The following is a 69,995-nucleotide window of genomic DNA, read 5'->3' on the forward strand; positions in this document are numbered from 1 at the left end:
TAAAGAGAGAAAATTGGTAGGAGCCCTTTAAGAAGCACATAGATGAGAGATAATAGACCTTTTCATTTTGAGTCCTAAACCGCCATATGCTGATGGTAGGAATACACTCCCAACAACGTCTAACAAATTGTCCAACATTTCGATGTTCACAATAAGTAGAGTGAGCAGATTATAAACTTGCTGTGCAGGAGGTTTTCATTCAAGCATGATATCAGCTTTGCTTTGTGACAGACCCTTAATGGTTGTGTAATAACCTTGGCATTGGTTAATGCTGCTTGCCTACTGGGTGATTCCTAAGCTAAACCGCAACATTAAGTCGTTACCATGTGCTTCATGTTAAAATTGCTTGTTTGGTCGAACATTGTTGGACAACACAACACAGCTGGAATTCCCAAGACAGCAGTCAAATACCCCGACGTCGAAATAAACAAAAGAGTAGGTGGCAGTTGTTGAGAACGACTGGGGCTGTAAAGGTGATTTGAAGATGCATTGTGGTTTTTCAATGTTCTGTTATACTATAAGACCTTCCATTGGGACCAGCACAAGTTATTTCCCAGCCATTTCTCCAGGCCTGATATCTCATCAGAGGGTGAGGATTAAACAGAGGTCTGGACTTGATTCCTCGGGCTTCGAGAGTAGGTCTACCAGGTCACACACCCCACATATTTATCTTTCAATTTCAGGCTGTGCTTCACGCTTTATTGCACTTTCTGTGTCCCTGTGAGAGAGGCACCAGATTCATCAGGTCTCATCCCCTCTAGACAACTGGAAGGAATGGGTTCCGTCATGGAGGATGGCTCTTCTGAGAACCCAGAGAATGTACAGTACAGGACTGTCCACCCCTTCACAAACACATGGTGTTAACAAGCTGCTGCAGTATCAAACACCAGTTAAAGTCAACTGTGAATGTTCAGTGGTACAAATGGTCAATGGTATTTCTGTATAAGATGCGAATAAATGTTATTCGTTTTATTGAAAATAATTCCTTCATTATGTATGATGTCGATCTACTCATGGTGTGGGTGGTTCTAAATATTCCATGGGTAGGCAGATGGTGGAGACCGAACATTAGTAAAACAAAACAATTGATTAAAAGTTATTTGATTATACACATGTTCCACTTTGTACCTTACTTTAATGAACATAAAAATACTAAAATAAGCAGAAAAGCATAAAATGATAGAGGGTGACTAAATCAGTCTTATTCAATAAATATGAAAATTATATGGTATTATATCCAGCCTGTAGTTTTGTAACCAGTGCAATTGAGGGTGGATTCATACAGTACACAACTTTAATCCTTATTTGACTTTAATATAAAGTTTAATATTTCACATTAGGATAAAAAAACTGCTTGCTCAGAACCAGATATAAATAAATATAAATAATACTGTTAGTTTTAGGCGCCTTTCAAGGCACAGTGTAAAAACACATGAAAAAAACCCACTAAAAATGATGAACAACACAAACATACGATACAATCAAACATACAGACCAAGGAATTAGATCAGTAAAAGCTATTCTCAACGTAAACTGGGAAATACTGTACATTCTAACTGATGGAGATCTCTCTAGAATCAACTTTGATAAATTCAGAATATGTGGGCTGGAGCTGCGTGATATGTAGTCATTTCCGTTCATACACAACATACAGAGTGGGATTTTGACGTGTAAGGTTGAGACTACGTTCATGTTAAAAGTGTGATATCTTTTCGGGTCAGATGGAGGACTGTTGTGTGACTCTGGCCTGGAACCAATGCTTCTGAGAGGACGATCATTGAGAATATACGAGAACAGAACAGCCTTAAGCTGAATAACCCTCACTTCACATGCAGTAGAAACTATATGTGGCTCCTTGATTTAACGGAATTTATCTCTCGGAGGCCCCATTAATTTTCTTGTGAAATCACAATGAAAACTTTATCAAGTGCTAAATGTATATTTTTTGTGCAAGGTATTACTGTATGAAATAATTGTTTCTTTCTTTGGCTTTCTGTCTCTGCGTCTCTCTCTCTCACTCTCTCTCTCTCTCTCTCTCTCTCTCTCTCTCTCTCTCTCTCTCTCTCTCTCTATCTCACTCTCTTTCTCTCTCTCTCTCTCTCTCTCTCTCTCTCTCTCTCTCTCTCTCTCTCACTCTCTTTCTCTCTCTCTCTATCTCACTCTTTCTCTCTCTCTCACTCTCTCACTCTTTCTCTCTCTCTCTTCCCCCCTCTCTCTCTCTGTGTTATCAAATCAGCCTCCTCATTCAGCAATAACCATTCCAGGCACACCATCACAATGTAAATTATTCAGCTCAGTCTGCTGGATGCTGCGAGCAAATCATAAATTGAGGTGGTCTGGGGCGGTTGCCTACGGTGACCACGGTTAAACGGAGCCAAACATCAAAGCGGAGAACAACGTTTAGCTCGTCAAAAATAAGCATATTTTAAAAAGTAACATCACAAAACGAAACATTTACCATATGCATCGTTTCTCCCGTTCGTTTCTCTTGAGGAGTCCTTCTGGCCGTGCGCGGTGGTTAACTAACTGTTTATTTGTCAAGATGACCTTTGGGTATGCAAGATCACCTCGAGGAGTTGTTGCACGTCACGATAAGGATAAAGTACACAAGATGAAGGCTTGATGCCGAACCAGCAGATGAGCAAATGTCTACCTGTCATCAGAACACATCTCTTCCCACAACGTGCTGATGCCTTTCCCCTCTGTCTCAGAAGCCCCATAATTAGGCGGTCTGCGATGTTTTGGGTCGAACAAACAATCTGGATTAGAACCCTGCCACGTCGCAGTGTCTCTTCATCCCGATTGGCTGGATTGACAGAGGGATAGGTGCCGTGACGGGTGCCTGAATGCTGCGGGTCTCGCTGGCGTCGGCGGGCACAGATGCCAGTGTGTGTGGACGTACCCAGCGGGTCAGGTTGATGTTTAATTACACGCCGTGGGAGTGACCTTCCTCTGACCTCCCAGCGTCTCTGTTCACACGTCCAGACTGAGGGCAAGAGCCATGACCTTCAGGTACTGAAACACTAACACGTGTTCTGTATAGGGCGTCAACACACACACACATAGACACACACATAAAAATACGTTGAACAGTCAGGTAGAGAGTAATGTTCTTTCCGCGCAGCTGTAAATCATTTAAGATCTTCTCCTCTCCTGCATGCCATAGAGTACCTTGTGAATCCGGAGCATGCACTATGACCAAAAGGGCTTATTTCCCCCAAAGACCTCCTGGTTTCATGGGCTGGATTAGTTACTGTGAGGACAAACGCTGTCACTTCATGCCATCCCTCCCTACAGTGAGGGGGGTTTTCCCCTCGAGTGGATTTGATCTAAACTGTCAAAGTAAAATTTCCTTTTTTTCATGTCCCCAAAGGCCCACCTCTTCACTGGAACCACAGAAACCAACATCTTAGCTTTTCCTGTTTTTACCTGTTTGCCTCACGGCTCTCTGCAGTTTCTTCACCATCCCGAGGCATTCCTGCCCTCCTGTCATGTTGCGCCTAGATCTCACTCTCCTATCTGAAATAAACATCAGTGGGGACATCTTCAGCAATAATGCAACCAATTTGTGTCCTCGGTTTTGTGGCCTGGCTTGAACTTCCTGACTTTCGAAGAACATAACCGGAAACTTTTAACCGTTCATGTCTTCTGATTCCTCTTCTTGCTTGGGAAATAAACAATGTCCCCGTCTTTCTCTGTCTCTTGCCAGCGTCGGAATCCATTTCTCTCCTTCTTTCTTTCTGGGCTTTCCATGAAGAGGGGTCGGAGGGGGGAAGTGCCTGTGTTTGATGGCAGAAAGAACTGGGTGGCGGCTCATTTACAGTAACAATGGACATCTCATCCCTTTGTGTGTTCATTATTCTCTGGAAAACGCAAGAGAGCCGTCCCCTACTGGCAGTATGGGTCCCGTTACACGCCGCTGTGTTTCAGAAGCACCCTCTCGGGCACATTTCTCTTTTGATACCGTTGGTTCAGACGACAGAACCAACCTCTCTTAAAATCGCAGGAACCTTTCTCTGGGAATAAAAAATTCTCTAACACAATCCCCCCCCCCTCGTTTTCATACCTTTCCTCTGTACGAGTGTGATCCTTTCTTGGCCTCTTGTCAGAGGGAAAAGTCTCAGTGCATTTCTGTGTCTTTTTTGTTTTAGAGTACAGTTCGATGCTGCATTAAGCCTGCAATGGCATGAAGACAGAGTTCCGATGGGGAACCTTCAGCTGTTGAGGAGAGGGGAGTTATAACCATGAGACAGTGGCTCCCGAAGGCAAGACTTCTAGCAGCGCAACTGAAGATTTCATCCTGTCTTATCACATCAAGGATTCAGACAGGATTATCAGGGATAACACCCATAATAAGGACGCCATTTTCCTTTTTTCAAGAGCTCCTCTTCCGATCTTGATCGGAGCGATGTGTTCAAGCCCTTACCTTAACCACACAAGGTTAATATCAAACCCTTTTTTATAAACCACGTTTCCAAAACCAATTTTAATACCCAACCGAAACCTGAACCTAAATCCGATGAATTTTCTTATTCACTCTTACTTCTATAATATAACAGATTGTTGTAACTATATAACACAATATATAATATATTGTGAAATAATGAATATATTATAACTGTAGTGTATAAGTCACTCATTGGTAGAGTGACGTAGAGTGGTAGAGCATCAAAACGTTTGACACGCGTCCCTAATATGACATCTTCAACACGTACAGTATATGGTATATAAGGAACTGTCTGTTCTCTCACATCTCATCAAGTGACTACAGCTCTCCATGACGGAACCCATTCCTTCCAGTTGTCTAGAGGGGATGAGACCTGATGAAGCGAGTGCCTCTCTCAAAGGGACACAGAAAGTGCAATAAAGCGTGAAGCACAGCCTGAAATTGAAAGATAAATATGTGGGGTGTGTGACCTGGTAGACCTACTCTCGAAGCCCGAGGAATCAAGTCCAGATAATCCTCAACATCTGATGAGATATCAGGCCTGGAGAAATGGCAGGGAAATAACTTATGCCATGCAAGCAACCCTTGAAGATTCACTCATCTTAGTTTGAGAGTGGACACACATTAGGCTCTGCTTAATTATACAATGCTAGTGCTTCCACATAAGGTAGCAGCAGGATTTATATGCACACAAGCCCCTATTTTTACCTGTGCACGATCAAAACAATTATATAGTCAGGTAGACATGTTCATCATTTAGCAGACGAGGTGATACGATCAAAATCAAAACATGTAGTTCAATGGAATATCGAGTATAGTTCTTGCAGTAGAATGACTAGTTGACTGTGGGGAACTTGGTGGATTTCTGGGAACAATTAATGTAGCTGCAGACCGAGAGCTTTCAGCAGTGCCTCAGACGTCCCTGATTGAATCCGGTCCCTATTCACCAGCTAGCAGCAGCTCTGTGACCACTGAGAGGGCAAAATGTATTTAAAAACCTCCATGTGCAATGTATAAAAGATCTTATTGTTCAATAATGCAATCGGTTCATATCTAATCTAATGAGACATTTGAGAGGATGGGGGAGAAAACATGGTCCTGCATTTCTTTTTCTGCTGCTATGTGCTGCATTCCTGTACATATGTTTTAGATGACAAATGTTCAAAGTTTCAGTTCCTATGGGACATAAGATCAGAAGTCTTTTGCATGAAAGCTTTTCAACTTACATCTGATGCTGTGTTCGACGGCGGCTAGGTTTGGACTATTTTATTCTGTCGTGAATGGTTTTCAGCGAATGTATGCCGTATACCATCTCATTAGGCAAAAAACATTTTAACAGTAAAGTACGGTTCAGCATGTTGATACTTCAGTCTGATGTGTACTGGAGGCAGCAACCAAAGATAAAAGGCGGTTGTTTTCCCCACAGGGATTTACTTTTGACGTTGAGGTAAATACCAAAGTACCATTAGATCTTCCACCATTGAGGTCAAACACCTTTATACCAAAACATCAAAGCAAAAAAATGACATTTATGGAACCGGGAGGTTAATGATTAACACGGTCAAATTTTTCTTCTCCAAAATGACAAGTCTAGATAAAAAGTTTTTGAGGAAATATTCAAGAATGGAGAACAAAAGTCTGTTTGATGAGGAATATTGTTATTCTAACAGTGATATTGCATTATAAATATTCCACAGTCATTCTTTATTTGAGAGAGAGAACCTCTCTATTGTGATGGTCCCCGGAGTTGGCCGCTGGCAGTATTAATATTCTGAATCTAAAATGAAAGTATAGCCGCAGGTACCATGGAGACGTTAAATCCTATTTGAGTGGATAATCACCTCGTGACAGAAGTCGTCAATTGCTCCCTTGCTTGCTGCAATTATACTGTTCATCAAGCACGCACTGCATCAGTAATGAGCACAACCTCACACTTCCTTCTACGTTACATATGGATGAATGTTGCTGAGGATAGTGGTGTTAGTGCAGCGCTGTATGGTCTATGGCATTTACCCCCCCAAGAATATTCATACAAATGCTAAATCTAGGCTTTGTTCATTTATAATTTAACAAAGAATCTTTAAACATTCAGGGGCAAATATGCACTGTAGGATACTTGCGGTGGAGATTAATATAGGTTATTTAAGGAACAGCAAAAGGTAGTTACAGGCAAAAATAAACAGAGTAGACTCTCGGTGGCAAACTCTGATCCTCATACACCCCAAAAAAACATTTTCATATTTTTCAAAGATGGAGGTGAAAGCTTCTCAAAAAAGATTCTTAGATTCTGGAGCATATCTGCCTTGCAGGTACCTCCTTCTTTTTCAATTTGTCCACTTTTCCCAGCTTTCTTTATTCACTCAAGGCTGGTTAACAGCTCTGTCTAGCAGCCCTCTCGTGCCCTGCCTAAGGCACGGGCTCATTCTGTTTAATTTCTTTTTATCAGAGGAGAGACAGACTGACATGCCTCACACGCTCAGTTCCCAGCATGCAGCACCACAGGACGAAGAATCGCTTTAAGCTTGAAAACATAAAACAGGTTAACCCAGTTGGATATGTATTTTACGTTTATCCTTCTACTTTTATGTTTACATTTACTAGCCGCTCTTATCCAGAGCGACTTACAGTAAGTACAGGGACATTCCCCCTGAGGCAAGTAGGGTGAAGTGCCTTGCCCAAGGACACAACGTCATGTGGCACGGCTGGGAATCGAACTGCCATCTGACTACTGAACATGTGCATGTCAATTCAATAAAAGGCTAGCCAGGAATCGAACCGATAACCTTCAGATTACTATCCCGACTCACTTACCACTCAGCCACCTGACTCCCCGTTATGTACGACATAAGGTGTGTCGATTAGTCTATTAGGTAAAGGTTTAAGTCCAGTCAGTGAACAGTCTTTGTTTCCTTTATAAAAGTGACATGAAGTAACCTGGTAAACATTTGATGTCCAAGATATCTTATAGTACAGATCAAGCTGTAAATATTATAGTGTGTGTGTGTGTGTGTACATCAACAGAATGTGTGTCAAGAGTCTTACCCACAGTGTATCACGCAGCTAAGCTAGAGATGACGAAGCACTAAAGCTGTGCGTTAGTTGAGAGTGTTCGCTGGTCCTTATACCCTCAGCGGGCCCAATTTTATTTCCATTCTTGTTCTTAATTCATAAAATAGATAATCCCCAAGTGGATATTGAAACCCTTTGGTATCACGTTTACTGGAGCACAGTGCAATTACGATATCGTTTGCATCTACCTGGTAATTTAAAACGAGATGCCCTACTGATATGTTCCTGGGTTAATGAGTCCGCTGGTTCTGGACCACATATTGGCTACAGTGCTCATATTATACACAAAGTACTATACGTCAGGACCATAACTGTATTTATGATTTCTAGAATGGCCTGTGCTGATACCAGGTATTACTGAATTCAATTAAACCAAGGAAGTCCTAATTAGGCCTAAGCCTATTATTCTACAGCCATCATCATGCTCTCTTCTCGGTGACACTGAGGGAATTCGACTGGGGGGCCAAGTCTTCAGCCCGGTTGGTCTGAGTTAGCACCGCTGCAGTGGTGCAGCTTCCACCTGCTGAAGGAAACAAACCTGGGAGTGGGTTTGATTGCGATCCTGTTGTTTAAACTGCTTCGTTCGAACCCCGGCGACCTCCCTCGCTTGTGTTTCATCCAAGGAGTTAATGAGTTCTCGCTATCTGGTCTAAGCAGTGCGCGGGGGATGGTGGGGAGGCACCAGATTGCCGACGGAGACATGAAGGGGGCAGTGATCATAATGTCAGTGGGACGTTGTCTGCACTGCGGTTGTCTGTGGCTCGTGGCCTAAAAGTATTATTGTTTGGTATGCATTCCTACATCTAGTTGCGGAATGTTAATGATTGGGATGGTGTAGATAGATGGAAGGACTGTCTAGTAAGGATTGAGGGGGTATTTATTTTGAAAGAAGAACTTTATGTATCCCAGAGTGGAAATTGCACATGATGAAGTTGAAAAATGACCAAAGTGAATATAATATCATAGACACTGTCAGAATAAATAAATATGTTTTTTTTATAGCTTTGGTACGTTAACTACTAGGGTGCTCTACTCATGGTGATACTGTTATAATACTGTTTAGTGAGAAGGCCGGGATTTAAAAGAGACTGAATTATGATGCTCCCGTCAAGCAGTTCTTCCACTTTCACTGCTCTTCCATTTGAAAAAGGACAAGCGCATCGCACACGAACAAAGTGAATCATATCATTAGATTAGCCTGTCAGGATAATTGACCTTTTCTCTTTTGTGGCTGTTGTCAGAGGTCATTGTCATCACTCTCCCCTCTCCTCTCTCCCCTGACCCTGTTAAAATGAATGACTAACAAGATGTACCAAGGCCTTGTTTGAAAGATGATCCCAGTGGCTGGCTTTGATGGGTGTCGTGATGTCATCACTGTCTAATTGTATCACAGAAGTTCTGCTAAAGACGTGCTCTCTGAGTCGATCAAACATCCAACTACCACTTTGTGTGAAATTAATCTGTAAATGATTTGGATGAGTCTTGTGTGCAGTCTTTCAAAACATCAATTATCAAATCAAAATGTATTTCGAAGGCAAGGCAAGTTTATTTGTATAACACATTTCAACAACAAGGCAATTCAAAGTGCTTGTATAACCCTTTTTACAAGCACTGTCATATAGGGTTTCACATACGCCCAGAGAACTGCACTTACACCAACCTAAACCCTCAAGATAGACAAAGAAAAACTCCCAGGAAAACTCATAGAGGAAAAATTTCAAGTTGTTTGCCATGTGCGCACAATCCTTACGAGTATAGATTCAACATGAAGTAGGGGAGATGACTCACTCATCTGCTGATGAATAAGCTCTGTCCAGGAATCCTTCAAGTACAACTTCCCTCCCTCTGTCTTTATTGGGGCTAAATCTCAGCATATTGTTCTCTAGAGAGGACTGTCAGGGTCTTGACAGGGTGGAAATCGGTTCCTCTCTGCCCTACAGTTTGGGAGATGACCACGAAACACAATGGGGCTGTATGCCTCTTTTCTCTTTTGCCTTCATATCTGCTCACTCTAGTGATATCTGCTTTCTGCCCCCTTCAAGTCTTCTCCCTGGGCAGTTGGTCGTCTCTCAATTGTTCTCCTTCCCTTCGAGGATCTTTTGTGCATCTGTGTGAAAGTGTTTCTATGCAGTCAGCGAGGCACAAAGATCTCTCAGGCTGCAGACACAATTCTCTTAGTCGAACTGTCACTCATATCCCAGGGTTTGTGCGGATGTGCCTGACTCCCCTGATCATTATTTGTAGGCTGTATGGCATCTGCTAAACTTATAACATTGTTTAATGTAAAAATATAATCCTGTATGGTATTCAAACGTTTTAATGACACACTAATTCCTTGGCCCTTTGGTGCTTTACTATGTATAAAACATTCTAGAGGGAATTTGGTGGAATTTTAGATAAAATCCAATTAGCAGAAGTAGGTTTTCCCCCCAAATACACATAAATTGCCCTACAGTAGCTTACTTTCATTTAATTTCATCTCAAAGAACATTTAGGACAACTCTCCAAATTGTATTTTTACAACGTTGGGTAACCATTGTTTTCAGTCCATGCTAGTTTTCTGTCAGTGAAGTCTCCTTCAGGTCTGTTCAGTTTCCTTCCTGTCAGTTAAGTTTCCTTCCTAAGTCTCCTTCATATCTGTTCGGTCTCCTTCTGATATTTTTAATCCTTCCTGTCTGTTTGGTCTTATTCCTGTCAGTTAAGTGTGTCACAATAGTATATGATACAGTATATAGAGTCTACAAACTCGAAACAGGCTCCATCAGTAACACATTCAGCCTCCTCACAAGATAGATGTTTTTTGCCCTTCTTGCAGTCTCACTATTAAGTTCTTCAAACCTTCCGGCTATCTCTAATTGGCCATGTCTGCAGATGCCCCTAATCGAACAAGATGTTCTATAATCTGAGGACATTTTAGATTTAGATGTTTGATGCAACATGCAAACCGGGTCTCCATAGAGCAAATTAATATTGCTCGACTACACAGACCCACGATAGGAACAAAGAAGAAAATGCTTTTTGGAATGAGAACATTTGAAAGTATTCTTATCTGATATTGCTAAGCAACTGATAATGGTGATGCATCTAGACTTTCTGTTGCAAAGGAGAACTCCACAAAGGGTTTATTGAATCTCTTTCTATGATCTCTCCACAATTGTTTCCCATGCAAAAGCAAATTTCAAAAGACAAATAAAGTGCATCTTATCATCAAGATGTTTTTCAACGCGTGTTGTTGTCAATTCAAAGGGATAAAACTGACTCATAAGTTTCAGACATGGTAACAATTTTTTCATCCACTTTATTTTGTCATCCAGCCAGACTGAAAGCTAGCTCAAAATGAGCTTTTAATTCCTATTTGTCTGTGTTCAACTTCACCCCAATTATGCTTTAACCTATCCCTTGACCACTGAAAATGAATAACCTTGAACCTCCAGTAAACAATAAATACAGAAAAGAAAGATGGATATCTCTGTCTTACAGAGGAGATGGATAGAACACAATTCCCTCAATCATGGTTCAGAAAAGGACTGCAAGCAACAACATCAGGGTCATTCTAATCACCTTATCTGACAAAATATTGAGATGTATTGCGTGACCTTGTAGTGTTTTTATAACTTGCCTTGGACTTTGAAAACTCAAAAGTCGATCTGGCAGCAGGTCACTGCCAATGGCGTGTCCAGACTTTTTGGACTGGGAACCCAAGTGGGTCACTGACTTATGCAGGGGTGGCTTCCAACCTGTTACATGACTAAACATATCTGACACACCAACCAAACCATGTCAGGTGACTTATCTGTCCTGGTCATGTATACCCGGAAGAAGATCACCCATCTGATTAAGATCTGGACCTGGAAACAAGAGGTCACATATATAAAATTATTTTATCGCTAATACAATAATGTTTAATTCCCACATTTTGATACCTCATCTAAATTATGTATAAGAGTAATTATGAGGGTAAAATGTGCCTGAGGTACATTTAGTCACATCCATGTTCTCGAGTCAGGCATTACCATGTCAATCTAGGATTTGTTATGTAAACCTTTGGTTGCATCAAATTAGTGTAATTAGTTATGCTAGAGGTGTCTGTTAGACATTTTTTCCATTAATAGATTCAGATTTTTTCTTTGAGGCTTATTTTTAAGCAAGAGCCACTAATGCATGATTGTGGACCTTTAAGCCACAAGCCAATTAATTGGATTTTTTTCTTCATTTTGAATTAACTAGGGGTCAAAACCCATCTTGACTGAATGTTTCAGTAGACATTCTGTGAAATTCAGTTTTTCTTCCTCAAGTTAATGTTATAAACAGTACCAGCTTGAGCTCAACTAGAATCTCCTGGAGCTGTAATCATTATGTATGAAAAAAGGATGGATAATTAAAATGATCATATCAATACATGTTGATGTGTATGACCGTATCCATTCCTGCAATTGTACTGAACGTGTCAATTTGAGACAGAACAGATTTGGAAGGGACGAGGCACAATGTCTCCCCCCCCCCCCCCCCCCCCCCCTGTGCCCACCCGTATTCTCCATGGTCTTGTCTGAAAATGTCCGTCACCAACTAGATTCACAACAAAACACAGCTTGATTTGGCTTTGACTTGGAGAGATCCTCCTCTGAAGAGGCTGGGTGTTAGAAACCCGTCTATTACGCATACGCTTCCAACACTTTACCTGTGTGAAGTGATGGCGGTGTCTTTTAAAAAGCTCGCTACCTTGAAGTCCCTGTCTATTCTTAGAACAGTCTCTACTATTGGTTAAAGTGGTCCATTTTAAGAGTTCACCACTTGCTCAAAATTAAGATTTTATTGGATCAAAAGGGCTGACACAGTACACCACTTACATTACACTTAGGATTTATTATATTTAAGAGTTATTATATTTTTTATGATTTTAGAGTGGACGAGATCCCTTTGCAGTCGGAGGAATGTTTAAATCTACAGATATACAGGAAGTACATTTACTAACTAGAAATTTCACAGACGTTTCATTAAAGCATATTATTTTCAAATAGATTTTTGGTGGGTTTCCATGAAAACATTTTCATGATTGGCTGGTCACGCAATCCCTTTATCTTTTGGGACTTTTCATTGTCTCAGACAACTGAAATACTCAAACAAAGCCCAAATATTTGTTGTTGTCAAAGAATGGGATTTTTTGAAGCGATTTAAGACAATGCTTTTGTATCCTGACAACATGAAAATGTGGGTCTACAGTTAAACACGACACAATTAACGGGTTTCCTTTCGTGTGTCCTGTTCTCACAGACAGGTTAATGAGGTGGGGGGGGGGGGGGGAGGAGGACTTTAGCATCAGTCCCCTCGTTAAAGACTGGCCCGCCTGATTTATCTCAGCTGTGAGCGAGGCTGATGAAGCAGGGAGGTTTAGACAGGGATTAATCACTTAGTCATCGTCCATTTGGACCAAGGGCAACTCTCACCACACACACACACAGACATACACGAATAAGCACACACCCAAACACACACCCCCTCTATGAAGCTCCACCCCAAACCAATTAAGGCTCCCTGGTCCTTGTTCCAACCAGCATGTTATGCAATATTCTCCACTTCCCTGTCGGTATGCTATTATACCCATGCAGTGCAGTTCAAGTGGTTTTCTTTCTGTGACGGAATAGCGATGGGAGTTAAAATGGTAAAGACGTTAACAATGTCCCATCCACATGTATGTCACATGTATGAACAGCTAATGATCTCAGTCACGATTCTGTTGTTGTTGTGTGTGTTTGTGTGTTGTCAGGTGGCTGAGCGGTGAGGGAGTCAGACTAGTAATCCGAAGGTTGCCAGTTCGATTCCCGGTCATGCCAACTGACGTTGTGTCCTTGGGCAAGGCACTTCACCCTACTTGCCTCGGGGGAATGTCCCCGTACTTACTGTAAGTCGCTCTGGATAAGAGCGTCTGCTAAATGTAAATGTCTTTTAATGTGCGCTCTGTGTGTGCATGTTGTCTGATGTCTAAACTTAAACACTCCACACATGGACCTCTCCATCTCTGACAGAGCCAGTGTCCCAGCTGTGTACTGTACAGCGGTGACATTCAGGATCAATGAGAAGCCTTGACCCGAGAGAGGGGAGAGAGAGCGAGAGAGAGAGCGTAGATGGGGAAGTGAGGGAACCCGAGGTAGAAGGGTCTGGTTCAGACCAGGCACTTTGAGGGAGAAGTGGAGGAGAGATGAAAGGAGAGGAGAGGCCAGAGACACAGAAGCTGCCGGAGCCCTCTTTGATCTGGCAGCCATCGCGGAGCAGCGGACATCTACACGCCTCCGCTCTCTGGCAACCCCCGGACCTCGACACGCCCTGGAAGCATGCAGTCTCACGTCAGGCAGCTGTGGTTATCAGGGCTGGAGATAGGATGGGATTGTGTTATTTACTGTACCGAAGGACACCTATCAGTATCAGTGTTTCCTTGGCCTTCAACAGACTCTCTCTGCTCGAAGATTAGGGTTAGGATCCCTCTGAAGCGCCAGAGTGTGTGTGTGTGTGTGTGTGTGTGTGTGTGTGCACTCGCACTCTTTCACACACACACACACACACACTTTTGAAACCACACACTGTTGAAATGATGCAGAAGGGCATAAATGGATGGCGCACCATGCAGTATTGACAGAGACATTAAGTTGTTTTACAGTGGTGTCCTCCTCTTCCTCAGGGACCGTAAACTGCAGAGAAGGTAGCTGGGTAGAGGCACAGGGTGCCCAGGCCGTCTGCTCCTCCTGGTACACTGAGATACATGTTACACAAGGCTCTCTGGCATGATTTACACCCTCTCGCTCCTCTCTTAACCCGTTAAGGAGTAGCGTCACACATATGTGATCGTTCGAAAGCGGGTCCCACAGAGTACCGTCACACGTGTGATTCTGAACATTCCAACCGACTATTTTCCGATAGACAAAAACTATATGACAAACGCTATAGTATGGCTTCAAAATTTACAATTAGGAGGCTAACAAGTAACACTAGCAGGTAGTAGCATTGCTACGAGTATTATGCTAGGTTGCTAGGTAACGGAAGCTAACTAAAGCTAGCTAGCTTCCGTTTTGTAAAAATAACTCACTCTGGTGGAAGCGTTGGTAATATTTAGAACTCACTCCTTAAAAGGTTGAGGGTTATAATCATCTAATGTTCTGGACCCATGAGAGGATGCCTTTGTTAAACACCACAAGTCCCTTGTGAGTTTGGGGTACGTGCTGTACTGTGCAAACTTAACCCACATCCCAAACATCCCACTGGGTGATGACTGAAATCCAGTCCTGATTAGAAGTCGTCCCGTCTACAAACGCTCATGTCTTCCATGAATCTGAACAAGGAGCCATCCTTTGTCTTTGAAATCCTGCAATGCTTTTGTAATTAATGATGTAGTCGTTTTCCAACATTGTCTGTAGTTTTCCAGATGAACTGCAAAAGCTAGTCATTTGAAGTTGTTTGACTTTGCACTCAGTAACAGATGTTCACAAACCATGACTACAGCTCTCGATCTGTCAATGGTTGTGTGCATGTTCTTTTGTGCCTGTGTGTTTCTGTACCGTTTGAGATTGTGTGTTTGTGTGTGTGTTCAATGATTCTGAGTTCACACACTGTGAGTCGCCATGCTGGCTTATTGTGTCGTCTCGCTCTTCAGCTGGGTCTACAAGGCTGGATGCAGATTGGATATTATGGTCTGTACAAAGTCCATCTTGAAAAGGTCACTGGCTGTCAGAACACACCATGGGGTGAGGTATAAACCACCATAATTAGCTAGAAATAGATTGGGTCTGTTATGGCCTGAATATCTGTCCTGTTTATGGGTTACACTGCTAAGCTCAGTGGCTACAGTGGTGGCCACACACACGCACACACAGCATAAAAGTACCCAATAATTTTTTTTTCTTCTTCCTTTCGCAAAACAATCTCTCCTTTTAAAGAACTTCCTAACCTGACATGATGTCTGCATCATTATCATTACCCCTCCGCAGGGGGAAACAGCAGCTTTCATGTCTGGTTCCTTCGTGTTGTTTTGTCAGACCCAACATGGAACTGATTGCACTGCAGTCTGCTCATAGTGTGCTATTCTCTGATGTGCCCGGGCCTGAAACCGAACAACAGCAACCAAGGACAGCTGATATACCGTAGACAAGCCACGGACACCAGAGAACAAACCAGAACAGATATTTCCTTCCTGTCAGGCTGAACCTCCACATCAGCAGCAATGCTTTTTGAGCTGTGTAAACCTTTCTCTAATGAGAATGAAAATTGTACCCTGACAACTCCAGCGTATTAAAAGGGGAGTGTAAAATATGGCGTCTTATCTTCTCCCCCTGACGGGCGTGTTCGCTCGTGTGTGTCGCACGCAGCGGGTCGAATCCCTCTCCTGCTCGACTGTTGCAGACTGAGTCCTGTCTAATTACCCAGAAAAGGTGTGAGGAGGAGGTGATTCTAACAAGCTCTGTAGCTTGTGGTTTGGGTTATTTGTAGTTTTGTTTTGTGCTCATTGTAAATTGCTGGGGCCACTGGTTTACATTTTACATTTAGTCATTTAGCAGACGCTCTTATCCAGAGCGACTTACAGTAAGTACAGGGACATTCCCCCCGAGGCAAGTAGGGTGAAGTGCCTTGCCCAAGGACACAACGTCAGTTGGCATGACCGGGAATCGAACTGTTAACCTTCGGATTACTAGCCCGATTCCCTCACCACTCAGCCACCTGACCAAGGTGGCCACTGGTGACCACTGGTTCCAAGGGTTTCAAAGGGGTTCTATGGGGTTCTAAGGGGGAGTGGAGTAGGCGATGACTCTATTTATAGATGTCTCCCACGCCCGTCAATTCAGAGTGACAAGTACATGGACCAGACTTGCTCATGGTTATTTTGTAAGCTAATCTGCCCCTGCTTCCCTTTGCTCTCTGTAAACCCCTCGCTGTCTCCACATACTATGAATGATGCCTTTTTTCTAAAGCCGCTTATTTTAACTCCTTGCATATTTCACTAGTGGATGACTTTGAAATGTGCTGTAGGAATTAATGATGATCTGGGATTGCGGTTACAACCAGATTTGTGTTCGTAAATACATTCAAAGATGCTTAAGTTATTTGCGTAAATGGTTCTCTGAAAGTTGTCTGAAGTGTGTGTGTTGTTCTTAGCCTCTAACACTGATGTTTGTAAAGGCGTCTTTTGCTTTAAAGATCTTCTCTTTTACTCTCTTCTTCTCTTCTCCAATCTCTCCTCTCCCCTCCCTTCCTCTCCTCTCTCCGCCAATCTGTCCTTCTCCTCTCCCCTCCCTTCCTCTCCTCTCTCCTCCAATCTCTCCTTTCCCCTCCCTTCCTCTCCTCTCTCCTCCAATCTCTCCTTCTCCCCTCCCTTCCTCTCCTCTCTCCTCCAATCTCTCCGTCTACCCTCCCTCCCTTCCTCTCCTCTCTCCTCCAATCTCTCCGTCTCCTCTCTCCCTTCCTCTCCTTTCTCCTCTCTCCTCCAATCTCTCCTTCTCCCCTCCCTTCCTCTCCTCTCTCCTCCAATCTCTCCTTCTCCCCTCCCTTCCTCTCCTCTCTCCTCCAATCTCTCCTTCTCCCCTCCCTCCCTTCCTCTCCTCTCTCCTCCAATCTCTCCTTCTCCTCTCCCCTCCCTTCCTCTCCTCTCTCCTCCAATCTCTCCTTCTCCCCTCCCTTCCTCTCCTCTCTCCTCCAATCTCTCCTTCTCCTCTCCTCTGACAGCTCTGTTCACTGGACCCTGACAGCGTTTCATTAGAGCGCAGGTCCCCAGGGACTCCCACTGAGAGGGGTCTTTCTTCCCTCCTCAGACCCTCCCTGCGACTGTTGTTGTCCGAGTCCCACAGCTCTCTGCTAAATGACGGTTAATGCGATAAGAAAACATGGCCGCCCTGTCTAGAGATGGACACGGTTCTGGAAGACTCCAAACTGAAGCTTCATCTCTCTTTTAAATTCAGGCAAAAAAAATTACGATAGAAATGGGTTGTCACGGAGACCTAACACAGGAACCTGGGTTTGAATCCGGCTGATGCCATTTCCTCTCCTATCAAGAAGATTTCCTATCCTGTTCGGTAAAGAAAGGCCAAATTATACTTTTTTAAAGAAAATAAAGTACAATGGATATTTTAACCCTTGTGTTATCTTCGGGTCATTCTGACCCATCAGTCATTGTGACCCACCGTCGTATTGCGACAAATTTACCTCCTACAAAAACAAAGTGAAGCATTTTCTTTTAACTGTCGGGCTGTCTCTGACCCCCCACATTGGAATGGTTAAAAGAAAATTATTTTTATTTGTTTTTGTATTGGGTAAAATTGGGTGAACACAACGGTGGTTCGTTATGAACCTTTGGGTCATGTGACCCGAAGGCAGCACGAGGGTTAAAGCCCTCCCTGTCACGTGATGAAAATGTGAGCAGATGGTTCTAGGTTTCCCCTAACAATCTTTCTGCAGTGATTTCCAATATCAAGATAAAAAATATACAAAAATGAGCAAAAGCCTTGGTTTCTGTTGAGAGAATATTGAGAGGAGCTCATCAGAGAAGTCCTAGTATCCAATCAACCGTGAGCCAGAAAAACAGTTGTTTACACTCTCATGCTGTACAAACGTTTCAGAGAAAGAGACATTATCCCAATCGGGGATGAATGCCTGCCAACATCACCAGTGCGCTTACAGCTGTTCAACTGCTGATGGGGAGGCACTGCAGAAGCCACTGGGACACCCACTTAACAGTTTGCCCACTTAAAAAAACATCCTCAAACTCAGAATCTTTCATCCTTAACCCCAGTAAAATTAGCAAGATGGGTCCTGTGAGGATTCTGTCCTGTGTTTCGAAACTGCTGTGTCAACGATTGATGTGTCAATACGAACACTTCACGCCACGAAAAGAATAGACACTTTCACAGTGTTTGTATGAAAGCAGTGAACAAAAGCTAGTTCGAAGTAGTCCTCAAATGAGTTCTCCAATTGGCTTACAGTGCAGACTTTCATTCAGTACACACTGAGCGAGAAATATTTCAGAAACCAAACACGTCTGACATGTCAGGAAGACTGAAGAGAGATTGACAATATGTCTTTAGCAAGAATTTCGTAGCCTTAGAACCTATTAGTGCTTCGGTGAAATGACTCTGAATCTCTGTATGACAGAATAAAATATTGAGGCCAGTGTTACGAAGGAAGGAAATGTAGAAAATGTTTCCATGAATGTTTCAGTCTAGATGTCTTGTGGTGCCGTAGCTTCAAGGTGGTATTCATAATATATATTGGGGGACACACATCCCCCCCCCCCCCAATATTCAAATCTGGTCAAAATGTCCCCCCCCCCCCCAATATATTGATCTAAAAATCTAAATGTGCTACGCTACAACAGGCAACCACGCATGCTGTCCGAAATTATCAGAAAAAAAAATATTCGTCCCCCCCAATGTTGACTCCATGGCTTACGTGTTTGTCACATGCTCCGAGTCATTTGAAAAGTATTCCTAGTGTTTATTTTGTGTGTCAGGTCCATGGGACCGTCTCCCCTCCAGATATGCGCAGTGCCGTTTGTCCCAGATAGGCCTGTGATTGATCGGGACACTTTAGCCTGGAGGGTCCTGCTGTGTCCACAGTGGTCCTGGAGTCATCTTCATCACCTCCACTTACACCAAGAGATCATCCTGCAGTGATAAATGGAGGATGTGGGGGGGGCAGCCCTGTGTCACTGCAGCACAGAGAGACGAGGCTGGGGGCAGGACAGGAGGACTGGCCTGGGGGGCAGGGATGGAGGGGGTGGGTTATAAATGGCCCATGGTTTGGGCCAATGACTCAATTAGCTGATCTGACAAAGTGTTCTGTCTTCCTCCTGATGTTTGTTTTTCAGGCCAGCCTCGACGTTTGTTCTCCGATCACCCTGGCGACGGAGGAGGTTAGAGGACAGAGGGATGTCTGGTGAGTCCGAGGTCGAGGAAAGGACAAAGCGAAACATTCTTCGTTTGTATGATCATGCTAGCTCTTGCAATCACAACCGTTTTAGGAAGCCTGTACTGCATGCAAAGATTTACTGGACTGTGCATCTCATTCTGTTTTTGCTTTGTCGGCAAACACAAATACAATGATTTACAGTAGTAATTATCTCCTGAGGGGAGGGTTGTGATTGGTAATTAGTCGCCCTCGTTACTGGGGCCTGGAGAGGTGGTCCTGAGAAGACCACCAGGACCCTCCAGATAACAGATATGAGCTGTTCACTGCAGCTAACCAACCCTGAACCACGAGCTGCACAACACGCAGCAGTCCTTATCAGCAGTCTCCAGCCAGCCCAGGGAGACTCAACACAAACACACACATATGTATCGCCCGCAGATTGGCGCACACACAAACACAATGCATATCGCCGGCAGGTTGACACACACACACACACACACACACACACACACACACACACACCACACCACAGACACACACAAACACACACACACTGTACGATCATCCACACTCTCTGTCTCTCTCCTTTGATCTTTTGATCTCATTATTTTCTCAATGACTACAATAACAAAATACATCTCCACACCTCACTTTACCTTCCACAATCACGTATAGATTGGACCATCCGACCATTCCAAAACACAATCTTAATTTAGAAAATCCCAGTTCTTCAACCCCCGACAAGGGAAAGCTTATCAGTTGTCAGATTATCGTTTGCCTTGGGTCTGCATGATATTGACATTTATAAATGTCAGCGCTTCAAAAAACGTCACCCAATTATAGTTTAGACACTGAAAAAATGAGCAAGCAAGAAAGACTTTGGAAGGAGAGGATGTGAGAAAATGATCAAAGAGACACTGGGAGTTCCTGGGGTCAACAATTCCCACCCAAAGTTGCATTTCAGAGTCTGGTGTATTATGCAGGGAGCAATGAGTGGTCTGGTAATGCCTCCTAGGTTCCACAGGACAATAAGGAGAGTTCAAGGCTGGTTATATCAGATCGAACTTGGAGGAACCCATTTTTCTTTCTCGAAGAACTCCAAAGTAGGAGTTGAATGTTTTCTAGCGATGGCTGGATTTTGTCGCAGATGACAATTGTTGTGTGTGTGTTGGGTTGTGAGTATGCGGAAGGGGGTTTCCATTCATATTTGTGCTGTTGTCGACCTCCAGTAGCGATGAGGAAGGGGGGAAGCCGTCCCACACGAAGCGAATCACGTTCGCTTGCCCCGAGGGCATGTATTTTAATCACACTCTGTTTCCAGGTCATTAAAAGGAGCCGGTGACGTTAATTAGATGGAGAAGGAAAGTAAACAAGCTTTAATTGGCTCTCACAGAGACTTCTCAGCTCCGCTCTCGTCCACGCAGACGAGAACGCAAACTGTGCGTTGGAGTTTGGAGTACTGCTCCGGCACAAGCTGCCCTTCACGCTCCGGAGTCGTCCTTCTGGAAAGAATCGGGTGAAGCCGGTTCATGCAGGATACTCCGGGACCTTGGTGCTGTCAGTCAGCACCTCCGTCACGTGACGGAGTCTTGACACTCCTACTTTCGTCAGGTGGACGTCAGGTGGCTGAGCGGTTAGGGAATCGGGCTGGTAATCTGAAGGTTGCCAGTTCGATTCCTGGCCGTGTCAAATGACGTTGTGTCCTTGGGCAAGGCACTTCACCCTACTTGCTTCGGGGGGAATGTCCCTGTACTTACTGTAAGTCGCTCTGGATAAGAGCGTCTGCTAAATGACTAAATGTAAATGTAATGTAAATGTACTTTACAGCCAGGATGCTCTTTTTAAGACCAGGAACATTCCCACACTCCTACACGGCTCCAGTACCACACTTCTATGAATAATGTCTTTTAGCGTGAACCCTCTTCAGGAACGCCATCATCTTCACGCTCCGCACCCCTGTCATCAACCCCATCATCATCATCATCCAGGCCATCACACAATGCACCTCATCCTCTGTTTCAGACATCCGCTGCCTCGTCCTGCGCTGCGGCCAGGGGTAAGAAACAAGGCGGCTGAGCCCACGTGTCTTTGCCGTCCTTAAATCCCGGTTTGATGCATGGAGAGCATCGCCACAACTGACGTGCGACACAGTACATCAAATGAAGTCCCTGCTGAGAGCGGAAGGCTGGCGGTGTGTCTCAGGGCAGGGGGATGGGAAAAAACTGGAGAAGATGTATCTTATTGGTGCCCTGCAAGGCTCGCCTGGAGATGAGGGATGCGCAAAGGAAATGATTTCTGGCCAGGTAAGTAACTAAATGCATCATAGCTGCCAAAGAGGCCTTTGGGAACAATGGCTAGTGTTATTCCCTGCTCCCCACAGACACCACTGTCCTGGTAAGCAGAGGCGGGGCATATTTTGTGTCTGTGCTGCAGCGAGTCAGGACAAGTTTGTCTGGATGCTGGGCGTGAGAGATTTGACTGGGTGACAAAGGGGAATTATGATTTAATATGAGATCAGGAATCATTTTTATTTGTGACCTTGTTTAAACATGTGACAGGAGCAAGTGAAATGAAGGGCATTTTTTGTCGAAATTAATATCAGTGTGATGATGAAGGGTAATTGGTGTCATGTTTGCTGTCGAGGACGTGAGAGGGGGTGAGAGGGGGTGGGGGGGGGGGTGGAAGTGAAAAACAGGAACAGTGTCCCACAGTCTCTCGAAAAAGGAGGAACTAATTAATTTACTTAAAAATCTCACTGTAATTCTGAATCCCTACCGTAATATAAACATCACCTGTGCGAAAATGCATTTATTTTCAGGCCCCATTCATCCATACGCTTTGAACATTTTCAGTACAAACCCGTTTGGTGCCTGTTGGAATCCTGAAAGTGAATTACAATCCCATCGCTCACAACGTTTGCCATGTCAGAGTGTGAGGAAATACAATGGCCCGAATACAATACAAAGCTGATGGCGGCAGCAGTTTTGGATGCTGTTTCACACCGTAAACTAACGCTGTGAAACAGGGGACATTTACACCAAGGCAAACGCAGATGAAGGCTATTGAAGGCTGCGGTGATGGAGTCCAGAGCACACAATCCAGATTAATCAGGAGTCCTGACTCAGTGTTGCTGTGGAAAGTTCAGGAGGTCTAGTGAACAAGGGAACTGCTGTATTATTCATCACTGGCTAATATATATAAAAAATAAACAACCTTGTTTGTAAACATGTCTGGCAAAATGTTGGCTTGAATGACTTTCTTCTAATGAAATGCTACTCTACCAAATACTAAACGTACTGTTGAATGTATTTTCCAGTATAATTCAGAAAACTGTGTTTTGGAGGGTAACACAGAATGACGATATTGCACGAGATGTGGATTTTTTCTTAAGGCCTGATTAACTAATGTGGAGAAGGATTCCCTCCTCAGCAATGACAGAGGAAAGTGTCTCATTGAACTTCAGATGTCGTGTTTTCTCCCCTCCAGTAACTCATCTGTACAAAGTTCAATACCAATTGGAGCGTGAGAGCAGAAGGTAATTAATAGCAGTATGTTCTGTAATTACCTTCTCTGTGTCCCCAGGCCCTCAGGGCCCAGTTCAGCCACTAATGGGAGCCACACTTCAGGGCTACCAAGATGGCCAGCGATCTCACACGAAACCATTTAAAAAGTAACTGTCTCGGAGAAAGTTTACTCGACAACATAACAAGTCTGATGACTCGTCTGGTTGGTGTCTAAGCGTATTGCGAATGTAAAACAGAGAGAAGGATGAACTTGTGTTTGTTTGCCGCGTGTGTCTGAACGGGGCAATTACAGAATTTTTCAGTTGCTGGAAAACATAGATAAAGCTCTCTCTGGAGAAAGAAAATGCAACCTCTGTTTTCTAATCCCAAACACATTTGTCGAACTCCCCCAAGTGTTATAGGGTCATTGTCAAGTTATAGTACTGGAAGGGCCCCCTCAGAGAGAAGCACTTGCTTTCTGATGGCTGTGCATTATTAATCCCTCAAAGGTAATTAATAATAGATTACTGGAGATATGTTCATTTGTGTTGGCAGTTAACGTAAACAAAACAAATGTCAAGATGTCACATATATTTCTTATTATATATGAGGCGGTCTCTCCTACTGAAGAGGTACACAGTACTGCAATCTTGTACTGCATGTCCAAGGGCAAAAAACAGGAACATTACCATCTCCACATATCAACAAATCACTTCATTGTCAGATGTGTTTGCTGTCTCCATAAACAAGCAAGTTCCTTGCACCATTAAGATGAATTCTTTGATGTAAGAAAATAAACGTTTTTCTCAGGGCAATTACAAATTGCTCATCAAATCAACTTAACGATGTTGATGTTTATCAGCACTGGCTCCTTTAGACACTTTGAAGTGTCTAAAGGTCCATTTCTTAATGTTACTTCCATAATCATTCAGATTAATTAGCTGTTGGAGCCTTCCTGAAACATATTCATCATTCATTCAAGAAAATACAACTTTTTAACTTTAGACAGTATCTGAGGAAGGAGAGAGAGAGGGGAAGGATAGGCCATGCCATCGCTGAGCTCCACTCAAATGCTGAAAACCATTAAGATGAGCGGTTTTACTCGGTGTCACATGCAATTAACCCCAGGAGCTGTACTTGATCCACTGTGGCCAAGAGGGATCTGGGTTGGATCGAGGGAGGTTCTGGACTGGGAACAATCTCTGAAAGGTTCTGAAAGGTTCTGTTATCTAAAAAAAAAAAATTAAGGTGTATTTTAGGGGGGACATTTTCAAGCTTTGTTGGACAGATTCCAAGTGAAGGAGACAGGAAGGGCAGAGATGGAGAGAGAGTGAGAGAGAGAGAGAAAGAGAGAGTGAGAAAGAGAGAGAGAGTGAGAAAGAGAGAGAGAGAGAGAGAGAGAGACAGTGCTCACACTTAGCTACCAGGGCGCCCCTCAGATTCTGTTGTCTTTAAAACACACGGGATGTGAGCCTGTGGGCTTAAGACCCACTACCCCGAGCCCACCACTGCTATCTTCCTCTTTCTTGTGTGTGTGTGTGTGTGTGCGTGCGTGTGTGAGTGAATAAATGCCATGCATCAAACCACCTAGTAATGTAAGATTGAAAACCCTTCTATACAACAGAACGCCAGGACAAGCCCCTACATCTAGAATCTAATCAGATCTCCCCAACATATTGTACACACACAGAGCTGTAAAAGATGCATTCATTCATCTCTTTGTGCTACAGTTGATGTATTGCTAACCGTTGTGCTCCCAGCCCCTTTCAGCCCCCCACCCCCCTTCCTCAGTAGTGAGGTGCACAGCTCTGCATGTCATATCCAGAGGTGATGGTGATCTACCCACTCCAGCTACCGTTGGGGTTCCGCTTTCAGTGGGATGTTTATGGCCGAAGGGATTTGGCACTCGTAGCCCACCAGAGCTGCGAGCGGAGTGGAGCGGAGTGCAGAGGAGGAAGGAGACTGATTGAGTCTCCTGTTGCTGGGATAAAAGAGCAGAAGGATCCTGTGGATGGAGTTTCACAGATGGCGAGAGGTTTGCTTGGTTGGGGGGAACTACGAGTATTAGGAAACATGCTTTCGCTTCAGAAACGTCTGATATCCTCTCCTCTTTCCGGAATCTCCCTAGGCTGAATATATCCTGATGAATTTTAGTATTCTGAACCAAAGAAAAAACGATTTGTAGTGGCGTTCCTTCAAACTAGGAAGCATACTTTTATTTTTTTCAAAAACGTCTGCTATCCCAGTTCTTCCGATAATATCGTCGATGGTGATGAGTCACTTCCTGTTTTGAGAGGATGATATGCCTGGGGGACCTGAACTGAGAGGGTGGTGTGATGTTTGGGTCTCACGCACACATGCACGCCAGACCCATCAAAGACCGTTAAAAGGTTCCAGGAGGGTTTTATACCATTTGATATGCTTTAACAGGCAAAGCCAGTGGTCCTACTGTAAGAGGAAAACACCCTAAGAACTTCTTTCTGATCTCTTTGACCATGCTTTTGATTACCATTTATTTAATGGTTGATATTCAGAAAGCGTACGGCTTAACTTTTCAAAATAACTTTCCGTCGAGAATAAAAGATGTTTTTTTTTTTTTTTCGTGCAAAGTCACTGTGAGCTCACAGCCTAACATGACACTTCCCAATCTGTCTCCGGGAAATCAGGAAACACCAAACAAGAAGGATCCTTTCTCCTTCTCCCATTCGTGCTTCTGCTGGTAAATTGAAGGAGATTGGACACACAGTCTTGTCATGTTTGTCCAGAACCAAAAGTGATGGCTGGTGACCTGACAGTTCAATCAAACTGGCAGTAATAGTTCATGAGAATCCATTTTATCTGTGTCCCTGCTCCTGGGGCTGTGTCATCAGAAGACACCTGCAACCCAGAGAAAACGAGAGAGCGAGGAGAGAACCTGCAGCTTCAAACAGGCCCGGGATTTGTGTCAAGGATTCTAATCGGCGGTGGCATTATCGCGGCCTGCAGGCATCTATCTGGGGAGCTGTTTATCCAGGGATAGACTCAGGGCTTGGCGCTACCGGTTAGATTTCCCTTTGAGGATAAGGTACTCAGGCTCGGGAATATTCGTGGTTTGGCATGAATCTGTGGAACTGCTAAAACAGGTTGACATATTTAATGTAAAATGATACAAACAAGGTTATGACCAATGATACTTGGTTTAATTGACTTGGAATGGCCTCCCAGACAATAACAGGCTATTTGAAGAGGAGATTAGAAGATAAATAATGTTTCTTTTTTAACACGTTCATGTGAAAAGGTCCTATACTCCTTAGAGATATTCCAATTAGTGGTCGTCGCTCTGCCGTTCTAGAAGAAACCTGCTGTGATAATGAACAGAATGATTTATCATGTCTGAGGGAAATTAGTAGCGTGTGTGGCTTGGGGTCACATTTCATCAAAACTAGGATCTCCGTGAGCCGTATTTCCATTTCTCACTGAGGCAGGGAGCAAACTGGATGTCACAGTGGACCCTTACCCTGATTGAAATCAGAACCCATTTACAGTGACTGACCCCCCCCCCCCCACACACACACACACACACACACACACAAACACACATCTCCCTCCTGCTCTTCTGAAGTGTCTACTCACCTGCTTTAACTCGTTAAGGAGTAGCGTCACACATGTGATCGTTCGAAAGCGGGCCCCACAGAGTACCGTCACACGTGTGATTCTGAACATTCCAACCGACTATTTTCCGATAGACAAAAACTATATGACAAACGCTATAGTATGGCTTCAAAATTTACAATTAGGAGGCTAACAAGTAACACTAGCAGGTAGTAGCATTGCTACAAGTATTATGCTAGGTTGCTAGGTAACGGAAGCTAACTAAAGCTAGCTAGCTTCCGTTTTGGAAAAATAACTCACTCTGGTGGAAGCGTAGGTAATATTTAGAACTCACTCCTTAAAAGGTGAACGCAAGTGGCTCTGTGATTGCTGGGAGAGACATGGATGGGTACAGCTCTGGGAGATTACGCCTGTTTGACGGATGACATATTGTGGGCTAATTTTGATCAAGAGCATGTAAGTATCAGTTTATAGGTTGAAGCATTTCGATGATTCATGAAACCAATTGAAGCTCTTAATCTCGGCTCTCTTGACAAGAAAGCGTTCCGGTTTACGAGATCCAGCAACAAAAGCTGTGACAAAATACACTGACTTTTTCCAACCCTAACCCTAACTGTTTCACCGACCCTAACCAAGCAAGCAAGATGTCAAACCTGACAGACACAGGTCAACACAGCTCTAACTTGAACTCCTCTCTTCTCTGGCTGCCTGTTGATCCGGGCTCCCCGAAGTAGTGGCTCATCATATGGATGTTGATCTGTGAGAGGTCTGTCTGAGCGCCACCTGTGTCCAGCCAGACTCATTACCCTCCGGGCCTGAGTCTGTCTCCCCTGTTCCAGACCCTCTCACTCAGGCCTGCGCCAGGGGCGTCGGGGAAGCGAGGAATCGTCTGTGACATGGAGAATGAGTTGACCTCCGTCTACAGACCACCTCCTTCCAGACCACCCCGCCAGTCACCCCCAGACCACCCAAGCCCCACCCCCAGACCACCCAAGCCCCACCCCCAGACCACCCAAGCCCCACCCCCAGACCACCCAAGCCCCACCCCCAGACCACCCAAGTCCCACCCCCAGACCACCAAAGCCCCACCCCCAGACCACCAAAGCCCCCACCCCCAGACCACCCAAGCCCCACCCCCAGATCACCCAAGCCCCACCCCCAGACCACCCAAGCCCCACCCCCAGACCACCAAAGCCCCACCCCCAGACCACCCAAGCCCCACCCCCAGATCACCAAAGCCCCACCCCCAGACCACCCAAGCCCCACCCCCAGACCACCCAAGTCCCACCCCCAGACCACCAAAGCCCCACCCCCAGACCACCAAAGCCCCACCCCCAGACCACCCAAGCCCCACCCCCAGATCACCCAAGCCCCACCCCCAGATCACCCAAGCCCCACCCCCAGACCACCCAAGCCCCACCCCCAGACCACCAAAGCCCCACCCTCTCCTGGCTCCGTGTCCATCGCATCATCAGAGGCAGGGAAACAGGCCTTCATGCAAACAGCCTGCATCTGTACATCCACCATCACGAACACACACTGTTCATTTGACTCCTCACTTCAAACGCCTCGGCATTTCAGAGATATTCTCCATTTGTTTGACTAGAGGCACGGAAAGCTCTCAAAACGAATTACTGGAGATAGAGGAGTGGAGTGTGTGTGTGTGTGTGTGCGTGCATGTGTGTGTGTGCGTTTAACAACGCCTCTTCCTTCCAATGCATAATTTGAAGTCTGTCAGAGCACTTAGCTTCGAAATGCATTCTAATAATAAACCCTTCTCTCATTTCCCTGGGATAGTTTTCCAGGTTCGTTTGAAACCCGAAAAACACGTATGTGCGTGTGTGGTGCGTGCGTGTGTGCGGGCGCATGCTTGCTGCTGGTGTGTCCTCCCCCACGCGTGTGCTGTTGTGTGAGGGTCATATCTGCGGAACGGAGGGCGTCATGACCGAGCCGTTCCAACAGCTTCACCGTCCTCCCTCCGCCCAGAGCCATGGTGCCACCTCCTCGTTAGAGCGTGCGCCCATCGAGGCTTCGCTGTCAGACGGAAGAGGGATGATGGGGCGAAGTCCTTTCGCGTTTCTGGAGAGAGCTGGAGGTTAGAATGCCTAAACTGTCGATCTGTGTGGTTTAATGAAGGTCGCCAGCTGAGGTCAGAGGCCGTCTCTGACGATCTACGAAGATGAGGCTGTGATGTGTTGTGGCGTTCGTTGACCAAAGAAATAGAAAAGTCCTTCCGTATGTTCCATGTTGGCATGATATTGAGGGGGTGACAAAGAGCTCTCGGAAGAAGTTTGAACTGGCTGGTGTGTTTACTTTGACCACATTTGCTGGAATGTGACTCTTCGTGTTCAATCAGAGCAAGAATGCTCAAAGTAAAGTTAACTGAAGACAATGTTGGCACGATGTTAATGAGATTGAGCAGATGCAGTGAAACTGTACGAGAAAGTATTTGTTAAAGAAAGCTTTCAGGCTTCGCAGAAATCCTGTGACACCCAGCCTGTAGAGATGCTCAAACAGAACCACATGCCAAGACTGTGTAGTTTGTATTCAGTTCAAAGCCCCAATAAACACCTAGTGATACAGATGATGATGCCCTTCTGTTGAGACAAGCTGCCGTGAGTGGGTCGTTTAGGAGCCGGTAAAGGGGAGACGATGAACAGGCCGCTGTGTAAATGTATTCCTGATGGGTGTTCACACAACCAAGACAGCCACCGCAGCCTGGCGTTTCACAGTTAGCACGCGGGGAAAATTATTGGATCCCTGAAATGTCTCTCGAAAACGTCCTTTGCTAATTTTCGACACAGAGATAATAAACGATTGGCAATGCGTTTCTTCTACCCTAGTTTGCTACAGGACTCTTACCTCATTCTCCACTCCTTTCCAACTTCTGCAGCAGGTCTAAACCAATTCATCACGATTGGGAAGATTAGTTTCAGGATAAAGAAAATCCTGGGGGAAAAAAACGCTACACTGTGGGGGGTTTCTAATGCAAATAGATTTGTTTGGTCTCGCTGAAATGGGGTTATTCCTCTTTGCCTCAAATCACGGAGCAAACACATTGTTTGAAAGACTGTGGTCAGATTGGGACAGCTGTGTCCAGATAGATCTGTAAGCGTCTCCTGAAGCAGTTCTGACACACACACAAACACACACACACGAGAGATGAGCAGCTGTTCCAATGTTGTGTTTCTTCTCTTTAGCTCTGATGGTGAATAAGTAATTGACAACAATCTCATATCCCCACGGTACTTTTCCATTGTTTATCCTGAGACCCGAAAGAAGAAGATAGAAGGAAATAGAGCGAAGAAGAAGATTGTGGTTTTCGGGAGTTGTGGGGGGTGACCCCGGTTTGAACCACACCAATATGAGCTGTGTGCATCGGTGCACACCAGGGTCGGTATGAGAGAACGAAACCGTTCCCTAACCTCTGTGAATTCCCTCTATATACCCCATGCCAAAGTTAAATGCCAAGACTGCCTAGATTGATTATAGCTACCTTCATCCAGTCTCCACCCAGACCATCCCCTGTTCCTTTTCTGGGATGAGGAGGAGAGGGATGAGGAGGAGAGGGGAGAGGAGGACAGGGGGAGAGGAGGAGAGGGGAAGAGGAGGAGAGGGATGAAGAGGAGGAGAGGGATGAAGAGGAGAGGGGTGAGAAGGAGAGGGGGAGAGGAGGAGAGGGATGAAGAGGAGAGGGGGAGAGGAGAGGGATGAGGAGGAGAGGGGGAGAGGAGAGGGATTAAGAGGAGAGGGGGAGAGGAGGAGAGGGATAAGGAGGAGAGGGGAGAGGAATCAGGAGAGGGAAGAGAAGTAGAGAGCTGTTATCTCTTGCCTGGTCCTCCTGTTTCAGTCCTTATTTACATACCCTCCCCTCAGAGCCTAATGAGGGTTTGGGACATCTAGCCCCGCCGCATCCCACCCCCTCCCACCCCCTCCAACCCCCCATTCCCGGCCCCAGCTTTACACCCCGCAGAGAGACACTTGTTCTGGAGAGCTCACCTGCTGAGATCAGGGAGGATGAGTGCTCTGGGAGGGATCCCCCCTGAAGCCAGCCCCCCCTCTCTCCACCCCCCACCCCCCCAACCCCCCACCCCCCCACCACGCAACCGGCTCCCTGTGACGCCTCTGAACTTTTCCACCGGGGGCCTGATTGAACAGCTACCCAGCTTGTGGCAGTCGGAGAACCTAACCCCTTTCCTTCCCCCTTTAATACCCCCATCCCTCTCCCCTTTTCTCCCCCTCTCCCGCCAAACTGGGCCAACACCGCCCTTGGGAGTGGGGGGGCTGTCTCGCCCTCGTAGCTGCTCAGCAGGTGAGGCCCCGGCAGGGCACACCGGGGAGGCTGTCTGCGTCCTCCCTCAGGTGGGATGGTTGGAAGACAGATTTCCGCTGTGCTGAACACGTCCCTGTTACCTCTGTTGCGTACTGAATTAAATACAATACCGTGTCTGTCAAGCACAGGCATGGAGGTTGAGTTGTGGGTGGGCCCGGAGAAAGATGAGTGGGCATGTTTCTACGGAGGGGGCAAGCGTCTATCGCATTACTGTAGGTCCAAAATGTGGGCAGCGTTAATTAGAGCAGTAATGGATTGCCACTTGAGCACCTTTCAATCATGGCTGGTGAGGGAAATCATTGATAGATCTGGAGCAAAAAACGTGTGGAAAAAACAAAACGAAAATTACACACGAACCGTGATGCACTGAACCCTTTCATGAATAGGACTGTCGCCTGATTATAATTGTGTTGTTCTGTAGAGCTGGATAATTGTCATCGCTCTCCTGTTTTGCTTTTCCGCACCGTCTAATTCTCCTTCTAGTTTCTTCCGTGGATGCCATGACACGGTTTGTGCTCTCAGCCAACTGCCACAGCGTTACCTCAGACAGACATGGACTAAAGACCTTCAGACAGCGGTTTGTTTAACATAGTGTCGTAGTCTCGCTCAGGTGCCTGAGCGGTTAGGGAATCGGGCTAGTAATCAGAAGGTTGCCGGTTCGATTTTGGCTGTGCAAAAAATGAAGTTGTGTCCTTGGGCAAGGCACTTCACCCTACTTGCCTCGGGGGAATGTCCCTGTACTTACTGTAAGTCGCTCTGGATAAGAGCGTCCGCTAAATGACTAAATGTAAATGTAGTCTATTATGCTTCTTAAGTGGCATAAATGTTCTTTAGAAGGCTTGAGGTGAAGTGTAGCAGACGTACGTTTTTATCTTCCAAGAAACACAAACTCAAAATACTTCTCAAATTTGATCCTTCTGTTGACTCTGCTAGAGGATTTGCTCATGCCCGCTGACATCCGCTGACAAATACATTGGGACACTTGGCATCAGTCAGAGGGACAAACCAACTCACGTCTTCATTCTTCGCCATGCAGATACGAAACGATCACCTGCTCATTTGAATGTCACAGCACAGCACAGCTCCTCCTCGCTCTCACACGGCTGTTCCTGCGGCCTGGGTGTAATTTCACAGGTGCTTACTGGTTGGTGGCACAGTAATTTAGACATGATAGCCCCAGACAAGTACACTGTAATGGGGGCATTTACGCTATGTTCAGATGCGCGGTGGGCATCTCATTACAGACCTAAGGCTTGACAATGACCGTGAGAGATAAATATGTTCACACCAACACAGCAGAACCTGTTATTGAGTATTCAAGGAACTATTTCCCTTTGTCGGGATTGTACTTATTATACGAAATGGTATGTGTAGATTGTGTGTTCAATTCTACGAAAAAACTGTAATGGTTCAATTTATTTTCTTCCTTGCCCTTGAGTGTCCTGTAATTCAATTGTATTGCTGATTTGATTCTCCTTGTTGCCTTTTCAGGAAGTCAATAATATATCTAGTGTTAGCTGTTAATTGATCAGTCATCAGCTTCATTTAGTTTCATACATGCGATGCATGTTTTTCTAAATTAGTCTTCATTGTGCTGACTCAGGTCTTTCCAAGTCCTGAGAGAACCTTCCTCCGCCCTCCTCCCCACCTCCCCCCTCCTCTTCCTCGATCACCTGACTGTGGTGAGTCTGTCTGTCAAAGCACTGTTCCAAAGTCCCTCATTCAATTCAGCCAATTCTCTCCATCAGGCTGTACTGCACACAAGAGGTGTGTTCCAGTTTGGAACACACTAAGAACATCATCTTGCATACAAAGTTTACTGAGGACATTTGACAAATCAGCACAATAACGTTTCAAACGGGCTGTCAGCATACTGCATATAAAAACTCCCCTGAGATTAAATGCATCAATTGCAACTGCGTTTTCAAGTCACTATTCCATTGCCCCCTTTCACCTGTATTACAACCGTGAAATATGGTTTCAATCTTCTCTCTCAGAGCCAAATGTGATGTGTTCCCTGTGTTTGGACATCGCAAGTTAAAAAGAGAGTCACAGTACGTCTTGCTGTGTAGCTATGTGAAGCTATCTCAGGGCTCCTTCTCCCCAGTGCAATCCCATCCTCTCTTTATGGTGGTGTACTTCTGTCTTTATCTCCTCATTAACCACATGACATGACATACCATACATCCCACCCAGTTTGAGATCCCTCCCTCCCTCCCTCCTTCCCATGTGTGGCTGCAGGATACTGATGCCTAATTAATCGTGACAAGCTGCAACATGGACACCCCAGTCAGTCCTGTGAGGCGCACAGCGTGCGGTGACCCACAGTCTAATAAGGTCCCTGGAGGTGAAACAGCACAACAGCGGAAAAAACCCCCAGAATCTGGAATCTCTTCATGTCCCACTGCCACCGACGGACAGACTTAGACGTTTTCAGATTTAGACGTGCTTCTCCTCCTGCTCTGAGATGAGTCCTGAATTTTCTCTCTCGCTAGGCATTGCTTGCGTTGTGGATTTACGTCAAAACTCGACACCTTTGTAAAGGGTCTGGATCTTAGCCATGCATCAACTCAAGGTTTTTTCTATGTATTGCTGTTACCATGATTAAGGCGGAAACATACCATGCTTTGTAGTAATGCACCTGTTGATAACCGTAATTAAAGAAGTGGTTAGTTACAGTCAAGACATCTATAATTTGGCCTCTGAGAAAGTGATTCTTGCAGTACGTCACCATGGTTACTTGAGCAAATTCGTGTCCAATAATGAACAGTTCATAGGAGAACGTGTTATGAACAGCACTAAAGTGGTCCAAAGTTCCGCAAAAAAAAAAAAAATCTTCTAGAATGGAAAGTAAAGTGTAGTGGTTGGGGAACTAAACACCACCAATGTGCCTTGTATCTTGTGACAGTTTCAAAACAGCAGTTTATTACCAGGGAAGAAAACCTTCAAGTGTACACCATTTGTAAAGGCGTTGACAGGAAGGTGAAAATGAGGTTAATACAGATGTAACACAGCCGTAGCTTCCCTGAGTAGTGCGCCGTATGCTGACTGAATGTTGGATGGTACAAAAGCGTATAATTAAAATGGCCTGAGTTTGATTCTTGTCATGCCAAACCTATCCAGAATATTAAGCCTTATTCTATGCACCGCTGCTTGTTTTTGTTATGGTCACAAAATAAGTGTCAAGCGTACATAACATGGGGAACTTGCTACATTTGCTTAGTCAACAGATCCACTTCGCAAAGTGTTGACATCAACAGAAAGAGGAGGGCATGGATCCCAATAACACGCCATCACAGTTGGAACTTGGACCTGAGTTGCACTGACACATCAGGTGCCTGGGAGACTGTCAGGGTGAGAGACAGTTGAAACGAGAACACTCGCGTCCTGACGCTAGTGATCATAAATCACAACTCTCAAGTCCGAGTCTGCGTTCGAGAGTCGGGGCGATTCAGAAATCCATTTTGATTTCTCCTGCGGCAGCAGAAGATAAATCAATATGACCACTCTCATACTTATCATGTAAAAGAGCAAGGAAGTGTACCCCATAAATCTCCAGTGGGCTGGAGTGCTTTCTCCTCCCCTCTGCAGGGGGAGAACAGGATAGACACAAGGCCTGTGCTGAACCCTCCTCACTCCATGTTTTACCACAGAGCTGCCAAGCAGCGCTTTGAAGTCTGAGAAGCAGCTGTTTACCAAGACAATCGTACAAGAACACAATCCCCCTGTACACCAGCCCATGACATGGCAGGCTTTGATTCATCTCTTCTGAGTTGTGTTCAGACTTATAACCAGCAAGGCAAAAACTATTTTTCAAAGCTTAGTAAAAGGAATATCTTTGAAGATTATAAAAGTTCTACAGCTTTTTCAGCATAGAACACAATATATTTCGAGGTGATGGATGGACTGACGTTTCCTGAAATAATAAACCATGTTAACAGAGAATACTGACACTAACCTTCTCTGAAACTAAAAAATCAAAGTATGTTAAGCAAGAAGTATAACGTATTCGGGCCACTCAAGTCTCAGACATTTTCTTAAGAATATGAAAATGCATTATAATGAGGTTGGAGTATTTCACGGGCTAAAATAGAAGCGTTAATGAGGAACCTTGATTGGCTCTTCTGTTCTTGTCTAGCGAAAAGGTTACGCTTTACCAACACCATAGTTCACAGCTATTGTAAGCCCTACTACCACCCCCCCCAAGCACCCTGCTGTGGAGGTATAACAATAGCCGTTTTAGAGGACAGTTTGAGGACAAATTGTAAGATGATGAAAACCACAGGAAAACATAGGCAGAGATGTGGTGTTTTGCACAAGGCGCTAGCGGCGTTGGGAGGTACGGTACCAGGAGCTTGGGCACGGCGGAGGCAGAGAGAGAGGCACAGAGAGAGAGGCAGAGAGAGAGGCAGAGAGAGAGAGGGAGAGAGAGGGAGGAGAGAGAGAGGCCTTGAGCAGATGTAGACAGACGAACACAAGGGAGGATGAGGGCTGCAGATCTGCGTAAGGAGGTCCTCTAATCAAGGCCAAGTCGTCTTGATTAAATCAGTTGTGCTTTGAAATGGGGTTATGCATATTGGGAACGAGTGTGACAAGGGGCTTATGAACCACACATCTCGACATCTTTAAAAGTGACTTTTTAATTTCCTTGCCCCCTTTTGTGTTTTCGCTCACCCCTCCCTCCCTCTAGCTCGCTCCATCTGGCCCTCCCTCTCCGTCCATCCCTTTCTTTCTCTCTCTCTCTCTCTCTCTCTCTCTCTCTCTCTCTCTCCTTCCCTCCCTCCTTCCTTCCTTCCCTCCCTCCCTCCCTCCCTCCCTCCCTCCCTCCCTCCCTCCCTCCCTCCCTCCCTCCCCCATGGTAGTACTGTGAGGTAGGATCAATGTGGTGTTCTCATTTGCTCCCCACATTCCATTCTTCCATTCATTCTCTCTGGAATATTCTATTAGAATCTTCCACATCTGAGATAGTCCTTTAGTATTCTCCAACACTCCCTCTCTCTCTTTTTTTTTGTCATCTCACACATTCCATCTTGCTTTGTTACTTTCCTTCTTTGCTGCTCTCCTAATTTTCACTCTATCTTTCTCCCACTCTTTCTCTCTCTTTCTCTGGTTGTTTCTCTGGCTGCACAGTATGTAGTGGGTAGACCTTGTACCAAGATACATTTATATGTCATTTTTTTGGCTTCCGTTTCTTCAGAACCTATTGAATATTCTCTTAAACCTTTGAACAAAAGGCCGCTTGAACAGATGGGGAATTCGTAAGTGTGACAAAAAAAAATTACCCTGACAACATAATGGACGATCTACATGACAGGCTGTCTTTGAGAATCAGAAAGAAAAACCACTTCTGTCTCTCAAGAAAAGGCTACTGATTAAAGTGTGACACTGAGACCTCTCTCTGTGGGAGTCCAACCTCAGGGGAAACGTCACGGTCACCTTGCCAAACCCCCGGACATAAAACCTTAGCTCACATCAGCTCTCAACAAGCATCTGGGACCAAACAGGATCAGTAGCATCTTAGTCGTCATCTTTGATGTGATGTTTACGATCTTTGATGTGTTGTTTGTACAGAGAGTAATCCCTAACCCACCCAAAATCAAACCCAAAAAAACTTGCGAAGAAAGAATCACGTCAGACCTAGGTGAGTGTGTGCCACCCCTAAACAACAGCTGTGTCCTCGCCAGCAGTCGGGAAGAGAGGCTCGAGGGGTGATCTGTGTCAGACGGGTCGATTAGCTGGTGTCTCTGAACACGGGATGTAATGATAAAGCCATGAATATGGAGTGCTGGAAAGTTCCTCCACCGATCCATATTCTACACCTGGCCACCGCTGGAGAGGTTGTCTGCCCAGACACACCTGCTGGAGCCACCGAGGAGCCAGAGAATCAGGGGCACTGAGAGCAGGATTAGACAGGCAACTTGCTGGCTTTCTGTCTCCACCTGTGAGTCCGTACCGGCCGACTCTGCCCCAAAACCTCCTCCTTCCAACAACAGCGTTGGATTCAAGAATCATCACAAACTGACCGCTCGCGTTCAACGGGGTCAAAATATTGTGAGAATAATATAACCAAGGTGGTCCTTTTCTTTTTTTTTTTATTCCGAGTTCCTTCAGGCTTTCTCTCCTGCTAAAGATTTGATGATCTTCCATTGATTGGAGTCACTAAATCCCAGGTAAGACTGTGGGAAGTGTGGGCTGCCTAAATCTCCTGATAGGCGCAGGCATTAACACAGAAAGGGAACACAAAGGCCATAGCCTCCTGTATTATCTCCCCCTCACAGAGAGAAGACATGGAACATTAATCACTGGCAAAGCTACCTGGACCCTGCAAGGAAACACACACACAGAGAGATACACAACAACTGACAGAAACCCAGACAAACATAATACTAAACTGTATTAAGTGGCAGTTGCTTTATTTGCCTTGGAATGTGTTTGATCCCAAATGACTTACGGCCTGACCTTCACTGTGTATAATGTAACTGAGGATTAATGGACAGAATGGATTAATAGATCAAATTAATGTTTTATTGGCTGTGTAATTACAGTAATGAGTCAATTCGGGTCAGAGATGCTGAGTCATCAGAACCTGTTGTGAGCGGATTATGCCCTTTTGCATATTTTTCCAAATAAACATTGTTGTCATGCCTGGTCTTGGGTCTAAGAATATGAATCATTAAATCCCTCATTACAATCACTAAGAGTGACATGGTTCTAGAGTGAGATGTAGGGTAACTAGCCATGGGTACGAATTAGCAAATAATTAATGAAGGAGACACTACATTTGCACAAAGTGCAACTTTCATATATTATGCATGCGGTTTGCATATTCAATGTTTTTTCAACACACTGCATTGTGCTTCATTTTCTATGCAACAACATCAGCTCAGTGTCTTTTCAGACGGCGAAAAACCATGTTCTGCTTTTCAAATGCCCAGGACATGCTAACCACAACACATTTAAAGTAACTTTTAAGACAAACAATAAACTGTCGCACAATGATTGTTTTCCCAAACCCATATTCACTAAAGCTCAGAGTAATTATATAGGAATGGTACACTGTGGGATGCTGAGTTTATGTAAAGTGATGAGGAATGAGCTTCTTATAAAGACCTTGCCTGGGGCTGCAGTGTGGATTTATGTCCTGCTCCATGGAACGACTCTCTCCCCAGATACTGGGAGGGGAGGAGGGAGGGAGGAAAAGATGAGAGAGGGAGGGAGGGGGGAAGAGAGGTAGAGAGAGAGGGAGGGAGGGAAGGAGAAGGAAAAGGACAAATGCACTAGAATTTAATAAGGTGTTGTCACAGCAGATAGCCCGGCCCTATATCAGCTATGCAGAGATGAGGGGGAGCTCTGCCAACTGGGCTGAATCCAGCTCTGTTCCTCTGGTGCTTCTGGAGGTGCTGAAGACCCCTCCTGGACTACCTACCTGCAGCACACACGTCACATCAACCCTCACCGTGCTGTCCCGGTCTCATTCTCTCTCATTCAACCTCAGATCCACAACAAGAGCTTCAAATTCCCATCTTGATCTGTCAGACCAACCCAAATCCTTCAACAAACCCCTGCACGCCCAAAATTGCATAACGTGAATACTGTACTGAAGGTCTGATCTGATAAAGAGTATCGGCCATTCATCTGCTACAGTGGCGCAATCGGTTAGCGTGCGGTACTTATAAGACAGTATTCTGCAGAGCGATGCCGAGGTTGTGAGTTCGAGCCTCGCCTGGAGCATAGATATTTGGTTGGTCTTTACATTGTATATCATATGGAACTGAGTTCTTGGATTATGGGTTTCAATAACCAAATATTACTCAACGCACAGGTATTTCGTCTTCAAATGTGAAATTGGGAACTGAAACATCACATTTCTAGGTCTTCAAGTCTTCTACCTCTTTCATCGGTTTTCTATTTTCTCAATGTTCTGAACACGCGTCAATCATACTTGTCATACAGATTTGACAGCGGCTGCTGGTCCTTCATCTGCTCCAGTGGCGCAATCGGTTAGCGCGCGGTACTTATAAGACAGTATTCTGCAGAGCGATGCCGAGGTTGTGAGTTCGAGCCTCACCTGGAGCATAGATATTTGGTTGGTCTTTACATTGTACATCATATGGAACTGAGTTCTTGGATTATGGGATTCAATAACCGAATATTACTCATCAATGCACCGGTATTTCGTCTTCAAATGTGAAATTGGGAACTAAAACATCACATTTCTAGGTCTTCAAGTCTTCTACCTCTTTCATCGGTTTTCTATTTTCTCAATATTCTGAACACGCGTCAATCATACTCGTCATACAGATTTGACAGCGGCTGCTGGTCCTTCATCTGCTACAGTGGCGCAATCGGTTAGCGCGCGGTACTTATAAGACAGTATTCTGCAGAGCTATGCCGAGGTTGTGAGTTCGAGCCTCACCTGGAGCATAGATATTTGGTTGGTCTTTACATTGTATATCATATGGAACTGAGTTCTTGGATTATGGGTTTCAATAACCAAATATTACTCAACGCACCGGTATTTCGTCTTCAAATGTGAAATTGGGAACTGAAACATCACATTTCTAGGTCTTCAAGTCTTCTACCTCTTTCATCGGTTTTCTATTTTTTCAATGTTCTGAACACGCGTCAATCATACTCGTCATACAGATTTGACAGCGGCTGCTGGTCCTTCATCTGCTCCAGTGGCGCAATCGGTTAGCGCGCGGTACTTATAAGACAGTATTCTGCAGAGCGATGCCGAGGTTGTGAGTTCGAGCCTCACCTGGAGCATAGATATTTGGTTGGTCTTTACATTGTATATCATATGGAACTGAGTTCTTGGATTATGGGTTTCAATAACCAAATATTACTCAACGCACCGGTATTTCGTCTTCAAATGTGAAATTGGGAACTGAAACATCACATTTCTAGGTCTTTAAGTCTTCTACCTCTTTCATGGGTTTTCTATTTTCTCAATGTTCTGAACACGCGTCAATCATACTCGTCATACAGATTTGACAGCGGCTGCTGGTCCTTCATCTGCTCCAGTGGCGCAATCGGTTAGCCCGCGGTACTTATAAAACAGTAATCTGCAGAGCGATGCCGAGGTTGTGAGTTCGAGCCTCACCTGGAGCATAGATATTTGGTTGGTCTTTACATTGTACATCATATGGAACTGAGTTCTTGGATTATGGGTTTCAATAACCGAATATCAACGCACCGGTATTTCCTCTTCAAATGTGAAATTGGGAACTGAAACATCACATTTCTAGATCTTCAAGTCTTCTACCTCTTTCATCGGTTTTCTATTTTCTCAATGTTCTGAACACGCTTCAATCATACTCGTCATACAGATTTGACAGCGGCTGTTGGTCCTTCATCTGCTCCAGTGGCGCAATCGGTTAGCGCGCGGTACTTATAAGACAGTATTCTGCAGAGCAATGCTGAGGTTGTGAGTTCGAGCCTCACCTGGAGCATATATATTTGGTTGGTCTTTACATTGTACATCATATGGAACTGAGTTCTTGGATTATGGGATTCAATAACCGAATATTACTCATCAACGCACCGGTATTTCCTCTTCAAATGTGAAATTGGGAACTGAAACATCACATTTCTAGGTCTTCAAGTCTTCTACCTCTTTCATGGGTTTTCTATTTTCTCAATGTTCTGAACACGCGTCAATCATACTCGTCATACAGATTTGACAGCGGCTGCTGGTCCTTCATCTGCTCCAGTGGCGCAATCGGTTAGCGCGCGGTACTTATAAGACAGTAATCTGCAGAGCGATCCCGAGGTTGTGAGTTCGAGCCTCACCTGGAGCAACTGATGTTTAATCAATCTTTGATCTGTACATCGATATCAACAGAGTTCTTGAAACAAGGGTTTTCAATTTCAGAACAATACTAATAAAATAGCCCAATGAGTTGGAACACATTTATATCTCACCGATTGTCTATCCATTTTCAATAGTTTTCTATTTTCTAAGTGGATTTCCGAACTGCGTCACGTGAATACTGTACTGAAGGTCTGATCTGATAAGGAATACCATCTGTTCAACTGCTCCAGTGGCGCAATCGGTTAGCGCGCGGTACTTATAAGACAGTATTCTGCAGAGCAATGCCGAGGTTGTGAGTTCGAGCCTCACCTGGAGCATATATATTTGGTTGGTCTTTACATTGTACATCATATGGAACTGAGTTCTTGGATTATGGGATTCAATAACCGAATATTACTCATCAACGCACCGGTATTTCCTCTTCAAATGTGAAATTGGGAACTGAAACATCACATTTCTAGGTCTTCAAGTCTTCTACCTCTTTCATGGGTTTTCTATTTTCTCAATGTTCTGAACACGCGTCAATCATACTCGTCATACAGATTTGACAGCGGCTGCTGGTCCTTCATCTGCTCCAGTGGCGCAATCGGTTAGCGCGCGGTACTTATAAGACAGTAATCTGCAGAGCGATCCCGAGGTTGTGAGTTCGAGCCTCACCTGGAGCAACTGATGTTTAATCAATCTTTGATCTGTACATCGATATCAACAGAGTTCTTGAAACAAGGGTTTTCAATTTCAGAACAATACTAATAAAATAGCCCAATGAGTTGGAACACATTTATATCTCACCGATTGTCTATCCATTTTCAATAGTTTTCTATTTTCTAAGTGGATTTCCGAACTGCGTCACGTGAATACTGTACTGAAGGTCTGATCTGATAAGGAATACCATCTGTTCAACTGCTCCAGTGGCGCAATCGGTTAGCGCGCGGTACTTATAAGACAGTATTCTGCAGAGCAATGCCGAGGTTGTGAGTTCGAGCCTCACCTGGAGCATAGATATTTGGTTGGTCTTTACATTGTACATCATATGGAACTGAGTTCTTGGATTATTGGGATTCAATAACCGAATATCACTCATCAACGCACCGGTATTTCCTCTTCAAATGTGAAATTGGGAACTGAAACATCACATTTCTAGGTCTTCAAGTCTTCTACCTCTTTCATCGGTTTTCTATTTTCTCAATGTTCTGAACACGAGTCAATCATACTCGTCATACAGATTTGACAGCGGCTGCTGGTCCTTCATCTGCTCCAGTGGCGCAATCGGTTAGCGCGCGGTACTTATAAGACAGTATTCTGCAGAGCAATGCCGAGGTTGTGAGTTCGAGCCTCACCTGGAGCAACTGATGTTTAATCAATCTTTGATCTGTACATCGATATCAACAGAGTTCTTGAAACAAGGGTTTTCAATTTCAGAACAATACTAATAAAATAGCCCAATGAGTTGGAACACATTTATATCTCACCGATTGTCTATCTCTTTTCAATAGTTTTCTATTTTCTAAGTGGATTTCCGAACTGCGTCACGTGAATACTGTACTGAAGGTCTGATCTGATGAGGAATACCGTCTATTCAACTGCTCCAGTGGCGCAATCGGTTAGCGCGCGGTACTTATAAGACAGTATTCTGCAGAGCGATGCCGAGGTTGTGAGTTCGAGCCTCACCTGGAGCATAGATATTTGGTTGGTCTTTACATTGTACATCATATGGAACTAAGTTCTTGGATTATGGGTTTCAATAACCGAATATTACTCAACGCACCGGTATTTCCTCTTCAAATGTGAAATTGGGAACTGAAACATCACATTTCTAGGTCTTCAAGTCTTCTACATCTTTCATCGGTTTTCTATTTTCTCAATGTTCTGAACACGCGTCAATCATACTCGTCATACAGATTTGACAGCGGCTGCTGGTCTTCCATCTGCTCCAGTGGCGCAATCGGTTAGCGCGCGGTACTTATAAGACAGTATTCTGCAGAGCAATGCCGAGGTTGTGAGTTTGAGCCTCACCTGGAGCATAGATATTTGGTTGGTCTTTACATTGTACATCATATGCAACTGAGTTCTTGGATTATGGGTTTCAATAACCGAATATCAACGCACCGGTATTTCCTCTTCAAATGTGAAATTGGGAACTGAAACATCACATTTCTAGATCTTCAAGTCTTCTACCTCTTTCATCGGTTTTCTATTTTCTCAATGTTCTGAACACGCTTCAATCATACTCGTCATACAGATTTGACAGCGGCTGTTGGTCCTTCATCTGCTCCAGTGGCGCAATCGGTTAGCGCGCGGTACTTATAAGACAGTATTCTGCAGAGCAATGCTGAGGTTGTGAGTTCGAGCCTCACCTGGAGCATATATATTTGGTTGGTCTTTACATTGTACATCATATGGAACTGAGTTCTTGGATTATGGGATTCAATAACCGAATATTACTCATCAACGCACCGGTATTTCCTCTTCAAATGTGAAATTGGGAACTGAAACATCACATTTCTAGGTCTTCAAGTCTTCTACTTCTTTCATGGGTTTTCTATTTTCTCAATGTTCTGAACACGCTTCAATCATACTCGTCATACAGATTTGACAGCGGCTGCTGGTCCTTCATCTGCTCCAGTGGCGCAATCGGTTAGCGCGCGGTACTTATAAGACAGTAATCTGCAGAGCGATCCCGAGGTTGTGAGTTCGAGCCTCACCTGGAGCAACTGATGTTTAATCAATCTTTGATCTGTACATCGATATCAACAGAGTTCTTGAAACAAGGGTTTTCAATTTCAGAACAATACTAATAAAATAGCCCAATGAGTTGGAACACATTTATATCTCACCGATTGTCTATCCATTTTCAATAGTTTTCTATTTTCTAAGTGGATTTCCGAACTGCGTCACGTGAATACTGTACTGAAGGTCTGATCTGATAAGGAATACCATCTGTTCAACTGCTCCAGTGGCGCAATCGGTTAGCGCGCGGTACTTATAAGACAGTATTCTGCAGAGCAATGCCGAGGTTGTGAGTTCGAGCCTCACCTGGAGCATAGATATTTGGTTGGTCTTTACATTGTACATCATATGGAACTGAGTTCTTGGATTATTGGGATTCAATAACCGAATATCACTCATCAACGCACCGGTATTTCCTCTTCAAATGTGAAATTGGGAACTGAAACATCACATTTCTAGGTCTTCAAGTCTTCTACCTCTTTCATCGGTTTTCTATTTTCTCAATGTTCTGAACACGAGTCAATCATACTCGTCATACAGATTTGACAGCGGCTGCTGGTCCTTCATCTGCTCCAGTGGCGCAATCGGTTAGCGCGCGGTACTTATAAGACAGTATTCTGCAGAGCAATGCCGAGGTTGTGAGTTCGAGCCTCACCTGGAGCAACTGATGTTTAATCAATCTTTGATCTGTACATCGATATCAACAGAGTTCTTGAAACAAGGGTTTTCAATTTCAGAACAATACTAATAAAATAGCCCAATGAGTTGGAACACATTTATATCTCACCGATTGTCTATCTCTTTTCAATAGTTTTCTATTTTCTAAGTGGATTTCCGAACTGCGTCACGTGAATACTGTACTGAAGGTCTGATCTGATAAGGAATACCGTCTATTCAACTGCTCCAGTGGCGCAATCGGTTAGCGCGCGGTACTTATAAGACAGTATTCTGCAGAGCGATGCCGAGGTTGTGAGTTCGAGCCTCACCTGGAGCATAGATATTTGGTTGGTCTTTACATTGTACATCATATGGAACTAAGTTCTTGGATTATGGGTTTCAATAACCGAATATTACTCAACGCACCGGTATTCCCTCTTCAAATGTGAAATTGGGAACTGAAACATCACATTTCTAGGTCTTCAAGTCTTCTACATCTTTCATCGGTTTTCTATTTTCTCAATGTTCTGAACACGCGTCAATCATACTCGTCATACAGATTTGACAGCGGCTGCTGGTCTTCCATCTGCTCCAGTGGCGCAATCGGTTAGCGCGCGGTACTTATAAGACAGTATTCTGCAGAGCAATGCCGAGGTTGTGAGTTTGAGCCTCACCTGGAGCATAGATATTTGGTTGGTCTTTACATTGTACATCATATGGAACTGAGTTCTTGGATTATGGGTTTCAATAACCGAATATTACTCAACGCACCGGTATTTTCTCTTCAAATGTGAAATTGGGAACTGAAACATCACATTTCTAGATCTTCAAGTCTTCTACCTCTTTCATCGGTTTTCTATTTTCTCAATGTTCTGAACACGCGTCAATCATACTCGTCATACAGATTTGACAGCGGCTGCTGGTCTTCCATCTGCTCCAGTGGCGCAATCGGTTAGCGCGCGGTACTTATAAGACAGTATTCTGCAGAGCAATGCCGAGGTTGTGAGTTCGAGCCTCACCTGGAGCATAGATATTTGGTTGGTCTTTACATTGTACATCATATGGAACTGAGTTCTTGGATTATGGGTTTCAATGACCGAATATTGCTCATCAATGCACCGGTATTTCCTCTTCAGATGAGAAATTGGGAACTGAAACATCACATTTCTAGGTCTTCAAGTCTTCTACCTCTTTCATCGGTTTTCTATTTTCTCAATGTTCTGAACACGCTTCAATCATACTCGTCATACAGATTTGACAGCGGCGGTTGGTCCTTCATCTGCTCCAGTGGCGCAATCGGTTAGCGTGCGGTACTTATAAGACAGTAATCTGCAGAGCGATCCCGAGGTTGTGAGTTCGAGCCTCACCTGGAGCAATGTGAAAGGAAAACCCCGAACTGTCTGGCACAGAACGAATTCCTTCTCCCTGGGGTTTTCAGTATGAACTCCTGGACCATTTTACCCACAGCTCTGCGCTCAAGTCGGTGATTGACTCATCTTGGGCTCCCTGCCTTCTCACCATGTGTGAGCATATCACCCACACCGTCAACTCACAACTTTTTTGGTTTTATTACTGACTTATCAGTCTTAAGCGTATCTTTAATTATCAGTACATAGTGGTTGCAGGAAGACTGTTTTCCTTGCTCCTTTATTTCCCCCGTCATAAATTTTCTGCGTTAGTGTCGAAGCATTAATTTATAGCTCATGTTGTCAGCAGGAGCCAGGCCTGGCTCTTACCATCAATCTGAATGCCCAAGGGATACGGCCAAGTTGCATATTGTCACAATTCCAATATGTTATTCATGATGCGGAATTAAAAAGTAATGCGTATTAATGAACCATAGGGCGTAACCATGTCAACCTCTGTCATCTCTCTAAGATAAGACTTAGTATTTAATGTGCAAGGTAGTGAAAAAAAAAATAAGAATCACTCATTGCAAGGGTTTATACTTGTCTGAGAAAACAACAACATTGGCACGCCAAGATGACTCCATGTTTATCGGTTAGTGTAAGAGAAAGTACACTTGTTTAGTGAGAGTTTAATATTAGTTAAGAATAATATTGCCTTTGGCTGCTCAGATGAATGGATGGCAGGCAGTTGGTCATTTCTCCACAGAAGGCACTACAACCCTCGGATCAGGTTCACATACATGTAGTCATTTAGCAGACGCTCTTATCCAGAGCGACTTACAGTAAGTACAGGGACATTCCCCCGAGGCAAGTAGGGTGAAGTGCCTTGCCCAAGGACACAACGTCAGTTGGCATGACCGGGAATCGAACTGGCAACCTTCGGATTACTAGCCCGATTCCCTAACCGCTCAGCCAACTGACATCACTGACATGATGCCATAGACAGTGCTGTTCAACTCTGCACGGTTAAAATATCATACGTCAGATGCCCTCTTAGACCTTCTTATGTTTCCACTAAAGAAATAGAGCTCTATCTACTGTTCGACACAACACAAACTTGCCCAGACCTTTTGAGCATTTGCTTGCGAGCACGTGTATTTTCATAAAAATAGCCACCGTTGAACGGTCGAATATAGAGAAAATATTTGCGTCGCGTCAGACTTCAGGAAGAGTACATGCTTTGTTTACTGCAGACATCCCAACCTGCAGAGACTCGTTTCAGGGAGGTGGCTTCTCTCCAAAAATGGGGTCAGTTACCTCAGGACATGCAGTGGCTGAGGCATGCTAGTATATCACTGTCGTATGTTACTCTAGCACGTTACTGTGATCAATGTGATGCCATTTCCTCCACATCACTCCTCAACTTCGCTCTACAAACACCACACCCTTAACATGCACATGAGGAGCAGAAGATTCTGCCCTGACCAAGTCCAACTGCCTTCCTGACCCATTCTCCACAGATTCTTTGATGAGACACTTTATCATGATTGATTGATTACGAATGAAGGGAGTTTTTCACTTTCCAGCGAAAGACGGGAGAATGAATTCATGCAAATGACAAAGGTGGTGATGTGGATCCAATTAATGACCTCCTTGGAATAAAATTAATCACCATAATGTATATGGCTCTTCAATAAAAAATTCTGAATCACCAGATGAGAAAGACGAAACGTATTTACATACAAAGTGCCTGTGATTTAATCCCAATCACATCTGCACACACACTTAGACACACACGCACAAATACACACACACACATGCTAAGACATACACTCACACATACTGTACAACATCTGTGGTTTTGTTCAGCTGTTTCCCAATTGTTAGCACCTGTGTACATTCTAGCAAAAACAAATAGCCTTTTATTGAATTGACATGCACATGTTCAGTAGTCAGATGGCAGTTCGATTCCCAGCCGTGCCACATGACGTTGTGTCCTTGGGCAAGGCACTTCACCCTACTTGCTTCGGGGGGAATGTCCCTGTACTTACTGTAAGTTGCTCTGGATAAGAGTGTCTGCTAAATGACTAAATGTAAATGTTCGGATGCCCAACATTCTGTGCAATGTGACATTTTTCAGTAAAGAGCTGTCGTTGCTGTGGGTGTCATCGATATTGTCACAGTACACATGGCAACCACCATCCATTCTGTCACAGGGACCAATGTCCATTTAGCGAGTGACCCTGCGTGACCCACCAACCAATAATGTTTTTTTTCAGAGCTTTGTGAACAAACCCATTTGCTTTCACTGTTTTGATGTAACTGGGGATATTCAGTGATTGTTTGAACATCTGAACACACAAATGAAGTGAGTTTAACAGGGGACAGGGGCAGAGAAAACAGTATTTTGTTGATATGCTTCAATGGGAGTCAGTCCAACTGTTACCGTGTATAATTGTGGAGTGCAGTTCCCTGCTGGCTGTCTGTTTACAGTCCATACTCCACTGTGTGGAGACAGAGGGTGACAAGCATGAAGGCTCTTTACCGTGTCATACCTAATTGGTTTGCGTGAGTGTGTGTGGATGTGTATCTGTGTGCGTTTCTGCGCGATTTGTGTGCGAATGCCTGTGTGTACGTGTGTGTGTGTACGTGTGTGGGTGGGTGTGTATGTGTGTGCATGTGTGTGTGTCAGTCCTGTGATGAGTCTGTCACCATCTGTACCTCCCACACTCTCTGTGTCCGAAAGCATCCCAACATCAACAGCCGTCTACGTGAGATGACATGAAGCCAGACATGTCCGCTGCTTCTCAAACACAATATTTTAACCCCCAGACTACCCCATTGCCAAAAGCCAACAGCGCACTGCAAATACAACCAACAGACAAAAACATGTTCTATGCCGTGGTGGAATACTACTAGAATGCGGTCCATTTTGTGGTGTTTTCCTGCAGCGTACATAAATTGTCAGGATTTATTTGTTGCATTTGAAAACAGAGACATCCTGATTCATTTAATAGGTATAATATGGTCAGAGCTGGATTTAGACTAGCCAGATTCCTGGGGCGAATCACTTTGTCTTGGTCCATTCTTCCACCCCCAAAAAACAAACACATAAATCTACACCACACAGCGTCATGAAGCTAAACTGGAGCACTGTAACTACAGTGCTTAAATCTAACGAACAAGAACAGTTAATACAAACAGAAGAAAAAGATAACGGTCTAACAAAATGTTTTTATTTGTGTTACTGACTTTGCAGTCCTTTTCAAAAGCTCTCATTGGTGCGTGGTTATCTCTAAGCACACACCTTCAGAGACAGGAACCACATCGATTTTAGCCGTTTTAGGAAACTTTTTAAAAGTCTTAAAAGGCGGTTGAGCGTCCAGCCTTGGGGTAGAGAGTTCTCTGCCTCCACTCCCAGGCTCCTCCAAGCTGCTGCTGGGTTCGGCACCTGGGGGCCGTGTCTCTCAGTAGGACCTGGCGTCGGGCCTGCAAAGGCTCTCAGAGCCAGGTGTTGTTTTATTTATCTGGGAGCATGAGTAACCTTTCCACCTGACCACTGCAGTCCAGCCTCTTAAGAGCCGCTGTCTCTCTCTCTATCTGTATGTGGTGTGTCTGACTCTTTCTGTTTATCTCTCTGTCTCTCTCTTTCTCGTTTTCCTACTCTCTTACGTCTCTCCATGTCCCTCTCTCTCTTTCTCTCTCTCTCTCTCTCTCTCTCTCTCTCTCTCTCTCTCTCTCTCTCTCTCTCTCTCTCTCTCTCTCTCTCTGTCTCTCTCTCTCTCTCTCTCTCTCTCTCTCTCAAATCTCTTTCTCAGCTGAGTAAAGATAAACAACCATCATCAGCATCCATCTTTGAGCTGTCAGAAAAACCGACTGTTGTTATGACCTCTCTGAAGAATGATGTCTGCCTAAGTAAAATATTTTCAAGAACTTGTATTTCTGAGTTGTAGTGTCTGGTTTCCACCCTGTTTTTTAAGTGAGTTTCCCTCAGACTGTGACCTCTACAGTTGAGGAGAACAGTGTTTATTCTGCTCCATCAGGTGAAAATTGTACATTTCTACATCTTTTCAAAAAGAATTACCTTGTTGTCAAGGAAGCACAGCCTATCTGAAAAAGAACCAACAGAAAAACGACAGCTTTCTTTGTGCTTTGTAACGACAGTTTGCATAAAGCGATTATGCCTGTCTGCCGTCACTCTGCTGCTAATTCATCTAATTTTTTTGTTAACAAATATAACAAATTCATACCAAAGGACATTTGAGGGAGAAGGGTTGGTCGCTATGGCAACGTCGAGTGCCCTCGCTCGCCTGTTTCCTGGAGGACCACTATTGTGCAACCAGCGGTGTTTCTACAAAGCATCTCTCTGAGCATGGGCCGATCTCAAGGTCTCGCTCTGGGAATGTTGAGTTCCTTGGTAATATTCACTGTTGTTTATCCAGTTGAAACCACAGTTGCCTCAATACGATTTCTACAAAAACGATCACTCAGCCTAGGGGGCTGTTCAAACTAGATTTTGGTTCTGGACGTATAGGCTATTTATCAAGTAAAAGTAGGCCTACATGAAGGTAGTTTTTATGAAGATCCATCTTCAGTGAGCTACCGGGGCGCTGTGGGAATTCTTACGAGTCTGAGATCTGGCAGTGAATGATCATGATGACACGACAAACTTGAATATAGTTAGCTCTAGCGCATGTCCGTGCCACTTCTAAATTAGCATGATCAGGCACGATACATGCAGTCTTGTCTGAACTGACAGTTTACAGTAATTCACGTTCCTCCCGTTGCAGATGAAAACAAACCTTTTCCATTTAATCCATTAGCATTGATGCCATTGACATGAGTATTGTGCGATGTCAGTTGACGGAGTTAACTTCATTAACCCTGTGCATATGAAGTTCACTTACGACGCCATTGTATGCCTGAGTGGCAACAATGTGAGTTAGTAGTAAAAGCAATAACACATCCATTAGGTGGCTGGATTTAAAAGCATGTTTTGTAGGAAGGAAAGCCTCTTTTTATTAGAAGCTCTTCCGATTATCTAGTCATATTATATGGCTCTGGTTTATGCTTTATTGAAACGGAAGGTTCACCTTGAAAGTGTGGTGAAAAATGTTGTCAGTCTTCACTAGAACAGTGCCACTATTAGTTAAGGTTCCGTATTAGACAGTCAGCTGACTGGATTGTCTCTAAACAGAAAGAAAAATGACCGGTTCAGACACGGTGCCTGTAGCAAAGTCTCTCTCCGAGGCATGAAGGTCACAGGACAGAATTTACAGTAGAAAGGGAAAAACACAAATGGCAAACAGCCAATTTCCGCGGTTTTAGTCAGGTGGGAATAGCCATCAGACAATCACGTCATTCAGGAAGAATGAGCGTTTCATCAACGTGGAAGGATCCGTTGCTATGGTCATCGTGACCCCTGAACCCAGGCCATAAATGTGTATGTTAGGTCTTAATGTTCCAAATGCCTGTTGGCAGGATAGGCATATCGTTGGAATCACTTTCAAAAAAAAAATATTTCCCAGCTCATGAACTATACAACACTGACAACCAATCACAATCCATCCGAATTTAAAGCGGTTGCCCATTGTAAATTGAAGACCACATTGTGATAAGCTAATCGAGGTCGGTGTGGACGCAAATATAGTTATCGTTATAGTTATAGTCCTCGTTATCGTCCTGGGTGTGACCGTGCCTTTACCGTGCTTCAAATGTACCTGTATGCAGTTTACAAGATGCAGATCTGTCGGTCCTATATCATCATGTGTCATGTGTTTCTGTACAGTATAAGCAGTCACTTTGGTGCAAATTGTTTTATTAGCTTTCTAATTGTAATGCGCAACGAATGGCAATGAGATGGCGTGATCGTTATTTTCTTTGGGTGTGTAGATAGATAGGTGTTGAATTACGACACAGCGTTTATTTGCATGGGTGATTGTCAGACTGGTGATGAGCCTGCCGTGGCATTTTAAAGTGTGGTATTTACAGCGGCTGTCTAATTTTGCTAAATGACATATTTCCCTTTGTAATGACTATGCCAGTCTGGTTTTGTCTTAATCAGTTTGAGGGTAATAGACCATTGTAAAAGTAATGCAATCTCTAAACGCCAGCATGGTTTGTCCTTAAGTCATTAGCCAAGAAAAGAGCCCCATGTAGAGTTAGAATCAGTTATATAAGTTTGCACTTATAACCTCCCCCCCTTTCTCTCTCTCTCTCTCTCTCTCTCTCTCTCTCTCTCTCTCTCTCTCTCTCTCTCTGTCTCTTTCTGTCTGTATGTCTCTCTCTGTCTGTATGTCTGTCTCTCTGTCTCTCTCTCCCTATTTTTCTGACATCCAGAGAGTTTGAACCCGAGGTCTCACAATTTGCAGCAGTCTTCCAGTGAGCTAAACACACAGCCAACAACAGGGACTTATCTCTGAACATATCTCATCAGCTAACAAAAAACCCCAGTTTAACTACAAGCGAAAACATCCTCAACAAGCACCTGCGGTCCTTGTCAAGCCTTCATTTAGTCAATGGGACGTACGGCGAAGGGGACTTGAATCTTCAACCTCTTGGCCTGGAGTAACACACTCTACCACTGAGCTGCAGCTATCCTCCTTAACCAGGCCCTGTTTACTCTGAGCCAGGCACACTTCACCTTCATGGTCACCTTCTGCTTCATGGCCCAGTACCCCTCCAATCATCCTGTGGAGTACGGCTCCGGATCAAATTCCTCTGGGGGCCAATGCCGAGGCAACAGGCTTTAAAAAGAAACTGCTCCCTCATTCTGCTTCCGCCGAAGACCTTGGGTTTGGCTCGGGCTACTGAATTAGGATGAGTGTTCAGGTGTGTTGTCGTCAGGTTGTGCAACAAGTCTGGCGGAGGCTAATGATGTGTTGGTGAAACTGTACATGCTGCCACGCTCCTTCTGCACAAGCTCAGGTTCTGCGAGCTGTGTGTGCCTCTTTTAAGTTTTATTTTGATGGTAAAGTTTGTGCAGTTTCTGTTTTATATTAGATCAGAATCAGAATTCGGTTTATTCGCCATGTATGTTATACAAACACAGAATTTACTATGGCAGGGAGGTGCAAACACTAAACATATACGAATCTTAAATTAAGTAAAAGTACAAAAGTTTAACTATTTCTAAGAACTAAACAATATAAGAATCAGTGTTTAATTGCAATACTGTGTCCTACTTGATCTTGCCATTTGGAGAGCGTTAATAGAGAAACTGACATTTACTGCAGGTCACTGTCTGAGATTGTGGGTGAGATTAATTCCTATTCATTTTATGGTTGGAACAATGTAAAATGCAATGTAACAAACAATCTTGTACAAATTATGTTTTTTTATGTAGGTTTAATAAACATGTTAAGATTTATGTAATCTTAAAGGCAGGGTAGGTACGTTTTGGTTTATTGGTTGCTATCAGGACATTAAGTTTATTTCAGCAAATATGACAAAAAATGCATCTCACCAACATTACCAATCCTGCCTCTAACTCTCTTCTTACTGTAAATGTGTTAGTTCGAGTGGATGCATGGGAAGTCAATTTAAAGCTGGCAAACAGAAGGCAAACATCATTAGCGTAGCCACAGAAACCAAAACCAGAAATAGAAAAATCTATCCTGACCATCCTGCCACCCTAAACTTAAATGTCTTCCAACATCCACAACAGAGTTGTGAAATGTTCGGCTACATTTTACGGCCATCACAGCTACACTGGAACCAGGGCCATACTATCACAAGTCAGGTAGGATAATTGGTGACACCAGTGTTTGTTTTGGTTTATACTTACAGGATTGTGACTGTTCCCTCCTCAGTGTGCCTTCTTCATTAGCAACAGCCAGTGAGGAGCCAAACAAACGAAAGCACCATACTGCTCAGAGGTAAATTTCACAATCCTGTAGAGAGTTGTCAGAGAGTTCACGGATATTCTGTCGGATCTGCAGGCCTCCTCGTGGGCCTAATGAAGGCGTTCTTTTTTCTCCTTTAAATCTCCTTTTCCAGGGGTTCATTCTCCCCTCTGTCTCATAATTAAGTCAGTCTATGAGGCGTAAAGGCTGAACTCTCCAGAAATAAACCCTGAGAATTCCAGACCATCTGCTCTTCTCCGGTCTCCTGCTCTACAGCATCCTCCCACCACCACAACTCTCTCTGTCACTGCGCCGTTCAGAGTTACGTGTTTCCACACAACGTTCACACACACCCACATAACACCTAGGGGGAAGATATATTATGTAAATAATTTGTTATGAATTTCCCCACCTATCGACTACTTCCCCACTTCTGTCTCTCTCCAACTGGCTCTGTACCCCCCCCCCCTCTCCCCTCAACCACACACGCGCCTGCACAAACACACCAGCACTTTCTCTCGTTCTCTTTCTCTATGTTACTCTTTCTATATCCCTCTCTCCCCTTCTCTCTCTCCCTCTTTCACTCTCTCTTTCTTATCCTCTCCCTCCACTGACAGCCACGTTGCTGAGATTGACCAGAAAGTTATGAATGAACGGGTTGTCTCCTGCATAATTGGGAGCTTTCATTGATTAATGATTTTGTGCACGCCAGTGTTTGAATTTCGTCCCCATCTCCGGGGATAAGACGCCTTGAACAATCACATCAGTTTGTTCTCTTTTGATGTGAGAGACAGTCATGCTGTTGTCGCAATATTGAGGTGTCCCACTGTTCTACTCGATTCTACAAAAACATGCTAAACATAAATGAGATGATTGAGTTATTTCTTTGATAATGAAAGCGGACGGCTTAGTTGAACGTGTTTGTCCTGCAAGCTGAAACTGGACCTTGAGAACATGGCAGAGGTGTAATAGTATCTGCGTGAAGCTAATTGGCTCATTAGTAAGTATCCAGAAGGTTTCTCAGGAACAGGGACAGTGAAGTGTGTTCTTACCCTCCCTTAGCTCCCTGCAGGGTCAGCAGTCGGCCACTAGGGGGCACTTTGTGGGCCTACATCCACCAACACCAACATTTTTTCTCGCTTCAATCGAAAGATGACAAAGCCATCCCCTCTTCGATGTCCGGCGTCGTCTTTAGGTCATCTAGGGTACATGTCTTCAATGGCATCATAGATCACAGGTCATCTACGGTACATGTCTTCAATGGCATCATAGGTCAGAGGTCATCTACGGTACATCACAGGTCAGAGGTAATATGAATGTCTTGGTTCCATTAAACTACGTAGTCAGTTAGCGTTCAGTACGGTGTGTTGGTGACAGTGTTCAGTACAGTGTGTTGGTGACAGTGTTCAGTACAGTGTGTTGATGACTACAGTGTTCAGTACAGTGTGTTGGTGACTACAGTGTTCAGTACAGTGTGTTGGTGACAGTGTTCAGTACAGTGTGTTGATGACTACAGTGTTCAGTACAGTGTGTTGGTGACAGTGTTCAGTACAGTGTGTTGGTGACTACAGTGTTCAGTACAGTGTGTTGGTGACAGTGTTCAGTACAGTGTGTTGGTGACTACAGTGTTCAGTACAGTGTGTTGATGACAGTGTTCAGTACAATGTGTTGGTGACTACAGTGTTCAGTACAGTGTGTTGGTGACTACAGTGTTCAGTACAATGTGTTGATGACTACAGTGTTCAGTACAGTGTGTTGGTGACTACAGTGTTCAGTACAGTGTGTTGGTGACTATAGTGTTCAGTACAATGTGTTAATGACTACAGTGTTCAGTACAGTGTGTTGGTGACTACAGTGTTCAGTACAGTGTGTTGATGACTACAGTGTTCAGTACAGTGTGTTGGTGACAGTGTTCAGTACAGTGTGTTGGTGACTACAGTGTTCAGTATAGTGTGTTGGTGACTACAGTCTTGGGGTGATGCTCTCAGTGAAACATCTCACGTCAGCCGTGCTCAAGTGAAATATATCAATATGTGCGGTGTGACGGCCGTGTAAGCCTGTTCGATCTCTCAGCCTCCCAGAGACGATCCCTCACCTTTATTCCTCCGGCCGGCCTTCATCTGCCCGCGCCTGAGCGCCTCCATTAATTACCCTGCAGCTGGGAGCAAACAACAGCTACAAGCAGCACATCAGATCCCTCACGGACAGAGACGGGCTCTCCTGGCCCGCTCTTTCACCGGGAGCTTCGCCGTTTTTATGTTCTCTCATACATCTGAGGCGATGTTCCCAGAGCTGAGATCTGCGGCCCGGCCAATAAGCACGTCTGGTGTCGGGAGCCTGGTTTCATTGTTTCTTGATGATCTCCTGGTGAATGCACCAGGGTGGACCAGAGCGAGGGAATGTGGAACATAAACAATGACAAAGGCCTTTATCTCTCCCCCCGGAGGAACCCTATCCACCATTTCTGCTGCTGCTGCTGCTGCTGCTGTTGTTGCTGCCTGGATATTACATCATCGCCACATCGTGAAACATGGGAATCGTCTCCTGAGGAATGTGAACTGATGGCAATTTTGTGGAAAATGAGAGGACAGAACTGTTGTAAATAGCTGACTTTAGAAGCCTGTGTTTTGGCCCTGAAGCTAACTGTGTACTTTTAGTCTTGGTATCAATGCATGTACGCCATGTTATGGATGGCCTTGTTAGGTTTATTATGAGACACAGTGTACAACATGATATTATGCTGATTTCATATCAGCACTGCTAGTTCTCTTAGACTCCCTTAGGTAGATTTTTTTGATAAACCATAATTTCCACACATCATTCTGGCTGCACAGATCTATCTGAGGGTTTCTGAAGAGCTTGAAAGAGATTAAAGATAAATTTAGTTCCAGGCTCTTGTAATTGATATTAAACTCTCCACTCACACAAACAGTAGGCTTGAATCTGTTTGAGCTCATTATTATTTTACCGTTGTCTCTGAAAAAATAATTTTCTTCTTTTTCCACGTCTCGCCTTCATGGCTTGTTGATGATATCTCTCATAATCAATCTCTCCCCGTGAGCGTACTGTTCATGAAACCCTGCGAGTTTGTCTGCTCCGGAGAGACAGACTTCTAATATTTGCACAGCCTGTATCGGTGAGATTGAAACAAAACACCAGGTGATACAGTAGGCTACTCTGCAGAGACAAATCAATATATTCACAGGAGCAGAAACACTACACACCTGTGCTGTGGTTCTCTGACTTGATTTTAATCAAGTCAGAGAACCACAGAGATACCACGGAGATATTCGAACTGTATAATGAGTAAATTAGGCCCTATGTCTAATTGTGAATATTTTCTTACTCCGACCACATTCGTATTCATCGCTAGTCTTGCGTTTCTGGTCAAACTATGAACTCTGTGTTCTTTATTTCACAACCCCAACTAACACGATATTTACTGTGCTGGGAAATATATTTGGATTTGGATCTTGTTTGTTGAAGTTAAATATTCCATAACGAGAAGGGGCCCTGAGCATCCACAGTTAATGGCTAAGTTCACCTCTCAAATAATTGTTTTTCTCTATGTCTAAAATTATACTCCACAGTTATTGGATACAAAAATAAAATGCAGTAGTATTCATATAGTTATGTGTTACATTCAAGCTTTACCATTGAAGTATCCAATTCTCTCTTCCAATGCACTTTCCATTTCACTGAACTGTCAGATTTCATGTGTGGCACCCTTCTCTGCAGTCAGCGGACGTATCATTCATATTCAATAGAGTATGCAAATCTCCAGTCAACCAGACGCAGTTCAATGAAATTTAGATCCTTCCACTTACTTAGCATTCTGTCAAAGGACTACACCATGACAGGCTTCGATTTACAGCTCTCCACAATATGCTGAGGGTAAGAATTGCTGACGACTGCCCATAAATATGGATTTGGCCCACAAACTGCAATCAAAGAATTTACAAATCATAGAATTGTATTTCCTGTTTATTTAACGCCTGTTTGTTTGCTGGACTGTGGATGGCTTGATACTTTGGATTAAATTTAGGAGGCTTTACGAAATATCTTTTTTTTATGTTGTCCTCTGCAGCTTTGGTTAGACAGTGTCTCATTGCTTGTTTAACACGTCTAATTAGACGTTTGATCCAGTGTACTCCCAAAACCACTCATCGAGGTTTGTTTTCAGAAATGGTATTCTTCCCATGAGTGTGGTCTTCAGTACTGACCCACAAACACACACACACCCACATACACACAGATGCACATGCACACACACACACCCACATACACACAGATGCACATGCACACACACAGCCATGGACACATACAAACACACAGACACACACACGCAAATACACACACACACACACACATGCACACACATGCACATACAGACGCACGCACAAACACGCACACGCACGTGCGAAACACACAAACACGCTCGCGCTCTCCAGGAAGATCCCTCTCTGCGTTCCTCATCTCAGCGTTTCACGGGCAGCTAACCAACAACCTGTCTTCCTCCCTTCCAGCCCCGTCTCCAGCAGCCCCGAGGAGCAGCCCACCTCACAGAGCACGGCAGATGGAGGCCCAACCGTCCACGGAAACGCACCCGCTGCCTTCCTGAAAGCGCCACGCGTTCAGAGACAACAGGTCCGAGCGAAACACGACGAGGTACCCGAGAAAGAGTTTCCGAAGGGGCGAGAGGAAGACGATGATGAGGGAGTCAGGTGGCTGAGCGGTTAGGGAATTGGGCTAGTAATCCGAAGGTTGCTGGTTCGATTCCTGGCTGTGAAAAATGACGTTGTGTCCTTGGGCAAGGCACTTCACCCTACTTACCTCGGGGGGAATGTCCCTGTACTTACTTTAAGTCGCTCTGGATAAGAGCGTCTGCTAAATGACTAAATGTAATGTCTAAATGTAAAGACGTGGTGTCGGTGTGACGTGGGTGTCGAACGCCCCCCCGGTCCTCCGTCGGGATGGCGGACGACGCCCCGAGGAGCCTGTCCGGCCCCGGCGTGCCCGTGAGGGACGGAGACACGGAGCGGAGACACGGAGCGGAGACAGAGCCCCTTGTCAGTCGCCGCAAGACGAAGGGCTTGTCGAGCCGCGGAGAGCAGCTCATCCTGAGAGGGGCGGGATGGAGGATGAAGGGATCGGGGGGGGGGGGAGGGAGTGAAGACTGAGAGGGTGTCAGGTGGATCCCGACAGGTCGTTTCCCATCCACGCAGGGGTCCAGGACTGCAGAGTCAGCAGTGGTGGATTCAGACGATGATGACAGCTATGGATGCACGCGGCCCGGCACCTCCACAAGGCCATTCCTCCTCATCAGCCCCTCAGAGGGAGAGCCGGGCTGAGTCAGCACTACGCCGATAAAACATGTCGCTGTGTGGCCGCCTCTCTGCTTTACTCCACTGTTCTTCACCGTGGAGAAGGAGCGAGGGGGGGACGGGGGCGAGAGATGGTCCGTCAAACAGTGACCACCTTCATCCTTGCTCATCCGGACATCTGCGGACTGTCTCTTGTAGTGACAGAGGACTTCCTTTTGAGTTGTCCTGAAACCGCGAGTCTACCCAGTAGCACCTCGTAGAAATACCTTCGCACAGACACTATGTGATGATTTAATTTAACGTTAAACTGGATGTTATACACAGGCCCTTCTAAAAGACATACAGGACTGTGCAAAAGTCTTATGCACAAATACAACATTTAAAAAAACTTAAGCAAAAATGCTTTGAGAAATTTTTAATTGAAAAGAACAAACAAACCTTTTCTCAACATAGCGCTTTCATACTGCCGCACAAATCCAGGAGAAAAACAATGTTTATGTTTAAGACAATATTCATGTTAAATCTCTGGGGTGCCTAAGTTAAAAGATACACTGCACAGTCCCTGCTAAAAGACAAACAATGTAAATCCCTTCGTACATTGTGATGATGTCCTTCTGACCACATAACATTTTATGTGGCTTTGACGACAGATTCAGGAGTTTCTTTTGACACAGCACACCATGACCCAGCTTAGAAAGACGGGGTCATCTTAGAACACGAAGAAAAGAAAATCTCAAAACAAAGGAAATATAGGAAAACCTCTTAAGTTTGTCTTTGAAATATGAAGTACAACAGACCATGGCTGTGGGCCTGTTTTCTGTACTCTTTGATGAATGGTCTGGGCTGAGAGACTCTGCTTAATGAAGGAGCTGTGTGTCTGTATCCATCCCTCCAGGGAGCTGGGAATGAATTCTCCCCCCCAAAAAACGTCCCCTCTCTCCAGAGATTTTTCCCAGCTTCTCCCCCCTCCACACTGCTCAAGTAGGGCGAATCGGGCCCTTGAATCCATTACGAAAGAGTCACTGCAAACATTTAAATTATTCATTCCGGGAATGACATAAAGCCGGCGAGACAGAGTTGCCCTAAAACAAGACAAATTAGTCTTTGATGGAATATTTAGAAGTCTAAGGAGATCTCGATATCGGCCTTGATCTGACATCTGACGTGACGAGGAAGTTGATTGGCTGTCAGAGGATGTGTTCTCTGCTCCTGCTCCAATGTCCAGGGTTCTGGATGGGATTACAGTAATGAGAGGAAATGGCCAATCAGAGAGCTTGGCTCCACTCCCTGGAACTGGGGAGGAGCAGGGACTATGGGGCCTGGATCCTCCATAGCTGACCCAGCCTGGATCCTCCATAGCTGACCCAGCCTGGATCCTCCATAGCTGACCCAGCCTGTATCAGACCTGGAGTCAGATAACAGGGTTCTGGCCGCTACAGCAGAGTGATGTTGGGCCAGTATCGACTGTGCCTGTCACGCGTCAGAACGCTCTCTGGCTAACAGGATCTATCAAAGCCACGTCACTCTCCAAGAGCTCTCCTCCCCTTTAGTCCCAGCGGTGGGTCTCCGGAGATGAGAAGCGTCAAGCGATTATCTCTCCACACTCGACTTATTGACAGGAGTCCTGAAATCACAGGCCCCTTCTCAAAGGCGACTAAACGGTCGGATGAGGGCTAAGTAGAGGTCAGACAATCACAGCCTTTCATGTTAAGTGTGTAAATATATACAGTAGAAACAGGATGAAAGACATTTAGAGAACCAATCAGAGTCCATCGTGCAGTCGAAGCATGTGTAGATCAAAGTGACCTAAACATAGATCTAGTCTCAGTGGAACAAAATCCTTCTAATGTGGAAGGAGGAGCCAATAAAAACATCTCCAACACAAGGAAAAACCTTCTTGCAGCGCTTTTACATTTACAAAAAATAAATAAAAAATAAAATAATAATTTGTGCTCACGTCATGTCAGCACAAAGGTTTTTTGGGGGATGAATTCTGCTACTAACTTATCTAATCTTGGAAAGGCCACTTAGAATATGGTTGAAACTGAACCATGTAAAAAATATAAAAAATAACTGAGATAGAGAGGGATGTCAAAAGTAGGAAAGCAAGGAGGAGTACGTCACAGAAGCAGACAGCCTATCTCTGAATAACAGTTCAGGAGTTCATTTCCCGACAGGGCGCGAGATGCACTGTGACTTCCTCTCAGTCTCCTAGTCCCCCAGTCACTCTCCCTGTCCTCTGACTCAGACACGTGTCTCTGCAGCGTTCTCTCGCCTTCATTCAGGACCAGACCCACACCCAAGGCACCCTGCGGCATTTGTCATCTTCGCAAGCGCTAACTAATACAAAAAAAAATCAAAGTTAATTATGCATATCCTTTTAATCCAGCTAGTCAGGGCTGAATTATAGCCGAGTCACCTCAGGCTCAGCTCACCTAGAAAAGGTATTCCTCAGACAACACACTGAGCCAAGTAAACAACTGAAATGAGACTGCGCCTCAGGTAAAGCGACCGCAGATAAGAAAGGCCGGCTGTGGCAGCCTATTGTCGGATGTTTATGAATTAACATTATGTTGCCAGCAGATGGTACATTTTGGCGAATTTGTATCGCGTTCGTAAAATGTCACACGATGGGCAGATGGTGTTGGGCAGTGTCGAATTCAGCGGGGATGATCCACCGCAGCTGATAAAAATGCTACAGACAGATGTTCTGTTCTGTCTGGTTCTTACAGCCACAATCTCCTCACACACGTTATCACGGTGCATCAGTCGCCTTGACGACGGCTGCCATCTTGAATTAGCGACGGGCTGACGTGCAGAGGAACTTCCTGCCTCCCTGTCGTCTCCACGGAGACGGAGGGGGTGGATATCGCCCTCAGCTTGTGCCCGCATTTCACATCCACTCTGCTTCACACCACACCAGTCGTGAAGTAGGCCGGCTGTACGGGAAGCCCCGCACTCCAACTTGACCTCGATCTCTTTCTCCCCAATGAAGATTTAGGAGCGCTCACAAACGGCAGCTGGAGTTTGGCTGCGGCGAGACGTTAAATTAAAGCACAACCGCAAGCCAGCACATTTACAGTCCAAATATCAGTGTAGTACTCGAAACATTTATTAAGCCGCTATCTGAAGCATTGGGAATTTAGGTGACAATAAAGGTGATTTGTTTTAGCTTTCATGTTGTCCACACAGAAGCACTTTCAGTGGAGGATCGCCAACAAAGGAAATGTTGCTGACTGTACACTGAAAGGACCGTGTGTGAAATGCGTGGCTTTAATCAACGCATGTTTCCTAACTTTACCTCAAAATCAACTGCAAAAAAAAAACCCAGACTGTGTCTTGAGTTCATTGGAGAAAGTATTCCAAGTTTTTAACTCCCAAGGAAGTCAGTTACGCTAGATCTATGACAGGTGACATATTGAGCTGTCTGCCGCAATTGTACATCTATGACATCATGATGCCTTCATGAAGGTTTCTTTTTTTCACGCATTCTCTCTGACGCGTCAGTCCCAGGAGTTCAGTACAGCACTTTGTGTTCTCATTGACAGGAGAGAGCTCCTGTTTTCAGAGAGCTTTGCTGATTTGACATCTAAGGTTAGCTTGTCGTGGAGTGAAATGATTGTGAAATGGAGCGCGGTGAACCGAGACAACTTTTGCACTCCTGGTTAAGACTCAGGTCCTATACGGTGGTCGAGTGTCACTCCGAAACATCTGCAGGGACAAAAACATGCTGCATCACAGTAAACATTAATGTTGTGTTCAACAACTATCACATCAACACTTGATGACAGGAAAGCAAGCTTTTGAAGAGTTCTGGTTCTTGCAAACACACTCACAACTACTCACAACCTGTGTTTGTTTGTGTGTATATGTCTATAAGTTTGTCCACTGAGACAGAGAGAGAGATCGGCAGAGAAGGGGAAATAGAAAAAAGAGAGAGAGAAAAAGAAACAGAGAGAATTAGATAGAGAGTGGAAGAGAATGAGTAAGAGAGAGAGAGAGAGAGAGAGAGAGAGAGAGAGAGAGAGAGAGAGAGACAGAGAGAGAGAGAGAGGGAGAGAGAGAGAGAGACAGAGAGAGAGAGTGGGAGAGACAGAGAGACAGAGAGAGAAAGGAAAACAGACCAGGGTGGAGTATGAATGGTGCTTCATGTTTGTGGTTCCCTGTGCAGCACCATGGCTGTGAAGCCCATAAATAAGAGATGGATTAATCTTAGCTTTTCCTTTCACTCCTTACCGCGCTTCATTCAATTTACAAATGGCAAATAGAATTGTGAGGCCAGGCTTTTGAATGAAATATTTTCAGAAGCTTGCCAGAAAGCAATATTATGGTTTATTTATTAATATTCTCTGTGGTGTAATAAATTCCGCTTTATACTAAATCAAGAGCTATCTTATTTAATGTAGCTCTCTATACCATTAGTTCATCTGTTCATGATGTATTCCATTGAAGAACTCTCAATTGCAAAGAGGATGGTTATTGTCTGCACAGATGTTTAATATGATAGGATCAGTATCCATGTTTATTCTTCCTCCAACTGGTGCGAGACAGATATTTTTTCTAAGCACTATTATAGTTCTGCATGGACATGAAAAAGAAAACACACACATCCAGCATAGTATTCACACGACACACACACACACACACACCACACACCACACACAACACACACCACACACACACACACACACACACCACACACACACACACCACACACACACTCAGCCCCTGGGCATCAGTGGAGTCCCGGCTGGTGACAGAGTGGCTGGAGTGTGTGTGTGATTCAGACAGCGCTGGGTCACTGTCCCCAGGGTGAGGGGAGATGGAGAGGCACTGAGGCGTGATGGGGAGAGAGGTGTGTGATGCTGCCCTGCCACGTCCCTCCTACTGGCTTTGTAGTGACGTCACCCCCCCTAAGGCAGAGTCTAAACAGACACTCAATGAATCATAGGACTGAGCCAGGGACTTTGACTGCTTGGTTCTTCCTCTTTGACCATCACTAGCGTGGGGATTCTCAATCCTGGTCAGGCAGAGGACATGGAACAATCTCCCGCCGTGTCTGCACTCTTGGGAAGTTAGATTGCATCCTGGCAAACAGCAGGCAAATATGAGGCAGTTATCATGATGTCTCGCAGAGAGAGGATCCAGTGATCCGATTGACTTCTGACTGTGAGTAGCTGTGACTTATGTAACTTGTGAGGAGAGGGTGAGGTAGGGACTGGTCCACGAACCAAATGATTGTGTGGATGAGTATCCAGAAGAAAGTAACTTCTACAGTGTCTTGTAATTGACTAAACAAACCTGTGTTTCAGCATTGAATTGAGTATATACCCATGCATATTACTATACATACATACATGTACAGCATATAAGGATGCATACGCAAGCTTGCATACACACATACATACACACACACACACATATACATACATGCACAGACGTTTCCACATGGAATAAATCCACATGATTCAGTACCATATTCCCAGAATTCCAATCACTGATATATACAGCCCTTCATGGCCACATATAATTGATAAGGGCTAGCAAACCAACCTGGTGACAGGATTGGGGCTGGGCAGCAAGGAAATGGATTGGCTGGATAAATCACTGATAGGAGCTAGACATATTTTAATAGACCAGCTAGAGAGCAACCAGTCCACAACCACAGATTTACAGCAAGCTGGGTTTTTAACGTGTGGTCGTGTTTTGTGTGTGTTTTGTTTGTGTGTGTGTGTTTTGTTTGTGTGTGTGTGTGTTTTGTTTGTGTGGTTAAACACGTGCATGTGAACATGTATGTTTAACGGAACTGTGCTAAATCTGCTTTTGGCTCGGGTTTGAAAGATCAATTTAGTGGTTGAATTAGCAGAGTATGCAATGTTAATTCCGGCTCTCATGCGGCCTCTCTCTGTGTCGAGAGACACTAGTCACACACGGTTCATCTGTTCACATGCACAGAAGGATCCTTAGAGACACCAGATAAATTGTTCCTCTCGCCACAACCCACCCGCTGATGTAAACTGCATTAACAGCACACCCACCTCTGATCACTAGTTAGAGATTTCGACATTCTGGACGTTTTCACGGCATGTTCTCGTCATTGTTTATCGTCTTCCGTGCAGTCAAGGGAACCTGACTGTTTCTCCACAGAACACTGAGAACCTTCACATATTTGATGTCCTGATATCACAACGGATGAACCGGGATCGATATGTGTGCATCTCGGTCTGCTTGGGGACAGCGACTGTCCTAGATTAGAACATCAAGACATTCCATTCAATGTCAAAGCTGTTCTGAAGATCAGAGAATGCGGAGATGGGGTGTGGATGATGTAACACTGATAAGTGAGGAAGTGATTCTGCAATCATTTCATGTCAACATTTTAGCTGAAGAAACGAGGGAACAAAGGAAGATAAGAAAGAAAACAGGAAGGGAAAACTGACAATATTTACTTGAACTTGACATTGCTTTTGAAACAGGAAATTACAGACACAAAACCTCTCAGTCAAATTTATTCATCTAGATGATCCTATCCAGCCTTGTTTGCATGGTAAAATACCATACTTTTATGACTTTGATGCATGTCAGTTCTACGCAATTCTGTTTGATGACAAAATCGTTCTATTTGTCTTTGAATCTTTGTTTTACACAATGCTGCTTGTGAGGGAAGAACAACAGACATCAAAAACTCAAAGGGGAATGCATTACATGCTCTGTCTGTGTATGCATTTCTCCCATTGTGTTAAACCCTCTTATCATAACCAGGTCTATATACAGGACCATTGGGAGCCAACCTGTAGGAGACAGATAAAGAAAATGTCTCCATACCCATGAGGCCATTACCAAGAGAGTAGTCCTAGCTGTTTCTCTGGGACCTTTGATCTGGGATTATATGGACAGTGAGGAGAGGGGAGGAGAGGAGAGGAGAGGGGAGGGGAGGGGAGGAGAGGGGAGGGGAGGGGAGGAGAGGAGAGGAGAGGAGAGGGGAGGGGAGGGGAGGGGAGGAGAGGAGAGGGGAGGGGAGGGGAGGGGAGGGGAGGGGAGGGGAGGGGAGGGGAGGGGAGGGAGGGAGGGAGGGAGGGAGGGAGGGAGGGAGGGAGGGAGGGAGGGAGGGAGGGAGGGAGAGAGAGAGGGGAGGGAGGGAGGGAGGGAGGGAGAGGGGATGGGAGGGAGGGGACTTTGCCTTAGCTGCTACTGTATGTGATGAGGTAAGAAACCCCATCTCTGCCCTCTGAAATCTTTGACAAGCAAGAAACATCCCAAGAATTATTTTATTGGTCTCTCGAAATTGTATTTTTCACCAATCCTGTTTCCTCCTAAGCAAAAGTCCTTGGATTTAAAACAAGCAGTCCCTTTATTGTTGCAACGTGTTGGCTTTGTCTTCCTTAGCTCTGACAACTATTGGCAATAAAAAAAAAAAAAGTTCAGGTTAAACTTCCCACATACAGTCTGTTCTCTTTTGCTGTCTGCCTGTTTTGTGGGATTGACTGGTATTGAACTGTGTTCAGGAAACAATAACAAGACTGTGGAAGAAGCAGCCCAACAGAGTAGGCTTGTATATGCTACTGCATGCATGTCTTTAGTAAAGACGACACCAGTAAATGCTGTGATGAATGCTTCCTAAAAGCATCTGTTGTACGTGTTTGAAAATCAATTTTAAATCATAAAAAAATCCACTGTTTCTACTTATAGTAGAACTGTCACGGCCTCAGCCGTGCCCCCTTGTTGTTGGTTTTGCCCTGCCCTAGTGTTTCCCTGTGTCTGTCCTTGTCTTCACCTGTGTCTCGTTGAGTGGTTTCGGTTCTCGTTAGTCTCATCGTGTCCACCTGTGTCTTGTTTGGCTCTGTGTTTTAGGTTCCTGTTTTGTGTCCAGTCTTTGCCTTGTCCTTGCCCTTGTTACCAAGAGTACCCTGTCTGTTCCCAGTTCCTGAATAAACCCTTTTTGATGCCCTTCCTCGCTCCTCTCCTGCGTTTGGACCCACACTGAACCCACTCGTCGTCTGATCGCTGTTTCAGCGTCTGTGGTCGGGACCCGTGTCAGACCTCCATAGTGATTAGCTCTTGGGCATTTGATTCCAAGTTCGTTCCAACATAGCCTTAGTAACTCGTCTTTCCTTGAGTCCAGGGTCGTTCTTTGTCTGCCTGCCAGTCTAACCCCCGTTCCAGACCGCCCACGCCATTCTCCTCTGCTCCCAGCCTCCCTCCACAAAGCCAACCTTCGTAAATCTCACTTCAACTCTCGGGCCGGTGTTCTGGGTCTGGGTTCTCGCTGTACCCCGTTACAGAGCGTTTAATTGAGTATAAAGCAGTCAATATGCAGACATTATTGATCATCTTCCATTTATATCATCCTGAAGACAATCAGGAAATTATTCAGACTGTCCTTACACATTCACATATGAAATGTTCACGCATTCATAGTACTGAAAACTCACATCCACATAAGGTGAAACTCACATAGTCACATATGAAAATATTTTGAAAGAAAGTTGCGAAAAAAATATTTTGATTGCTGTCGTCAGCTTGAAAACTTATTTGTAAAAAGTTGAAAACATATTTTGGAAAAGTTGAAAAAAAGTTGAAAACCTTATTTTTGGAAAGAAGGTTAAGAATTGTATTTTTTTTGAAAGAAAGGTTGAGAAAAAAACATGTTTAAAAGCCTGTAATGCAACCCCCATGTCATTTCTTTTCTGTATATCCCAACATCAAATAATTTTTTACTGTACATTGAGGGGGAGTAGTATGAGTAACCAGAATAAGTTTCCTGATTGTGGCTCTTGACCACTTCAGCTGTGTGCAGGTTGTGCCGGGCTGGGATCAGTGACTGCTGCTGGCTCACGTTACTCACACAGCCTCAGGCCTTATCGCACATTCATACGATGTCACTTCCTCTTTCTCGCGGAGGGCTTTTTTCACAAAACACAGAGCAATATCTCTGTTGTGTTCTCTCTCTCTCTCTCTCTCTCTCTCTCTCTCTCTCTCTCTCTCTCTCTTCCTCTCTCTCTCTCCTCTCTCTCTCTCTCTCTCTCTCTCTCTCTCTCTCTCTCTCTCTCTCTCTCTCTCTCTCTCTCTCTCTCTCTCTCTCTCTCTCTCTCTCTCTCTCTCTCTCTCCTCTCTCTCTCTCTCTCTCTCTCTCTCTCTCTCTCTCTCTCTTCCACCCGGGATCCTTGAGACGTGAGGTGAACTGTCTTTCGGGGGGTGAGGGGGTTCGACCGGGAGAGACGCACACTCAACCCTGTCAGCGAGACAGAAAGACCATCAGAGAGCCCTTACACATGACACCACACATCCATCAACGAACACTTCAAAGCCCAGCTTTCTCTGTTTCATTTTGCTCGCGTTTCCCGAATTAGCTCACAGTTTTGTTTGCTTCTACCTTTATGTTTTTTTTTCTTCTGTTTTCCCTCTGTGAAAAAAACGTTGTTTCATGCCTTACAAATGCTGTTGACCCTCTCGGGTGTGAAACATCTGCCACTAACTCCCACAGAGGCATAGAGAGCCTCTCTCCATCTCCTCCAAGGCAGGAGCCGTCTTGACACAGGCCAGACATCTCTCCAGCCCACTGCAGCTACGGATGAATGCACATATTGTACGGTAAATAATAGCCAGGCTGGTACAGTGGGTTACATTCTCGAATGCATTGTTAAGAGGACTTCTCTATACAGACCTCCCAATGCTGATTCAAACTTGAGATATTTTTAGCGTTGCAGTCTGTGAAGAATGCTTTGTTTTCAAAGGCTGGAGAGATCTGTTTGCGCGTGAATGTTTAAAGGATTGGATCGTTGGGTGTACAGCACATCAAAGCATTGGCTGCTAGTCAAGTTGTCTAGATTCTAGACATTTCATCTTGTCATCCTCGTAGCAAGTACTGCTTTATTGTGCTTTTTGAGTTTTCAAATAATTATGAAGGATGAGAGGTCTAAGGTTATGCTATTTATGCCTCGCTTGCTCTTAGGGGTGATTAAAAGCATTTGAAGTACGTAATTGAAGGTGTTTTGTATGATTTTTGTATTTAACATAGCAACAATGAAGCTGGCACTGTCATTAAAAAAGAGCGCAACCATTCACATTTGAATATTCAGTGACAAACATGCCAAGGGAGCATGTGAGCTGTTGTGCATTTTGAAAAGTTGATCAGTAAGAGTGCTTTTCTACCTTCCAGCAGTTTCCATTTAACTTTGTTGTGGAGTGATGTGTTTTTGTCATCCTAGCTGCTGGTCTATGCTAATTGAATGAGAAAAGGCAGCAAGCCAATTCTCTGTTTTGTGTCTTTGTTTCATGTTGTACAGAATATGCTTGCTGTTAAAAGCCCTATGCCTTTTGTTTGCCGTTTAAGGACAGACAGAATTTCATGATGCAGTCGACAATGTAATGTTTTTTGTTTTTTCGAATGTGTGAAATGCACAGTGGAGTCTTTGTGTGTGTGTATGTGAGTGTCTGTGTGTGTGTGTGTGTCAAATGCAGCAATATGAGTCAGTGTTTGTTTGGTGTGGTGGTGTGAGTGTGTGTGGTGTGGTGTGGTGTGTGTGTGTGTGTGTGTGTGTGTGTTGTGAAGTTACTTTATGTAGCCTCAGAGATAAATCTGCCCTATCTCCTCTTCTTGAGATTGGGGATATGCTCCCTTCGTTTGAACAGATCCCTGACCTTTCTACTCTCAGACTCTCCTCATTGGGGAGATTGTATATATCACATATCCTCTAGAGATTACCAGGGGGGTTCTATATCAAAATATTGTTTTCCGGAGACAGTCCTCTGCCAGAAACAGACATATTTTAGGCCCGTTCTTTTCTGAAAGGTTTATAGGACTTCAAACTTCTCTGGGCTGCTGAAGAAAAATAAAAATGGTAAACTAGTAATGTCATCGAAGCTGTGCATTAAAGGCCCAAGCATAAAACAAAACAAAAAGTTTGGAAACAGTCTAAAGTGAAATGCAAGTGTGTGTGCGTGTGTGTGTTTGTATGTTTGTAAAGGATAGATTGCCCAGAAGAACAATAGTACCTTATGCTCCGTGCAGCAGGATCATAGCAGACTGTTAAACGGATTGCACTACTTCTTTTAAGGCCGGCACATACTCCTTAGACTTTAAACCGTTAGACGTCTCATCTTAAAATGTATTTCTAACGCTGCAGCCAAAGAGTGATAAGAATCCAATAAACATCACACAACGCATAGCTTTCATCATCCGAATCCACCCATACATCCGCCACGTTGTCTAGACCAATCAGATCCACACGAATCTGAGAGCAAGACAGGGATTGGTCGGAAAAAATTAGTGTTTGAGTTGACGGTCAACATCCCTCAAGCGCTGCATACACCACACAGGGACTACACACAACGAAATAAAACCTACACACATAAGGTAGTCTCGTTGTACACAGGCTGCACCTATACGTAAACATACGTTCTCTGACCATCCTCAGACTGGCATCAATACCTGGAGGTGTCTGTGTACTA

At 44.6% G+C, this 69,995-nt stretch overlaps 21 non-coding genes across 21 annotated transcripts; all 21 read left to right on the forward strand.

Annotated features, from left to right (window-relative positions):
* The first annotated feature begins 38,463 nt into the window (after positions 1-38,463).
* Positions 38,464-38,557, forward strand: trnai-uau (transfer RNA isoleucine (anticodon UAU)). Its single transcript has 2 exons — positions 38,464-38,501; positions 38,522-38,557. It is a non-coding gene; the product is annotated as a tRNA-Ile (tRNA).
* Positions 38,558-38,808: 251 nt separating this feature from the next.
* Positions 38,809-38,902, forward strand: trnai-uau (transfer RNA isoleucine (anticodon UAU)). The gene is made up of 2 exons: positions 38,809-38,846; positions 38,867-38,902. It is a non-coding gene; the product is annotated as a tRNA-Ile (tRNA).
* Positions 38,903-39,156: 254 nt separating this feature from the next.
* trnai-uau (transfer RNA isoleucine (anticodon UAU)) lies at positions 39,157-39,250 on the forward strand. The gene is made up of 2 exons: positions 39,157-39,194; positions 39,215-39,250. It is a non-coding gene; the product is annotated as a tRNA-Ile (tRNA).
* Positions 39,251-39,501: 251 nt separating this feature from the next.
* On the forward strand, positions 39,502-39,595 carry trnai-uau (transfer RNA isoleucine (anticodon UAU)). The gene is made up of 2 exons: positions 39,502-39,539; positions 39,560-39,595. It is a non-coding gene; the product is annotated as a tRNA-Ile (tRNA).
* Positions 39,596-39,846: 251 nt separating this feature from the next.
* Positions 39,847-39,940, forward strand: trnai-uau (transfer RNA isoleucine (anticodon UAU)). Its single transcript has 2 exons — positions 39,847-39,884; positions 39,905-39,940. It is a non-coding gene; the product is annotated as a tRNA-Ile (tRNA).
* A 247-nt stretch (positions 39,941-40,187) lies between these two features.
* trnai-uau (transfer RNA isoleucine (anticodon UAU)) lies at positions 40,188-40,281 on the forward strand. The gene is made up of 2 exons: positions 40,188-40,225; positions 40,246-40,281. It is a non-coding gene; the product is annotated as a tRNA-Ile (tRNA).
* A 254-nt stretch (positions 40,282-40,535) lies between these two features.
* trnai-uau (transfer RNA isoleucine (anticodon UAU)) lies at positions 40,536-40,629 on the forward strand. Its single transcript has 2 exons — positions 40,536-40,573; positions 40,594-40,629. It is a non-coding gene; the product is annotated as a tRNA-Ile (tRNA).
* A 237-nt stretch (positions 40,630-40,866) lies between these two features.
* On the forward strand, positions 40,867-40,960 carry trnai-uau (transfer RNA isoleucine (anticodon UAU)). Its single transcript has 2 exons — positions 40,867-40,904; positions 40,925-40,960. It is a non-coding gene; the product is annotated as a tRNA-Ile (tRNA).
* Positions 40,961-41,214: 254 nt separating this feature from the next.
* On the forward strand, positions 41,215-41,308 carry trnai-uau (transfer RNA isoleucine (anticodon UAU)). Its single transcript has 2 exons — positions 41,215-41,252; positions 41,273-41,308. It is a non-coding gene; the product is annotated as a tRNA-Ile (tRNA).
* Positions 41,309-41,545: 237 nt separating this feature from the next.
* Positions 41,546-41,639, forward strand: trnai-uau (transfer RNA isoleucine (anticodon UAU)). The gene is made up of 2 exons: positions 41,546-41,583; positions 41,604-41,639. It is a non-coding gene; the product is annotated as a tRNA-Ile (tRNA).
* A 255-nt stretch (positions 41,640-41,894) lies between these two features.
* Positions 41,895-41,988, forward strand: trnai-uau (transfer RNA isoleucine (anticodon UAU)). The gene is made up of 2 exons: positions 41,895-41,932; positions 41,953-41,988. It is a non-coding gene; the product is annotated as a tRNA-Ile (tRNA).
* A 237-nt stretch (positions 41,989-42,225) lies between these two features.
* Positions 42,226-42,319, forward strand: trnai-uau (transfer RNA isoleucine (anticodon UAU)). The gene is made up of 2 exons: positions 42,226-42,263; positions 42,284-42,319. It is a non-coding gene; the product is annotated as a tRNA-Ile (tRNA).
* Positions 42,320-42,570: 251 nt separating this feature from the next.
* trnai-uau (transfer RNA isoleucine (anticodon UAU)) lies at positions 42,571-42,664 on the forward strand. The gene is made up of 2 exons: positions 42,571-42,608; positions 42,629-42,664. It is a non-coding gene; the product is annotated as a tRNA-Ile (tRNA).
* Positions 42,665-42,911: 247 nt separating this feature from the next.
* On the forward strand, positions 42,912-43,005 carry trnai-uau (transfer RNA isoleucine (anticodon UAU)). Its single transcript has 2 exons — positions 42,912-42,949; positions 42,970-43,005. It is a non-coding gene; the product is annotated as a tRNA-Ile (tRNA).
* Positions 43,006-43,259: 254 nt separating this feature from the next.
* On the forward strand, positions 43,260-43,353 carry trnai-uau (transfer RNA isoleucine (anticodon UAU)). Its single transcript has 2 exons — positions 43,260-43,297; positions 43,318-43,353. It is a non-coding gene; the product is annotated as a tRNA-Ile (tRNA).
* Positions 43,354-43,590: 237 nt separating this feature from the next.
* On the forward strand, positions 43,591-43,684 carry trnai-uau (transfer RNA isoleucine (anticodon UAU)). The gene is made up of 2 exons: positions 43,591-43,628; positions 43,649-43,684. It is a non-coding gene; the product is annotated as a tRNA-Ile (tRNA).
* A 255-nt stretch (positions 43,685-43,939) lies between these two features.
* On the forward strand, positions 43,940-44,033 carry trnai-uau (transfer RNA isoleucine (anticodon UAU)). Its single transcript has 2 exons — positions 43,940-43,977; positions 43,998-44,033. It is a non-coding gene; the product is annotated as a tRNA-Ile (tRNA).
* Positions 44,034-44,270: 237 nt separating this feature from the next.
* Positions 44,271-44,364, forward strand: trnai-uau (transfer RNA isoleucine (anticodon UAU)). Its single transcript has 2 exons — positions 44,271-44,308; positions 44,329-44,364. It is a non-coding gene; the product is annotated as a tRNA-Ile (tRNA).
* A 251-nt stretch (positions 44,365-44,615) lies between these two features.
* Positions 44,616-44,709, forward strand: trnai-uau (transfer RNA isoleucine (anticodon UAU)). Its single transcript has 2 exons — positions 44,616-44,653; positions 44,674-44,709. It is a non-coding gene; the product is annotated as a tRNA-Ile (tRNA).
* A 251-nt stretch (positions 44,710-44,960) lies between these two features.
* On the forward strand, positions 44,961-45,054 carry trnai-uau (transfer RNA isoleucine (anticodon UAU)). Its single transcript has 2 exons — positions 44,961-44,998; positions 45,019-45,054. It is a non-coding gene; the product is annotated as a tRNA-Ile (tRNA).
* A 254-nt stretch (positions 45,055-45,308) lies between these two features.
* On the forward strand, positions 45,309-45,402 carry trnai-uau (transfer RNA isoleucine (anticodon UAU)). Its single transcript has 2 exons — positions 45,309-45,346; positions 45,367-45,402. It is a non-coding gene; the product is annotated as a tRNA-Ile (tRNA).
* The last annotated feature ends 24,593 nt before the right edge of the window (positions 45,403-69,995 follow it).

Source organism: Osmerus mordax, chromosome 20 (genome assembly GCF_038355195.1).
Source record: "Osmerus mordax isolate fOsmMor3 chromosome 20, fOsmMor3.pri, whole genome shotgun sequence".
Classification (NCBI taxonomy): domain Eukaryota; kingdom Metazoa; phylum Chordata; class Actinopteri; order Osmeriformes; family Osmeridae; genus Osmerus; species Osmerus mordax.